This window comes from Rhincodon typus, chromosome 7 (genome assembly GCF_021869965.1).
Source record: "Rhincodon typus isolate 14 chromosome 7, sRhiTyp1.1, whole genome shotgun sequence".
NCBI lineage: Eukaryota > Metazoa > Chordata > Chondrichthyes > Orectolobiformes > Rhincodontidae > Rhincodon > Rhincodon typus.
Genome location: NC_063338.1, coordinates 13,407,252 through 13,479,340, shown reverse-complemented (window position 1 = coordinate 13,479,340; position 72,089 = coordinate 13,407,252). Strand labels below are relative to the sequence as shown.

The 72,089-nt window shown below is 43.2% G+C and overlaps 1 protein-coding gene across 1 annotated transcript; it reads left to right on the top strand.

Annotated features, from left to right (window-relative positions):
- Nucleotides 1-18,518: 18,518 nt before the first annotated feature.
- Nucleotides 18,519-64,313, top strand: si:ch211-93g23.2 (uncharacterized protein LOC100005086 homolog). Its single transcript, XM_048599449.1, has 7 exons — nt 18,519-18,675; nt 36,097-36,242; nt 42,494-42,654; nt 46,018-46,231; nt 49,765-49,865; nt 57,446-57,583; nt 64,073-64,313. The coding sequence occupies exons 2-7, from the start codon at nt 36,132-36,134 to the stop codon at nt 64,158-64,160; spliced, it is 813 nt and encodes a 270-aa protein (XP_048455406.1). The 5' UTR covers nt 18,519-18,675; nt 36,097-36,131; the 3' UTR covers nt 64,161-64,313.
- Nucleotides 64,314-72,089: the final 7,776 nt, after the last annotated feature.

Below are 72,089 nucleotides of genomic sequence, written 5' to 3'. Positions count from 1 at the left end.
CAGCCCTATGAGTTATCTGTGTTCCTCCATTTCTGACATATCACAGCCAGGAACGATGGGCCAAATGGCCTCCTTCTGCACATTACAAAAACAGTTCTGCAATATCCAATTTTAAATCTCTTTTAAAATAGTGGCAGTGTTTTTCAGCTGCCTTGGTCCTAAATTTTGAAATTTCCCTCCTTACAACCTTTTATCTCTACACCTGCCTCTCCAGTCCTAAGACCTCACTGAATGACCAAGTATTTGGTCATCTGTCCTAATATCACATTCTGTGGCTTGTAATAAAATTTAGCTTGTTAATGCTCCTGTGAATGGTCTTAGGATGTTCAATCACACTGAAGATGCTATATAAATGCAAGTGGTTATTAATGAATAAAGAAGAGAGGGAATGTGTACAAGAAGGATGTTACTTTTAGTCTGAAGCTTAACTGGAAACAAAGCAATGTCTCCTCTCTGAATGAAGAAAGATCAACATTTTCTTCTAATTAGGCTGGAGGTGATCAGGCAGCAATTAATTTGCAAGTAAATGCAGAATGAGCTGCAGAAGCTCAGCAGGTTTGGCAGCATCTGTGGAGACAGAGAAAAAAAAATAATGTTTCAAATCCAATATGACTATTCTTTGGACGGCTTAACTGGAAGCTTTTTACTCCAGGGCATCACTCTCTGTGATTTCACTGTGTTCAGCAGACTGATCAGGCAGCAATTAATTTGCAAATAAATGCAGAATGAGCTGCAGAAGCTCAGCAGGTTTGGCAGCATCTGTGGAGAGAGAAAAAAAAAAATTAATGTTTCAAATCCAATATGACTCTTCTTTGGAAGGCTGAACTGGAAGCTTTTTACTACAAGGATTCACTCTCTGCGATTCCACGGTGTTCAGCAGACTAGTGTAAAAATGCCCAGGTTCAATTTGTGTAGCACTTTTTCATCCCCAGTGACTTGTACTGGGCTTGAATCAGATACTCCGTGTTTGCACAAAGCACAGCTTTTGATCTATATTTCATATTTATATACAATTTAGCTGCATGACCTGTGAATTGACCCTAGGGAACTCTTGTCATATATTGTCAAAAACAAAGAGCGATAGCAAATTGTACAACGGATTGGACAATTCTACTCAATCATTTTTTATAATATCACTGTTCAACATTGCTGGTATCTCCCAATACCAGCATCAATTCTAGCTCTAGGTCAGTAATAGAATTGTAAAATAGAAGAGCAGACAATTTGTCAGTGTCCACGAGACACTGAGGTGGGGGCGGGGAAGGATTCAGCCATCAGGTATAACCAGAGTAAATGGGTTTAACATCTGGTGCAAGCCAGGTTTGGGTGTTGATGTGTGTCTCTTAGCCAACAGCAATGACATTAAAAATGATAGAAATTTGAATTTTGTCTGATATTGTACCTCGAAAAAGGGGAATGAGGAGGAAAATCACAGACAAACTGAACTGAATGTGATAAATTAAAGTGACGAAGTGGCTTTGTTTTACAAGGCACTTAAGTAGCTAACTAGCAAAAGATACACAGTTTCCAACAGAAATACAAAGGAGAAAATCTAATCACAATTTGATCTAATTCAGCTCATATCTGACTAACTGCTGGTTTGTACACAGACAGACAAAAACAGATTAGAGTCCCACTGTCCTGCGCTTGGGGAGCAGTGTTCAATTAAACATTGGACAATACTCAGTGATTGTATGGGAATTAATTAATATAACCAGATGTGGCCCATTTTAAGGTCCATTATGTATTTCATGTGCACTCTGATCCTTTCAGATATGTACGAAATTATCAACTGAGCACTAGATGGTCCCTCTCAGGAGTAATGCCACAAATGCAATTCGAGATTTAATGTTGCATAACATTGTATTCGTGTATGCTGGAAAGTCTAGAAATTAAAGCAGTTAGATATATTGCCACACTAACCGAAGTCTTCATTGAGATGTGACATTTCAAAGGATAATGTTCGTAAATACATAAGGGAGCAGGAGCAGATGAAATTAGAGAATTGGCAACATTTTTCCTCTTGCAACCATTCCCTCTTTTTCCAATTACTTTAAATTTGTGCCTTCTGTGCCAATGGGAACAGTTTCTTTCCACATCTCCTCTGACAATCCCTCTCACTATTTTGAATACTTCTGTCAAATCTTCTTTCAGCCTTGTCTTCTCCAAGGAAAACAGTTCCATCTTCTCCAATCAATCCATATAACTGAAATTCCACATCCCGAGGAACCATTCTTGGAAATCTTTACTGAATCCTCTCCAATGCCTTCCCAGTTTTCAAAATGTGTGGCACCCAGAACTGGACACGATACTCCAGTTGAGGCCAAACCAGTGTTTTATAGAAGTTTAATGTAACTTATTTGGTTTTGAATACTGTGTGCCTGTTGATAAAGCCCAGGATCCTGTATGCTTTATTGACCACTCTCTTAAACTGTTCTGCCACCTTCAATGGACGCATGCACATATGGAGCTAGGACCTCTTCTATTGCACCCTCCTTAGACTTTTAGGCTTTATTTTGTTTTGTCTCTCAGTGTTCTTTCTACCACCACACCAACCACTCCATTACACGACAAATAACCATTAAACACCAAAACAAAATAAGGAACTACAGATACTGGAAATCTGAAACAAAAACAGAAATCGCTGAAGAAACTCAGCTGGTCTGGCAGCATCTATGGGGAGAATTAAACTCTGTTATGCACACTGCAAAGTTGCGAATCTACTTCATATTTAATATTTCTTTGAAGATTTGAGCTTAAAGAATTGTAGAGCTGCCTGGATTTCCTTTTAAAGTGAATCTTTGCAGAGATTATTTTTTCCCCTTTAGCTGAAGTTTGTGTGTTTGTGGGTGCGTGTGTGTGTGTGTGTATGCGTGCGTTTGTGTGTATTTTGGGGGTTACTTAGAGGGGCAAACATCCGTATTTTCACATTAGAAATTACATGAGTTCAGCTGTTCTGCATCTTCATTGGATGAGATTTTATAATAAATCTTGTTGATGACCGTTTCATTCTAAGTCTAATTTACAGAAAGCAGATGATTGGCCATATTGGGAATTGGATATAATAGTTTTAAATTTATATTGTGGTCTAGGGAGCAGGGGACTAGACAAAGAGAGTGCACTCCTTCCACCTCAGTCATAACAGTACTCTGAAGCAGCTGCAAGCTGGGAGTCTGTTGCTGGTGAGTTGACACCTGTATTGAATAGGTTTTAATGTGAAAATGCACACAATAATAGAACATCACCACACATTCAATATTCAATCTGTTCAAAAGGATCCAAACCTCAAAATGGTAATCATTGCTTCTGGTATTTAGCAACATCAGTAGCAACACTAACAAAACCCGCCTTAGATTATGTGGCATAGTTAAGTATAAATGAGGCCTTCTATTGTTCACAAACATGATTGTACAGGGGCAGCAAACACAAAGAAAAGGATTAAATTACAATATAATTTGTGCGTTAGTGCTGAAGCAGTCGCTTCACAGAACAGCCACTGATACTGGATCATTTTAAAGTGGTCAGCTGTGCTGCAAAGGCTTTACAAAAGTTACACTAAACTATTTATGTGACTAAGATAACATGGCATCAGCAATCTGTACATGAATGACTGCAACAGGGTGCTGAAAACAGAGAGGACACAGTTCTTGGATTATGTTTGCCTGGGTAGCGCACTCGACAGAAACATTTATATGGCACCATTCACAACCTTGGACGCCCCAAGATGCTTCACAGACGATGAAGTGACTTTGAAGTGAAATTATTTGTGTAATGCATAACATGCTATGGCTAATTTATGCATAGCAAGGTTCCACAAACAACAATTAGTTTGTAACTAGATAATCTGGTTTTCGGTGTTGGTTGAGGAATAAATTTGGCTGGGACACCAAGGAGAATGCTACTGCACCTCTTTCTGTACTGCTGCGAGATTGTTTACATCTACTTGCAAGAGTGGAAGTTCAATGTTTCATCTGAAAGACAGCACCATCAGCTGTGCTGCAACAGGGTGCCAGCCTGGAGTTTGGATTCATGATGCACACAGGCAGTTATGAGAGCCAATATCTCTCTAGTTAGATCTATCAACTTCTAACTTGCACTGTTAAGTTTGACACATGGAGTGCAGTTGCTATCTCCCAGCACTACGCTGTTCTGTCCTGTTTGACTGGGCTGTAATATTTCCACCAAGGTGGAGGGACTTGATAAATTAACACTTTAAAAGTTTGCTTCATTGATCAGGCAGATTATCAGGAGACATTTCTTCTCATGAATGGTTTTCATTCATGAATATAAAAGAATTGTTTCTTCAGTCGACCATCAAAGGATTATTTAACCAGGTTCAAAAGCACCAAATGATTTTGCAAACAGGTGCTTAGTAGTACAGACCTTGAGTGTTAATAAAGAGAGATTTGCCAAAGTTTTTCACCTTGGACTCATGAAGACAAACCCAAAGAAGATCAGATTTCAAATGATCTTAACAATTTACACTTTGTTCTTATTCCTTCCTGGGATATGGGTGTTGCTGGCTGGGCCAGCATTTATTGCCCATCAATAATTGCCATTGAGAAGCTGGTGGTGAGCATCCTCCTTGAACCTCTGCAGTAATTTGGTGTAGGTACACCAAATGCTGTCAGGGAGGGAGTTCCAGGATTTGGGCCCAGTGAGAGTGAAGGAACACTGATATGTTTCCAAGTTAGGAATGGCTTGGAGGGGAACTTACAGGTGGTAGTGTTCCCATGTATCTGCTGCCTTTGTCCTTTGAGACGGAAGTGCTCATGGGTTTGGAACATGCTGTCTAAGGAGCCTTAATGTATTTCTGCAGTGCATCTTGTAGATAGTACAGACTGCTGCTACTGAATGTTGGTACTTGTGGGCGGTATCTGCCATATTCCATGTATAGAAGTCCCATATTTGCGTTGACAGCCACTGACACCTGGACATGTGTAAAGTTAGTGAGGGGATAGGATGTCAGCTGGGGGAGGACTGGCAGCTTAGTAGGTAGATGGAATTTGGGTGCCAAGTGGGGGAATGGTAGGGGTGCCAGGCAGGTGGTGATAGTGATAAGTGGGTGATGGTGTCAGCTGTGTGAGAATGTTAACTGCCAGGTGGGTGAGAGTGTTAGGGGATGGGTGGCTGATGGGATACAAATAGCTGTTTTTTCTATAACTGTTACACCTCTGCAGTCCCTGACTAACGCAAAGTACTACCTTGAAATGAAAGCAATGATTGTACTTGAGCTCAATTTTGAACTATCCAATGTGAGTTGGTCCAGTATGTGTCACTCACAGTTTGTCTTGTTCTCATTTTCTGGAGTGGAACAACCTCTTACACATATAACAGAGTACTGGCATCAAGCCATAATGCAGTCACAATCCTACTGGGCAGTCCAGTTAAACTCTGTCTCCACTGACCAGATTCTTGATTGAATGCTTAAAGATTACAGGGAAGGAACAGATGAGGAAGACAGTCACTGTTTTCATTTTCATATAGTGGTCACTACGGTAAACAGTCTCCCAGCAGCTGTCACAAGCATTGGAAGTGAAGGAGAGAAGCGTGGCTTTAAAGAGAGGCTTATTTTGAAAAAGTGAAATATTTCAGCCTTTTTCGAAGTGAGGAAAGAGGTGAGACAGCAGGGAATCAAGCAGCAGAATTTTTCTCAGCTCTTGAATTCTCATGGCAAGCTTGCATGTAGTTTGCTACCTCTCTTTAACCAGTATTGAGCTTCTTGATATATCCAAATGCAAGGGATAAGTACCAGGATTTCATTATGACTGATACCTTTTAATCCCAGAATGTGAAGTGACTGTTGTTCCCTGTGCTGCCCTACTTGGCTTCACAAACAAATCGGAATAGGTGTCTGCGTGGTTAATGCGAACCCAGCCAGATATATTTCCAACTAAATCCATCAGGTTGAATACTAATCACAGACAGGTCCAGAATAAATTGCTGACACAATGACATCAGATCGCTAGGCGTGCTACCAAAGCTTGGGCTCCATAATGCTAATGATCCTTGAATACTACCACCTGACTAAGTTAGAAACAGAAAACTGCTTGGTTTCACAATTATACAAATATATAAGATTGCAATTCAATCTCAGACATTGAAGGAAGCCAGAACAGTACAGGTAATGGTTTCCATCCCCTCTTGAAAGCTACCGGATAATCACTTCTAAATTCCATTTGCCACTCAACCTGTGTGTTAGACTCCAGCAACAATCCCTGGACTGAGTGGGACTGAATTAATGATTAACAAATCAGGGCTCTGGCAAAGAGTCTCTTCTGGAAACACTGGTGTAAAGTGACATACTTGGAATATTTTCAGAATTTTTACTATGGACACAATCCCTGGTATTCCCATTTAAGGAGGGAAAAGACTACAAGGGTGTCATGGAAAATACCACCATCATTTGTTTTTCTCTTTGGCTTGCCATCCAGTTGATGTATATACTTTAAAGTGTTTTTCTAAAAACTGTGGGGAAGATCTTGCAGAAATATTTGTTTGAACCACCACACAAAACAACGTTCTCCCCTTCAGATTCTCACCCCTTGACATGCTATTTTCTTCCTGCAAGCTTGGCAGAAGTGGAGGTGAGGGTTTTCAATGAGGCTTATCAATATCTAGGTAACTAGATCACCCAGTTTTTGTATCGACATCACTGTTTCATGCATTCGTCTGTACAAAGTCCACAGATGTCACATCCTTCAGGACACAGCAGCAGACTTGGTAAGTTGCCTGTCAATCCCCTCCACCACTGACACCCTGCAGCAGTAGCATGTACCATCAATAAGATGCAACTCACCAAAACTCCTGAGACAGCAACTTCCAAAAGTGACCATTACCAGCTACAAGGACCAGGGCAGCAGATGCATCGGAACATCACTGTCTGCAAATTCCCCTCCAGGCTACTCACCATCCTTAGTATCCATTTACCTGAAATGTTAAAGGTGGCAGGGCAATTTGATGAATCATTTCTAAAAGCAGTATGGTTACTTGTGTTTACCAACAAGGCCATACATTAGAAAAACAAAGAGGTAGGCTAAAACTTTCTAAATTATACTCAGCTGGAGAACTGCGGACAATTCTGGGCATGACACTTCAGGAAATTAGTAAAGTCTTTAGAAAGGAGTAGAGACGAGGCTTATCAAGATGTTACCAGGGATGAGTAATTTTGTGGGGGGACTGAGGTGGGAAATGTTCAGTCTATTCTGTATGGAATAAAGGACAATCAAAACTTTACAGTGGAGGTTCTCAAGATGATGAGAAAGGCAAATGGAGAATTACTAATCCCTCTGGCGGATGGGTCTACGACCAGAGGTCGGAGGGTACAAAGTCATTGGCAAATGATGTTGTGTAATGTTTTCAGTCAGAGTTGTTGGGAACTGGAAACAATGGCCTCGTGGTCTTATCGTTGGACTGTTAATCGAGACACCCAGGTAATGTTCTAGGACCCACGTTTGAATCCACCAGAGCAGATGATGGAACTTGAATTCAATAAAAATCTGGAATTAAGAGTCTAACAATGACCATGAATCCATTGTTAATTGTTGGGGAAAATCCCATCCGTCTCACCAAAGGAAACTGCCATCCTTACCTGGTCTGGCTGCATGTGACTCCAGACCCACAGCAATATGGTTGACTCTTGACTCTGGGCAATTATGGACGGGCAATAAATGCTGGCCTGGCCAGCAATGCTCTCATCCCGTGAATGAAAAAAAACAAGCTGCAATGCTACGGCTGAAAATTCAGTTGTAGCTTATTTCATGAATATTTTTAATGAAGGGAACTGAACAGATATTTGAAGATGAGGAACATGCAGTGTTACAGAAGTGAAAGGTACAGGACTAATCAGGACTACTCTTTCAAAGACCCAGCCCAGGCATGATGGGTTGAACAGCCTCTTTTTGTGTTTTAAGTGTCAGTGATTCAACGACCTTGTTGTTCCTTCATTTGTCCCTAGGTCAAAATCCTGGAACAGTATTGCAAGGGCATTGGTACCGCATAACCTGCAGAGGATCAGGAGGTAACATCACTTGCACCTTTTCAAGGGCAGCTAGGAATGGACTATAAACGCTGCCATTGCCAGTGATCTCCATATCCAAGAATAAATAATAATATTTAAGGTCACATCTCAAAGTGAAGGCAATGCAGAAGTCAGTGATTGATTCAACTGTCCTGTTATGTATTGATTGGTTCAAATACGCCATTGTCTAAATGGAAAGCTATCAATAACCTGGACAGGTATCAAAAGGCAACCAATCAGCAATAAATACAACACAAATTGAACAAGGACAATCAAGGGTGGATGGTAAATGCTGGCCTTCTATCAATGCTGACATTGCATGAATGAATATGGAAGTAAAAACAGCAGTGTTAGCAAACAAAATTTCATACCAAGCCACATCTGGGGATACAGGAGGTGGGTAGTGTTCCTGCCTCTGCCTCAGGAGCTTTGGGTTCAAGGGTAGCAGATGCATGGGAACTACCACAGCCTGTAAATTTCCCTCCAAGTCACAAACCATTCTCACTTCCAATATCCTTGGGATCTGTTTATGTTCACAATGTGCTCTCTTACTGATTTTTTTATACTAGCAGCAAATCTGGCTACAATGCAGTCATTTCTTTCATCTACATCATCAATATGTTGTAAATAGTTGAGGTCCCAGCGTTATCCCTATGACATTCTACCGATTATCACCCATTATTTGTCACCCTGAAAATAACCCTTTTATTCTCATTCTGTTTCTTCTTAGCCAATTCTCTAACCATACCAATTTTCTCCCCAAAAACATAAGCTCTTCTCTTGTGCGATACCATGCATTATCAAATGCCTTTTGGAAATCCAAGTATACTGCATCTACAGGTGTTAGTATCCCAGGAAGATGCTTTCATAACATGGCCATCCTGTAAACCTTTCCAACAGACATCACGAGCAAATGGTATGAGCAGGTGAGATTCCTGGTCAGCCATGTGATAGAAAGAAATCTGGAGCTCCCACATTCGGTATGCACTGCTGCAGGCTACAACATGCTTGTAAAAGTGTATGTTGCCAGATCAACTTGGATTGGTTTAGATGGCTGGTGTGGATCAGATTGGTGCCTACAGCACTGGGTTGAATTCCTGTTCTGGCTGGGATGGATTTGGATCCTGCGCCCTCTGTCTGTGCTGAAGGTTACAATGCACTGGCTCAGATATGTCTTTTGGCAGAGAACTCAAGAAGATCTGTAAACTGCAGCATAAATCTTATCCGCCATCAATTTAAATCATCACTGATCTGGATCTTAAACTCTGTTAGAGACAAAAAAAAACTGATTTCTGAAGAAGGGTCTAGGCCCGAAACCTCAGCTTTTCTGCTCCTCTGATGCTGCTTGGCCTGCTGTGTTCATCGAGCTCTGCACCTTGTTATCTCAGATTCTCCAGCATCTGCAGTTCCTGCTATCTCTGCAGATGATGGAATCCAACGTAGGCAAACAGGAGGCTGGGAAAACACAGCAAGCCAGGCAGCATCTGGAGGAAAGGAGCAGTCAAAGTTTCGGATATTACCCTTCTTCAGGTTTGGATGTGGGGGTAGAGGGAGCTGCAGATAAAGTTGGGGGGAGGGGTGAAGGCCGAATGGTGGTGATAGGTGGACGCCAGTAGTAGGTATGACCTGGTTGGTCAATGGGAGGGATGAATCCAGATGTTAGCTGTAAGGGAGGGTCAGTAGGTGGAATGGAAGGGGAAGAGGCGGGGCTGGAAAGGGAGCCGGGGGATGGGTGGGAAGGTTATTTGAAATTAGAGAACTCAATGTTTAGTCCTCCAGGCTGTAGGGTACCCAGGTGGAAGATAAGGTGTTGTTCCTCAAATTTGCGTGCTGAACCGCTGCAACACTGGAGGAGGCCGAGGACGGACATTTTGGAAGGGGACTGGGTGAGGGGTTTGGAGTTAAAATGAGCGGTGACCGGGAGGTTAGGCTGGCCATTTCGCGCCAGGCAAAGATGCTCGGCGAAACAGTCACCTAGTCTACATTTGGTCTCACCGATGTAGGGAAGACCACATCAGGAGCACTAGATGCAGTAGACTAGGTTGGAGGAGATGCAGGTGTAACTCTGTCTCACCTGGTAGGACTGTTTAGGGCCCTGGATGGAGGTGAAGGAGATGGGGTGTGGGCAGGTGTTATATCTGTTACGATTACAGGGGAAGGTACCGAGGTGGTTGGAGTGGTTGGTGGGGAGCGTGGTGCAAACATAGGAGTGGTGAAGGGAATGGTCCTTGCGAAGGCAGAGAGGGCTGTGAAGTGGCAGATGTTGAGGGTGGTGGGGTCTAATTAAAGTTGGCGGAAATGTTAGAGGATGATACTTTGCATGTGGAGGCTGGTGAAGTGGAAAGTGAGTACAAGGGGAACCTATCTTTATTATGTTTGAAGGGGTGTGGGGGTTTAGAGCAAATGGAGGAGGCACAGTGGAGGGCTGTCTGGATGGCACTGGGGGAAAGAATGTTTTTGAAATAAGAGGACATCTGGGATGCTTGGGAGTGGAATATCATGTCGTCAGAGGAGGTGTGGCGGAGATGGAGGAATTGGGAAAAATGGATGGAGTTTTTGCAGGATAGAGGGTGAGAGGAGGTGTAGTCCAGGTAGCTATGGGAGCCTGTGGGTTTATGGTAAATGTTGGTCTCTAAACTGTCACTGGAAATGGAAACGGAGAGGTCGAGAAAGGGGAGGGAAGTGTCTGAGATAGACCAAGAGAATTTGAGGGCAGGGTGGAAATTGTTTGTGAAGTCAATGTACTGCTCCAGTTCAGCCTGGGTGCAGGATGCAGCACCGATGCAGTCATCGATGTAACGGCGGAAGAGTTGAGGAACAGTACTGGTGTACGTACTGAAGAGGGACTGTTTGACATAACCGACAAACAAGCAGGCGTAGCTGGGGCACATGCGAGTGCCCGTGGCCACTCCCTCGACTTGGAGAAAGTGGGAAGAATTGAAGGAAATGTCATGGAGGGTGAGGACTAGGTCGGTGAGGCGGAGGAGGGTATTGGTGGGGACAGGATCTGGAAGGGTCTGTTGGAGAGGAAAAAACTGAGGCCTGCAGGCCGACCTTGTGGGGTATGGACGTGTATTGGGATTGTACTTCCAAAGTAAAGATGAAGCGCTAGGGGCCAGGGAATTGGAAGCTTCTGAAGACGTGGAGGGCATAGTTTGTATCCAGGGTGTAGGTGGGGAGTGCCTGGGCAAAGGGGGAGAGAGTGGAGTCGAGATAGGAAGAGATGAGGTCAGTGGGGCAGGAGCATGCGGAGACGATGGGTCGACTGGGCTAGTTGGACTTGTGGATCGTGGGGAGCAGGTGGAACCGGGCAGTGCGGGGCTGGGGGACTATTAGGCTGGAGATGAAGGAGGGGAGATCACCAGAAGCGATGAGATCATGGACAGTGTGGGAGACGGTGGCTTGATGGGCCATGGTGGGATTGTGGTCAAGTGGATGGTAGGACGTGGTGTCGGAGAGTTGGCTTTCAACCTCTGTGATATAATGGTCCGTCCCCTAGACTACCACTGCCCGGCCTTCGTCAGCGGGTTTGACAGTGAAACGGGGATTGGTGCGGAGAGAGTGGAGCACCGCACGTTTGGAGGGAGAGAAGTTGGAGCAGGTGAGGGGGGTGGAGAAATCGAGGCAGTTTTTGTCACTTTGGCAGTTAGCAATAAAGTGGTCCAGGGCAGGTAAGAGGCTGTGGGAGTGTCCAAGTGGAGGAGGAAGGTTGGAAGCGGGAGGAGGCGGCCCCGGAGGGCAGCTGGGAGTCTTTATTGAAGAAGACGGCATGGAGGCAAAGGCGGCGGAAGAAGATCTCCACGATGTGGCGGGCACTGAACTCATTGATGTGGAGGAGGAGGGGCACAAATGTGGGCCCTTTACTGAGGACAGACCATTCGCCTCAGAGAGTTCAAGGTCATGGGGATTTTGAAAATGCAGCAAGGTTCTGGGGTGGGGTTTTGTGGGGAGTGTCGGACTCTGAAGGAGGGGAAGGGGCTAGGGCAATAGCATGTGATGGTTGAGGGTTGGACGCGGTGTGGTGAGGGAGAATAGCTGTGGGAGGGAAAGGAGAGTGGGAGGGGAGTGGGCTGGGGAGTGGCATGGAGGATTGGATGGAGGGAGGCGTGTGGGAGAGATGAGGCAGAGAGGTGAAGGGGCAGAGTGTATTGTGGGGGTGGGCAAATGAGGAGGGAGAGGTGTGCGTGCTGCCCTTAGGTGTGTAGTAGGACCCAGGAGTGACCCTGGGGATAGGAGCCCATATGTAGATTGGAAAGCTGGTGGAGAGAAGACGGAAGTTGCAGGGAAGTTGAGGCAGGTCCCAGTCCTTTCGTCGCCAGAATCTTAAACTCTGTCTTGCCAGCTTGGTTTCATAACCCATACCTAATAAAAGCCTTAACTCACTTATAAGCCTTAACTTATAAAAGTTCCAACTGACCCTCAGCCTTTTGGATAGGAGTTCCAGATTATCACTGCCCTCAAAGGTGTTCCTGACATCTACTCTGAATGGTCTCATCCTAGCTTGAAGGTTTTGTTTTTTGTTATGCATTCTCCCACCAAAAAAAAAGTTTCCATTTGCCATATCAATTCCATTGTTCATCTGAAACACCTCAATTAATCACTCTTTAATCCTCTATAATCAAAGGAACACAAGCTTCCAAAGTAAAATCTGTTCTCACAATTTAACCCATTAATCTTCCCTACTCAATTCAAAGGACATCTTGTACAGCAGTGAGTTGCATCTCAACCCAAAGGGTTATTTCAAGATCTGTTGGCCAAGGAAGATGCATTTTGTAATGCGGCCAAACCAGCTGAGTACTGACTTGCAAATCATTTAAAGGATGCCAATGGGAGGTTAAAAATGGGAAAGGTTTCTCTTTAAATATGTGATGGAAAGAAAATAGGGAGTTTCCACCATTATTATCCCAAACTTCAGACTAAAACATGCAGGTAACCTTGGCACAGTATTTTAGATTTCTGAAATGAACTGTAATTCATCACCACTCAAGATTACAGGTAAATGTAAAGTCAGCCATCATCCCAGAGGACTGCTCTCCCTTAAAAGAGAGATGACTGGTGGTGAGTACAGCCTGAGGGTCACCACAAGGGACAAGGTTGAGAAGGTTGGACCTTCATGATGCCCTCAGCTGAATGCTGCACTGTTGGCATCACTCTGCATTCCAAAAGAGCCGTCCAAGTTAGCCAAACCCCATTCAAGATCATTGTTTTCTTTGGGACTTGAACCTGTGCTTCCTAGTCTAGGGATAGGGGCACTGCCACTGCACCCCCAAATTTTCATTTTTCTTTTTTACTATCTACCTAGAAGTGTTATTGCACAGAACTGAGCGCCTTTCCACCAACAAAATCACCGTGACATTTTTCTTTGCTTTTTTTAAAACTAGTAACGACCACCAGTAAAACACCCATGTAACCAGTTGAATATTTACATGCAATGCCCGTTAAGGGCAATGCAAACCATCAAACTTGAGGGGACCATTCAAGATAATAATCCTCAAAATAAAACCCACCAGCCACTAACTCCTCAAATACCAATTCAACTCTCCCATATACTTTTCTGTTGCCTTCCTCATAGCTCATTCCACAATTTTCTTACATTAGTTGAAACTAAACAGAGAATGGGATCACATCCTCCTGAGTAGTGGCGTGAATGATAGACAATCAGGTGGGATGGTACTGGGGGAGACACCCACCATCTACCCACCTGCACCACCAGTTGAGACCCTTAAATGGTAAATTAACAATCATTTAAGGATCTCTTCACATCACAAAGGCGATTAACTCTGTTCATGGCACTGTGGAGACTTTCTGACTGGTTAAATGGAATGGCTTGACTATTGAGTTGAAAAGAACCTCAATCTTCACCAATCAAGGGGGAATTGGGAGGTGGGGGCGGTGGAATCAGGAGGTTGAGGGAGGGTGTACAGTTTATAAACCAATTACTAAAAAAAAGAGAGTTTTTCATCTTCCAGAGTGAATCTGGAATGACACTGAAACTGACACGGAGAGGAAATATGGAAAAACATTTCATTCCCATCACCTCCATAAGAGCAATGTGTATCCAAAACTGTAACTTGAAAGTTAATAGAATTTTTAACTGGAAGGATTAGAAACAGAGTAAAGACCCAGATGGACTTTAATATCTCGATATATGAGTCATTATAGATGATAGCATAATCGCATGATGTACAAAAAGACAACATCTTCATTTATATGGTCAGAAATCACATGACACCAGGTTATAGTCCAATTGATTTATTTGAAAACACAAGCTTTTGGAGGTCACTCCTTCTTCACATGTTATTGAGAGAGGTAGTACCAGAGTCTTGCAGAGGTTACTCTTATACCAATCATGTTATTCCAGCCATTTGATCTCTCTGCCTATAAATTCTGTGCCTGCGTGCTTCTTTTAATTTCACCTGACGAAGAAGCAGTGCTCCAAAAACATGTGGTTTCAAATAAACCTGTTGGACTATAACCTGGTGTCATGTGACTTTGGCTACTCCAATCTAACACCAGCACCTCCACATGTTGGCTACCACCGACACGACATACTGATGGCAAGCTACAATGTTGAAAGTACAGGCAGTCCCAGGGTTGCAAATGGGGTCCATTCTTGAGTTTGTTCACAAGTTGATTTGATGAAAGTCTGAACATAATGCAGGACAATGTACAGAACTGCTCTTTATGTAGAATTCCATTTGATCAAATTCCATCCCATTTACTCCTATCCTACACAATTCCATTTGGTGAATAGGTAAAGGTTAGAGATATTTTGCTGGAATTTTTGGAAGCTTTGATCCAAATGTTTAATCTCAATGCAATGTAAGAGTTGAAAAAAAATTTAAAATAAGTGAACGTAACAGATGTGATCAATGATGCAAATACGTCATGTCCAAACAATATCTCACTTTCTGTTCTATAAAATCCCTACAGTGTGGAAACAGGCCCTTCGGCCCAATAAGTCCACACCAACCCTCACAGCATCCCACCCAGACCCATCCCCCTGTAACCCACCTAATCTACACATCCCTGAACACTACAGGCAATTTAGCATGGCCAATCCACCTAGCCTGCACCTCTTTGGACTGTGGGAGGAAACCCACACAGACACAGAGATAACATGCAAACTCCACACAGACAGTCACCCAAGGGTGGAATCAAACCTAGGTCCCTGGCACTATAAAGCAGCAGTGCTAACCACCGTGCTGCCAAGTTCCTAAATTTATTGTATTTGACATTAAATGATATCCAGAGGTAGGTTCACTGTTACAATAAGATTGCCATGAAGGTCCCACCTTCTCAACCTTCCCCTTTGCCTGAAGCATGGTACCCTAAGGTTAAACCACCACCAGTCCTCTCTCTCTCTGAGGAGCTGACCTATGGTCCTTATTTCTGCAGTGCAGCAGAAGGTTTTCTGCTGTTGTGACATTCACATGTACAGAATAAATTCCAAAAAGCCTTTAAGTAAGTTCTGTAATAATGCCAGATCATTTCATATACCATTCAAATTAGGGCGATTAGTATTATCTGAATGATCTGTCAACAGCTTTGCTGCACTGTCACAGTGTTCCAGATACTCTGAATATTTCTCAAGATGGGTTTCAAATGATGATAGTTCGCAGACTCAGTTTTTGGCTCACAGCCAAGAAAACCATTGCCTTTGTCAACAAGCTGTTGGTGTCTGACGAAGTCCAACAGTCACCAAGTGATCTTCACTTCCCCACTTCCAATTGGTTTAGCTTAGTGTGCGGAGAAAGGACTTGACCTAACATTTCCTAGTGAAAGTGGACAAGGAGGAAGATGCATTGATCAGAAGGGCCAGGCAGCTTGAAGTGATTAAAATTAAGAGTGTGCCAAGTTCCACAGAGTGCTGCATTTTACAGAGAAGTACTGAATGGTTGTCAAATTCTGTCTTGGAGTTCGTCCTTAAATGATCCTGAATTTTGGACTGATCAGAAGGTACTAGTTAATAAATCACTTTGCTGGATGTGCCTTGATTAACCAATGGTGATTCAGTTATAATATGGTTTAGATGCAGAATATTTTACTATAATTTATTGAAGAGCTCCCAGGCACAACACTTAAATCTGAGAGACAGATTTAAGTGGCACGTTGGAAGGGATTGTGCAGGTGATCTTGACCACTGTTAAGGTTTTTGCGCCAGTGCTGCTATTCCTGAACTTTGAGCAAGTTCCCTATTTCATTTTTTTATTTCCAAAAATATATTTTATTCGTAAAATTTATACCAGTGCATTACAAAACAGTTTGGCTTGAAAATTACAGGATGTGCAATAAAATTCAACTTGTCTTCACACAGCATGCTCTACTCTTAGGTGCATCAATACAATTTTAAGACTCTTGATGTACATTCCTCGTTAAGTATATACCCCAAATTTCTAACCCTTGCAGTGATATGGCTGTACTAATGGCCTTAGACGATGACCTTTCCTCATTCCGTCTCTGCGGAAGCTGCACCAAGCTTTAGTTTGTGTCAATTGAGGGTGATGAGGTTTCATGACTGAACCATATTGTCATCACTGTGGGTCAGTTAGCACAGTTGTCTGGATAGCTGGTTTGCAATGCAGATTGATGCTAACAGTGTGAGTTTGATTCCTACACTAGCTAATGTTACTGTGAAGGACTCTCCTTCTCGACCTCTCCCCTGGCCTGAAGCATGGTGATCCACACCTTAAATCAGCACCAGTCACTTCTCTTGAATGAGAGAGTAGGACTATGGTGACTTTACTGCTAATTCATCCGTATAATCTGGAAACCACCTACGTACCACACCTATCCGCAGTTCTTTCAGTTTTTAATTTATGTATCGCACATCCCTTTTCAGAATGTGGCTCCAGAACAAGCAATAATAAAGTACTCAAGAACTTGGTCTGTGTTATTCAAATTAAGAATGTGTGAAATACATTTTTTTCATTACGTAATTAAATCTATGCTAAATCTACATCTAGGATTCAGAACCTAACATTACACAGAACCATATTTTGGTGGTGATACTTTTTTTTAAAAAAAAAACAGAGAATTTGACTATTTTTTCCTATATGTTCAGCCCAAACTTTTCCAATGCCACTGTCCCCAACTTTGGACAGTATCACCCACCGTAAATTACTCAGATTAATAATGTATTTGTACATTAACTATTTCTCAGGCAGCAACATTTAATGTACTTAATGACTGATCGATATTAAAAAAAAGCTCTCCGTTCCCTAGATGTTGCACTCAGTTTTCAATCTTGAGACGGCTGTAAATTATCCTCAGGTTTCAGCCAATTTCAAGGGCACTAGGGGCAGCTGCCTCTGAGAATGCACGCAGTACTACACAAGGGCAACAAATGACGAGATTCAGTAGTATCTTGATAAACATAAGAATGTAAAAAATAGGATCATGAGTAAGCGATGTGTTTGCCCCACAAGCTTTCAGTCTTCTTTGAGGTCATGGCTAATGTGATCCTTGCCCCAACTCCACTTCTCCCCAGCTCGCCACAAGTCCTGACTCTGCTGTAGTTCAGAAATCTCTTTGGCTCAGCCTTGAATATATTCGATGAGTTAACCTCCCCCAGCTCTCTGGATGAAGAATACCAGAGAGTTACGGAAATGTTGGCGTAGGTCGCGCTGTATAAGGCACCAAGATGAATTCGCTGCTACGCGGATCAGCGAATCTGATTCTGTCTCAGTTGAAGAAATTGGAGATATTCCCATATCCGGGGCTAAAGGAAAAGATCACTCAAATCACTTCAGAAAGAATCCACCAGAGCTGCTGCCTTTGAAGACCAAGTCCAGCTTCTGGGGGAGCTAATACTTTTTTTAAAAAAAAAAATTAATGCAATTTTGAGTCTGAACTGCGCGGCGACTTTAATTTGACTGATTGAATGATTGATTGATTTATCGCCACATGCATGTTGCGTTACAAAAATACAGTGTTGCATAGAGTTGACGCTCTCCGGCGTCACCTTAAAAACAAAACCAGGCCAGGCAGCATCGGAGGAGCAGGAAGCGGGTCCAGACCCGAAACGTCGGCTTTCCTGCTTCTCCGATGCTGCCTGGCCTACTGTGTTCATCCAGCTCTACACCTTCTTATCTCAGGTTCTCCAGCATCGGCAGTTCCCACTATCCCAGGACACAGAATATACGTGAAGGCAGAGAAAAAAAGGAGAAGAAGAAATAGAGACAGAACGTCCAACTTGACAGCCATTCCTTGTTAGGGCGCTCCCGCCGTCGGCCAAAGGAGGGCCGGAAGGCCAGGCGCGAGTCCCCTCGCCTCGCCACTTTAGTGAGTCCTCGATGGACCTCGCCAATTTGACGACGCCAGGCTACGGCCCAAACTCCACACCGCCAAGCCAAACGTGGGGGTCCGCCTCGTGGGGCCCACCTTCGCCGCCGATGCTGATGCCAGTCGGTCTGGCGGCAGCGGGCCCACGTTCGCACCAGGCGGCGCTTCCCTTGGACGCCGACGCAACCTGGAACCCAGCCACAAACTGAGGAGGCGACGCCTCTGTGAGCCGTCGCTCGGACCGCCTCGCCTCGTCAGTGCAGAAAAACCAAACCAACCAGGAAATCAAAACTTGCACCGCCACCTAAAACCTAAAACCACGCGGCGGCTGGGACCACTCAACAGTCGCCACCGAGCCCTTCAAATAAGAGGTAAGTTACAAAAAAAAAAACCAGGAGAGAGTGAGAAATAAAAAGGAAAAGAAATGGGGTTTGTTGGGGGAGGCAGGTAAATTAAAAAAACAAGACGGAGCGGAAGAGCCTGGGGCTCAGTTGCTCTACTCCGCCATCTAAACGGCAGTTATTACGTTTGGAAGTAACAGATTTGGACAGGCATCGCTCCTAAGTTTTGGGTTGGATGCTCTTCTGCTCGAGGCCGGGATCGAAGTTGAGCAATGACTGCTTCCATTTGACAGGATTGAAAATTGGACACAGGGTCAATGGGACCTGCTGATCCAAGATGGCGACGGTGGAGCGGCACCACCACCACAGTGTGAGGGCTCCAGCCCGCAGCTCAACCTGCACCCTTTCGCCTTTACCTTTTCTGTCATCTTTCACTGTCTTCTTCTCGTACTTTTTATATTCTGCTTACCCGCTGCGGAGAGCGAGTTTGTGCAGGGCGAGCCCAGCCCGTGGGAGATTGAGCCATCGTGGGGAGAGCGGGCCCAACATGGCGGTGAGAGCGGGCAGCACGACGCGGCGGCGGCGGGAACAGCGGCCACAGGTCTCCTGGCATCCGCGGTGGCGAGCGCAGGGGAGATCAGACTCGCATTCTGCAGAGCGGTCGGTCATGGAGGCAGCGGCGATGATGGCGTTGCGGCTTCGTTGGGTCTGGAGCAGGACAGCTGGCTAGAGGTCCGGTGTGTAGTCTTTGGCTGGGGTCCTGGATTGGGACTTTGATCAGAGATTGAGCTCAGAGCGGGAAGGGCGTGTCAACGTGTCCAACACGGCAGTGAGGGAGGTCCCATGGTATCTGCAGTGATGGCAAGAGCAGGCATCCTGAAGTCGCCCAGAGAGCAGGCCAAAGTGGAGGAGATCGAGTCCATGTAGGGAGTGTGAGCTCGGCATGGCTAAGCACTTAGTTTTCCACTTAATACTAAGAAGGAGTGTCATGTTCAACTTTTAACTTTACTTCTTTATTTTTCTACTTAACATTTAAGAAGGACTGTAATGTTTAACTTTGTTTCTTTAATTTTCTGTCTTGGACCTAAGATCTCTGTACCTACGATGGCGCCAGGAACACTCCACACTGTACTCATGGACTTCTACAATAAAATATAATTCTAATTCCAAAAGTCTGCAGGGGAGGAACAAAGATCAGTGGTGGCCCATACTGCCCTCTGGTGACTAATTTGGAGTTAGCAGGAGTTGTCGAGAGAAAAGACAAGTATCTGCAGTGATCCAACTGGTTCTGTCTGAAAATGGCAGTCAAGGAACGGTGCCCATCTTCGGGCCTTGCTTAGGCCCAGCAGCAATTTACAGAGTCTCCCTTAACAGCCCCTTCCAAATTAACACACAAGCTGTACCATTGAGAAGCACAGGGCAGCAGACACAGGGAACACTATGCATTGTGTATTTCTTTCTGAATGACACACCATCCTGACATGGAACTGAATTGCCATATCTTCACTGTCATTGGTTAAAATCCTTTATTCATTAATGGGATCAGGGCATTGCTGGCTAGGCAGTATTTATTGCTCATGCCTAATTGTCCAGAGGGCAGTTCAGAGTCAACCACATTGCTGTGGGTCTGGAGTCACATATAGGCCAGACCAGCTTAAGGATGGCAGTTTCCTTCCCTAAAGGACATTAGTGAATCAAATGGGGTTTTCCTGACAATCAACAGTGGGTTCATGGTCATCATTAGATTCTTAATTTCAGATGTTTTTTAAGTTCAAATTCCACCATCTGCTGTGGTGGGATTTTAACCCAGGTCCCTAGAACTTTATCTGGGTCTCTGGATTAACAGTCCAGTGATAATGTCACTTGGCCATTGCTTCCCCAGATCCTGGAACGCCAGCCCCCTCCACAAAAATGGCATTGTGGATGTACTTACAGCACACACTGCAGTTGTTCAAGAAGGCATCTCACCACCACTTTCTCCAGAGCATTCAGAGATGGGAAATGCATACTGATCCGGTCAGTGACATTTGAACCCCACAAGCAAATGACAATATAAGTGGGTGCTATGGATAGCTGCCGTCAGTAAAAATGGCAATGGGTGTAGTGTCACCATTGATAGGGCAGCCGTGTACTAAGCCCCTCCTCCACAGTCTGAGACTATCAGAGCCTTGAATAATCTGGCAATGTGTTCACACAAGGATAGCACCAGGAACGCACACAGGCAGACCATATACTGAACTCCTTGACTGCTTTTGGAGATTTGTGGAAAGGTCTAGCCTCAGAAAGCTGTCTGTTCATCAGTGTAGCTGCATCATTAATGTTTGTGAGGTCAGCAGTGAGTTTGCTGCAAGTAGTCGAGGATCAGACAAGAAACAGTTCTGCTCATATATACTTATTTGCGAGAACACATCCCTGATTTATTGTCTTTGATATTAAAAATGGACATATGTTCAGATCAGGCATATCTGCATGGATTGCAATTAAATGAATTCTTTTTTAATGACTAAAAAGCCTACAATGATCTGCATTTATTGTAAGTCTTCAGAGGTCTTCCAAGTCTATGTGTGAAAGAATGATGATGCACATTTTGAAAAGCTGTAATATTTCTATCTCGTCTTGTTGCAAAGTAATCGTTGAAGTAACATTTTAAAGCCTGATAAATGAATCTGTTGCAGTGAAACTATCACCAGAGGCTTTGCGAAGATAGTCTCACTATTCGGATTTATTTAAACAGGTCGTTAAACTGCCTAACTCATTTTCAAATTCAATTTGCTTTTCCCTTCTCTTCAGGCAGCTCACAAAATGGGTGAGATATTTTTCAGATCACAGTTGCTCATGCAGAGTTTCTGAGTGTGGAGACAATCTGCAGTAATCAGTACTGTTTACATCACTTCAGTGCCTTGCTGCCATTTAGCAAGTGCTACCAAACTAGCAAAGACAGCGTCTCATAATTATGTATACACAACACAGTGTGTGCTGTTCTCCTGCAATGTTTTATTATGCTAAATGTGCAGGGTCTTTGCATGCCCATATTTGGGACGACATCCACCTGTGCAATTTTACCTCAACTCATGGGATATATCATACAGAAAGAGGCCATTCAGCCCAACCTGTCCATTACTGGTGTTACTGCTCTCCTTGAGCTGCCCTCTGCCTTTCCTCATGTGAATCCAACTATATAAGCAATTTATGATGCCTTTCCCTGTCAAATGCTTATGTAGCCTCCCCTTAAAGGCATCAACACTACTCATTTCAACCACTCCCTGTGGTGGCAGAGTTCCTCATTCCCACCACTTTCGTAGTGAAGTGTTTTTTCCTTCTCATTCTGACACCTTCAAGTTATCGCTACCATCCCCAACCCTCGATATGAGGAAACTTTCTTTCCGTATCCTCTTTATCGAATCACCTCGTAATTTTAAAGTCTTAGCCCAAATCTTCCATCAGTGTCAGAACATTTAAAAGGATCTGACTTCTAATGGAATAGCCCAAAGAAATCTCTCAGCGCAGGAATCCAAGCAGAGAGCAGCAAAGAGAGAAAGCATAGATTACAATGCCCTCCCTTAATGGAATGGGTTGCTGCAGGATTAGTTTTAATTTAAAGAATGGGTGCATGAGTGAGTCTGTAAAGTGGGAGTGTGAATAGACGGCTGAAGTTGAAGAAATTGGCTAAGATATGTGTGGGAGGTGGATGGGGTGGATAAGGTGCAGAGATCAAAATAGTTAATTTTAGGCAAGGTGTACTGACATTGGAGCCAATTCGGAGAAGGTTCATTAGACTGATATCAGGCCTGGAGGGACTGTCTTATGAGGAGGGGTTGAGCAGTTTAGGCCTGTATTCATTGAAACATGGGAAGGTTTTTTGGGACTTGACAGGATAGATGTAGAAAAGTTGTTTCCTATTGGGCAGACTCTAGGACCAGAGGGCATAACCTGAAAATATGGGGAGTTGCCCATTCAAGACCGAGAGGAGGAGCAATTTCTTTTCTCTGAAGGTAGTGAATCTGTGGAATTCTCTACCATTGAGGCATGATGAGATGGGGTCATTGAGTATGTTCAAGGCTGAGATAGATTTTTAACCAGTAAGAGAATCAAGGGTTATGGGGATAAGGCAGGAAAACGGTGAGAAGATCAGCCAGGACATCATTGAATGGCAGCAAAGACCTCATTGGGCCAAATAGCCTGCACCCACATCTTATGGGCAAAAGACTTCTGATTTTCTCAAAGGCTTTTTTTTTTATTCTCACTAACTCATGCAAATGGTCAGGTAGTAACAATGGCCTCTTGAACAACATGGGACCATGGCGACAAAGAAAAAATGAGATTCGCAACATTGAGTGGGGGGAAAAAGTTTGATTTTCCACACAAGTTTAAAGGGTGGGAAGCCTCGTTGCACATATTAACATCTCATTATTACCTATCCTTGCCTCATTTATAGGCTGGTTGCCGTTTTCCCAGGCAACCAATTCCTGATGTAAAGATTTGAGTGTGTACTTGACCACTCCAGCTCAACACTTGCTCTTCTAGGCTTCCATCTCAACCAGCATTGCCCATTCAGAGCACACTCCATGGACAGATCAGGAAGTAACTAGTAGGGGGATTGGAAGGGTGTGTTGAGTTAGCGTCCAGTGAGGGGGTGAGAGTAAGTTGGGGAAGGTGTGGAGTCAGGTTTTGGGGTGGGGGTTGTATGTAACATTCTGGAGTAGGTTCAGATTGGGGTGGGTGAGGTTAATTGAACAGGTACTGAGGAGTTCGACTCTGTATTTGGCAGTCTAACTTTTCCTTCGTAATTATTTCGCTTAACTTCATTGGAACAATCTGAAGTCTCTGATTTAAATGGGGATTTTCATAGGGATCCTAACCAAGGAATTGCCCATTGGAAAATACAATTTTGCGATCAATTCTGCTGCAGTGTGCTACTCTTAGAATTCCACAGTGTCCCAATGCACACAGCCCATCAATACTGGAGTAATGACTGAGTGGCCAGTGGAAAACCTGCCCCTTCAACTCTTAAAGCTATACTAATAACTGACTGCAAGACTTAAAATAATAATGAGTACCCAAAACTGTATTCTTATAGAAGCATTGGGCAACTATCTGTGCAGAGTTTACACATTCTCCCTGTATCTGCATGAGTTTCCACTGGCTGCGATAGTTTCCTCCCATGGTCCAAAGATGTGCAGGTTAGGTGGATTAGCCATGGTAAATTGTCCCATAGTGTCCACAAATGTGTAGTTTAAGTGGATTAGAAATGGGGAATGTGGGTTATGGGGGTAGGGTCAGGTGCCTGGGTCTGGATGGAATATTCAATGGTGAGTCAGTGCAGACTCGATGGGCCAAATGGTTTCTTTCCGCACCGTACGGATTCTATGATTATGATATAAGGATCTCACAAAGGAAATTACTGTGCAAATATGGATTAATTTTGCTGAATACAGTGCAGGTTGAAAATCATAATGGTTTGAGTATTCCAGTATACCTGAATCCTTAAATCACCTGTAAGATCATTAAAAAAAAACCCTTGTTTGCATACCAGAATCATGCATTATGATGCCTTCTAAGAATGTGATTCTATGCTTGTTATAACCCTTGCCTTGGTACTGTGGCATTTTTGGTGAAAATTAGCTAAGAAAGCAATCCCGCCAATGTCTCCCTCATTAATAATGTCTTATTTTCCCTGGGGGCTGACCTGTCTCATGTGGTCCCTGACCTTTTTAGCTTTGAGCCTAAGAAGGGAACTAATCATGAAGTGTGTGGCTACAAAGTTGTCTTGGATCACAAAGTGTATCCAAATGGAACAATAAGTCTCACACCGTTCTGCCTGTTGAGGACTCCTCAATCGACAGCTGGTCTGGAAGCTTAGGTTGGTTGGTTCCTGGCACCATTTGCGATCCCGGTCTAAGGGGAAGTCCAACAATTTGGAACAAAACTCTCTCTTTTATACGGTGTAATAAACTGCAAGTACAAAAAACAAGTTGATTGTACCATCTTTGACACATATGGGAATGTGAGTCACCATCACAAGACTTACTCAAGATCATGCAGATGTTGAATATCATCAATAATTCTAACCCATCCTGTACATCCAGCCTTCACTTTGAGGAGATGTCAAATTATCAAGGTCAGGGAGATGAGAGTGAAATGATAGTCCTACTTTCTTGTGATTTATATAATTTTGAGAACTTGAAGTGTGATGATGAGCAAATGAGAGGCAAATGTTGGACAAACAATTTTGTAATCTTTCAATATAGATTGAGGTCTTTTCACCCACCTTCCCTATGATAGCGCCTTGGTAGTGCTGTCCAATTAATCCCACTCCCCTGTCCCGTAGATATTTATCCCATTGTCTTTTAAGGGTTACTCCTTAATCAGTAGATTCTTCTCCTATTTACTCTGTTAAAACCATTCATGATGTTGAACAACTCTGTCAAATCTCTTGACTTTCTCTGCTAAAAGAGCAGCCACAGTTTCTGCAGCTTCTCTACATAACTGATATCATTCATCGTTGGTACCATTCCGATAAATCCCCCTCTCTGCACCTTCTGCAAAGCCTCCAAATCCTTCCTGGGATAGGACAATGGGGATGGAGTTTGGTGACTGAGGGCAGGCAGTGCCGTTGCCATTGGGAAAGGCGATACTGGCAGGGGGTGCTGATGTGCCCGAAATAGAGCCCCATCACTCCCTCCCTGGCAGGGTTCTGGGCTTCCAGTTTTCACAGAGTCAGGGCTGAGCCCGTTCGCAAAGGGTGAAATAATAATTTGGGCGCAAAAGATGCATAAACCTCTTGCAACTGTCTAATTTGCCAAGAAATGTGAAGAAGTGTCAACCTGTTAAGAAGTGTCAAGAACTACCTTCACCTGGCAAGAACTGTTTTTATGAATGAGAGTTTGTTTCTCCGTACAGGATAATGTGCAATATCAAACTTGAAGTGATAGCCCTATATTTATTCTCTGATCTGCATGGGTCTTTGTGGATGCAAGGTGAGTTGGCATGGTAGGGTGAAGAGGGGAAAGGGTGGTAGTGAGCATTAAGTTGGCAGAGGGAGTATTTGGGACAGTGGGAGTGGATAGAGGAATGTAGAGTGACACAAGTGATATGAGGGACTGGAAGGGGGTGTGGTGTTGGGGAGACATCTTTAGGTGGCATGCACTGGCATTGATGATCAAGAGTAGACTGATGGGATCATAGTTGGCCGGGTTGGATTTGTCCTGCTTTTTGTGTACAGGACGTACCTGGGTTGTAACTGTACAGGAAGAGCTTGGCTATGGGAGAGGCAAGTTTTGCAGCACAAGTCTTCAGTACTATTTTTGGAATGTTGACAGGGCCCACAGCCTTTGCAGTATTCAGTGCCTCCAACTGTTTCTTGATATCATGTGGAATGAATTGAATTGGCTGAAAACTGGTGTGCTGGGGACCACTGGAGAGTGCTAAGATGGATCATCCATTCAGCAATTCTGGATGAAGACTATTACAAATGGTTTAGTCTTATCTTTTGAACTGATGTATTGGGCACTTCCATCGTTGAGGATGGACGTTCGTGGAGTGTTCCTCTAATAAGTTGTTTAATTATCCATCATCATTCACGACTGGATTTCGCAGGACTGCAAAGCTTAGATTTGATTTGTTGGTTGTGGGATCGCTTAGCTCTGTCTATCACTTGCTGCTTATGCTGTTTGGCATGTAAGTAGTCCTGTTTGGGAACTTTGCCAGGTTGACACCTCATTTTTTGGTATTCCTGGTGCTGCTCCTGGCGTGCCCTCCTGCACTCTCCATTCAACCAGGTTTGATTCCCTGGCTTGATGGTAACGTTTGACTGGGGGATATGCTGGGTCACGAGGTTGCAATTTGTGCTGGAGTACAGTTCTGTTCCTCATGGATGCTCAGTTTTGAGTTGCTAGATCTTTTCAAAGTCTGTCCGATTTAGCACAGTGATAGAGCCACACAAGATGGAGGGTATTCTCAATGTGACGGCAGAACATTGTCTCCACAAGGACTCTGCAGTAGTCATTCTTACCAATACTGTCATGGACAGATGCAACTGCAGCTAGCAGATTGGTAAGGATGAGGTCAGGTATGTTTTCCCTCTTGTTGGTTCCCTCACCGCCTGCCACAGACCCAGTATAGCAACTATGTCCTGTACGACTTGACCAACTCGATCAGTAGTGCTGCTGCCGAGCCACTCTTGGTAGTGGACATTTTGTGCTCTTGTCATCCTCACTGTTTCCTCCAAGTATTGTTCAGCATGGAGTAGTACCAATTGATCAGCAGAGGACAGGCAGTACGTGGTAACCAGTAGGAGGTTTCCTTGCCCATCTTTAACCTAAGCCATTGATTCCAGATACCGTGAAGTTTATGTTGAGGACCCCCAAGGCAACTCACTCCTGACTCTATACCATTGTGCCGCCAACTCTACTGGGTCTGTCCGGGCGAAGGGACAGAACATGGGTTGATGATGGTGGTGTCAAGGACATTATAGGTAAGGTATGATTCCGTGAGTATGACTACGTCAGGCTGTTGCTTGACTAGTCTGTGAGACAGCTCTCCTAATTTTGGCACTAGCCCCAGTTTTAGTAGGGTCGACAAGGCTGTTTTTGCTGTTGTCTTTTCCAATGCCTAGGTGGTTGCCAGGTGGTCCATCTGGTTTCATTTTTTTGAGACTTTTTCCTAGTGATTGATACCATGGAGTGACTTGCTAGGCCATGTTGGAGGGCAGTTGAATGATTGAGCTTTAATGTTCATGTTCTGTGCTCTTATTCTAGAACCCATTCCCCCCCCCAATGAGAGGAAATATATTCTCGCTATTGATATATTAAACAGCCCCATCAAACCTCTCAATCTGCTTGGGTACTAATCCACAACTTCCTTTAGCTGGAATAAATGTCCCCAAGTGTATACACAGAGATACCTGTGTGTTATTGCTCATACTGTGTCTGTCCACATACATCAAAAGCAACGTTGTTTGATGTTACTGGGCAGGTTTTATCCTTTCCCCCGAAACCACATTTTCTGTGGGGAAGCCCAGAGAGAGGACGTAGTCTTGGGTTGGATCTGATAATGGAAATCACACCAGACAATGGACAATTATTGTACATTACAAATCAGATCTCCTGGACTGGTTTCAATTGACGAAAGGGATTGGAGAGGAATTTTCAGACATTTTCTGCCCCATTGGCCTATAGATTTGTCTTTTATTTTCCCAGCTCTTGCAATAAGCCCTGTGATTCCGAATGGATGAGAGGAGTGTCTTTACTGTCACACATCACAGAATCAGAATGATCCATCACAGCATCAATCCCAGGGTCTTTCTCCTGCTCATCAGCTTCATTCGTTTTTTTTGAATACATTTCATGTAAGGAATAGGGTCATAACCGATATCTAATAAAGATATCAGGGGTGTCAATGACTGAAGGAAAATGGAGGCTAAAACCACCATGAATGAGGAGTCACCGAGTGGGGAGGGTGAGGGTGGAAAGGAAATCTCGGAGAACCCTCAGGATCAGGATAGCAGGCAGGGAATGAAGGCAGGACCGGAAGAGGAAGAAAGGAAGAGCGATTGAAATAGTAATAATCTGAGTGGGCAGACAGAATGCTTCAGTGAGAATATGCTGTGAGAACCCTGGTTACTTGATGGGGCAGAGATTGCAAAAGAAAAGTCCTGTTTGTAAACAAGGGACTGTCTCCTCCCGATGGCTTTTTACACAATGGACAATGCTCAATAAGTTAATGTTCCAACAACAATGTCAACTTAGAGAAATCACCTTCACCTGATCAACAACCATTATAAACATTACATTAGTTAGGCTCACAAACCTAATAGAGCGTGGCTGTTTGTATTGGGTCTCCCACTAGATGGTAAAAGGATTTTATGCCAGGTCTGAACTGATGCCCCGGTGATACACTTTGGAAAAATTGAAACAAAGTGAAAATTCCTCCAATGGTTCCATCTTAGGAAGAGTATAAATATCTCAAGGTAGACAAGCAAGACGTTTGAAGAACACAGCGAGCCAGGCAGGACCCTGAAGAAGGGTAATACCTGAAACATTGACTTCTTCTTTCCTCCAGATGCTGCCTGGCTTGCTGTGTTCTTCCAGCCTCCTGTTTGTCTACCCACGAATATCTCAACTTGTGCTTTGAAATTCAGCATTTGGATTATAGAATTAATTTAAATTACATCTTTATGATCTCCAAAATGTAATTTTTGCAATGGTTTTAAAAACAGTTTTTCTGTATGTTATCAGTTTTTTTTCAGATTCAGATTTGATTCTTAGCACAACACAGCAGGAGTGTAAAAGAGCACTTCGAGATGTGTGATAGCAGAGGGCATAGGGGACCATGGTACTCAAACTATTGAGCCACCTAATGTTTGAAATTAATGCACTAAACCAACCTACCCAATAGACTAATATTTCAACAACAAAGGGCCAAGGTTTCTGAGGACATCAGCCTTGAATGTGAACTGAGAGTCGGGGCTGCGAGTCAGAAGGGAAGCTGAAAAGCGAGCAATTCCTTTTGTCACCTTTGTCTTCCTACTCCATACTCCGGATGGTGTCAAGTTTCTTGAGTGTTGTTGGAGCTGCACTCAGGCAGGCAAATGGAGAATATTCCATAACACTTCTGATTTGTGCCATGTTAAGGATAGGTTAAGGGGAGTCACTAGATGAATTACTTGCTGTAGTATTCCTAGCCTCTGACTTGCTCTTAAGAGTCAGAGCATCATAGAGACATGCGGCACAGAAACAGACCCTTCAGATCATGCTGACCAAGTTGCCCAAACTAAACTGGTCCCGTTTGCCTGAACTTGGCCCATATCCTTCTATATTTTTCCTATTCATGTACATGTCCAAATGTCTTTTAATTGTTATAACCGTACCTCCATCTAGCACTTCCTCTGACAGTTCATTTCACATATGAACCACCCTCTGTGTGAAAATGTTTCTCCTCAGGTCCCTTTTAAATTTTTCTCCTCTCACCTTAAACTTTTGCCCTCTAGTTTTGAACTCCCCAATCCTAGGGAAAAGACTTTTGCTATTCACCTTATCCATGCCCCTCATAATTTTATAAATCATATAAGGCCACCCCTCAACATTCTATGCTCCAGTGAAAAAACTCTCCTCTTATCCAGCCTCTCCTTTTAAGTCAAATCCTCCAGTCCTATAACATCATTGTAAATCTTTGCTGCACCATCTCCAATTTAATAAGATCCTTCCTATAGCAGGGTGACCAGAATTGTATGCAGTACTCCAAAAGTGGCCGATCTAACGTGTTCAACTGTGACATGATATCCCAACTTCTAAACTCATTGGTCTGGGCAATGAAGGACAGCGTGCTAAATGCCTTTTTAACCATTCTGTTTACCTGTGATGCAAATTTCAAAGAACTATGTATCTGAACCCTAGGCCTGTCTGTTCAACAATACTCTGCAGAACTCTACCATTAACTCTGTAAGTCCTGTCATTGTTTGTCTTACCAAAATGCAATACCTGATATTTATCTAAATTAAACACCTTCTGATACTCCTCAGTCCATTAGCCAAATTGATCAAGATCCCTTTGTAATCTTAGATAATCTTCCTCACTATCTACAATACCACCAATTTTGGTGTCATCCGTACACTTACTAACCATGATTCCTATATTCTCATCCAAATCATTTATAAAAATGACAAAAAACAGTAGGGGCAGCAGCAATTCCTGTGGAACACCGCTGGTCACAGACCTCCAGTCTGAAAAATAACCCTCCAGCACCACCCTTGGTCTCCTACCATCAAACCAATTTTCTCCCTGAATCCCATGTGATCTAACTTTACTAACCAGTCTACCTTGTCAAAGGCCTTACTAAGATCTATGCAGACAATATCTACTGCTCTGCCCTCATCAATTTTCTTGGTCACATCCTGAAAAAACTCAATCAAGTTAGTGAGACATGATTTCCCTTGCACAAAGCCATGCTGGCTATCCCTAATCAGTCGTTGCCTCTCCAAATGCATGTAAAATCCTGTCTGTCAGAATCCCTTCCAACAACTTTCTCACCACTGATGTCAAACTCACTGGTCCATAGCTCCCAGGCTTCTCTTTGCAGCTTTTCTTCAATAAAGATGTAATATTAGCCACCATCTAGTATCTGAGCATCTCACCCATGGCTATAGATGATACAAATATCTCTGCTATGGGTGCCACAATATACCCCAAGCTTTCCACAATGTCTTAGGATAGACTTGATAAATTTCTGGAGATTTATTTACCTTTATGCTTTTTAAGACTTTCACAGTAAATACTGAAGCAAAATATTCAATTAGCATCTCTCCCATCTCCTTTGGTTCCACACATAGATGACCTCATTGATCTTTAAGGGGCTGTTTTCTCTATTTAGTTGCTCTTTTGCCCTTAATATACTTGTAGAATCTCCTTGGATTAACTTTATCTGCCAAGGCTATCTCATATCCCCTTTTTGCCCTCTTGATTTTCCTCTTAAGAATGTCCCTACTCCCTTTACACTGTTCAAGAGATTCACTTGTTCCCAATTGTCTGTACCTGACATATACCTCCTTACTCTTAGCCAGAGCATCGATATCTCTATTCATCCATTGTTCCCTACTCCTACCAGCCTTACCTTTCAATCTAACAGGAACTTACTGCCTCTGAACTCTCACTTTTGAAAGCCTCCTGCTTGCCAGTCATCCCTTTATCTGCAAACAGTCTAATCCAATCAACTTTTGAAAATTCCCGTCTCATACCATCAAAGTTGGCCTTACTCCAATTTAGTACCTTTTATATACAAGGTCTATCCTTTTCCATAACTATTTTCAAACTAATAGAATTATGGTCACTGGTCCAAAATGTTCCCCGACTAACACGTCAGTCACTTGCCCTAGCTTATTTCCCAAGAGAAGGTCAAGTTTTGCTCCATCGCTAGTAGGTACGTCTACATGTTGATAAAGAAATTTTTCTTGAACACATAACAAATTCCTCTCCATCTAAGCCCTTAACACAATGGCACTCCCAATCTATGTTTGGAAAGTTAAAATCCCCTACTATTATAACCCTATTATTCTTACACATATCTGAGATCTTTGTTTATATTTGCGCCTCAGTTACCTTTTTTTCTTCTTCTTGTAGTCAGAGTGTTTATGTGGTGAGTCCAGTTCAGTTTCTGGTCAATGGTAACCCCAGGATGTGGATAGTGGGGGATTCAATGATGGTAATGCCATTGAACTTTCAAAGGGTGATGATGAGATTCTTGTTGGAGATGGTTATTTTCTGACATTTGGGTAGTACTAATGTGACTTGCCCCTTGCCAGCTCAAACCTGGATATTGTCCAGATCTTGCTGCATTTGTACATGGATTGCCTCAGCATCTGAGGAGTCATGAATGGTGCTGAACACTGTGCAATCATTGACAAACATTCCCACTTGTGACCTTATGATGAAGGGGAGGTCATTAATGAAGCAGCTGAAGATGGTTGGGCCTAGGACACTATCCTGAGGAACTCCTGCAGACATGTCCTGGAGCTGAGATGACTGACCTCAACAATCACAACCATCTTCCAATGTGCCAGTATGACTCCTACCAATGAAGGGTTTTCTCCTGATTCCCTTTGAATCCAGCTTTGCTAGACCTCTGTGATGCCACACTTATTCAAATACAGCCTAATGGTCCAGGGCAGTCTCTGTCATCTCACCTCTGGAATTTTGCTTTTATGCCCACGTTTGAACCAAGCAACCAGGTTAGGACCTGGCAGAACACAAACTGGGTGTCAGTGAGCCAGTTATTGTTAATCAGCAGGAGGTTTGCTTGCTTATGTTTAACCTGATGCTATGAGACTTCATGATGTCGGGAGTCAATGTTGAAGATTCCCAGGCAACTCCCTCCCATCTGTATATCGGTGTGCAGTCATCTTTGCTGGGTCTATCCTGCCAATTGGACAGGAGACATCCAGGAATTGTGATGGCGGTCATGTCTGGACATTGTCTGTAAGGTATGAACACGAGTATGAGTATGACTACATCAGGCTGTTGCTTGACTAATCTGTGAAATAGCTCACATTTTTGGCACTACAAGCCCCAGATGTTAGCAAGGAGGACAAAATTCCAATGTTAGTTTAGTCCAGTGCAGCAGCACCATTTGAGAATGAGAAGTATATCACACAGGGGGAGAGCAACAGTCCACAGCTGAAATGATGAATAAGCCACAGTAGAATTGAGGACAGGATATGGCAGCATTGAGAAAAGGTCACAGCAGCATTGAGGAAAACATGCTGACATTTCCCCACAGGAATCATAGGACTTCTGGAATCTATTGTGACTGGTGCCCATGGTCTGGTATTATGTGCAGCCATGAAGATATCATTGATTTAAACTGTGTGCTGTTCCACTGGTCAGAGCTGGAATGGGATTGGCCATATCCTATTTGTTGAAGGCAGGTGATGCTCGCCAATGACTTCCCATTGAGCTGACAGGCATGTGTTAAATATGTTGGAATTGGTCTGAATGTGAGTAAAGGAGGGGGTAGAAGGGAAATGGGTGGTGGTTCCACAAGGTCACTCTCAGTAATGCTGCCAAAAGCTACAAACTGTTTGTGAGTGCTGGGAAACTTCTGTGAAATTCTTGCCAAGAGCTTGGTAAGTGTGAACAAAGTCCTGTTGTTGAAGGTACAATATATGAATCATCTACTCCTTGTGCCTTGCTTCTGATGGAAAGAGGCCATTTATTCTTTGGCCACTCACTTTATGAGAAGAAAGTACCTGCCCATTCCGATTTCACCTGTTCCACACTTCACGTGCAGAGTCAAGTTTCCTTCACACCAGTGGCTCAGAACCAGTGTCACCATGATAATGCAAAAAACAGCAGATGCCACAAATCTGAAACAGAAGCAAAACGTACCGGAGAACCTCAGCAGCTCTAGCAGCATTTGTGGAGAGGGAAACAGAGGTAATGTCTCAAGTCACAGAGACTTCATGGAGAGAAAACTGACCAGCCACCTGCTGGTGGGAAACTATTCACAACGGCATCAAGTTAGGGAGGGACTGTTTATTTGAACCACCAACTCCTATCAGAGAATAGCAATCCCTCCTCTGCCGTCACCATCCTCACCCCCCCCCATCCCCCTACCCCCCCCTCCATCACCCACCCCCCCCAACCCCTTTACCCCTTCTGCCCACCACTTCGCCCCCCTCCCCTCACACCACCCCCCTCACACATCATTGTCCCTCTCCCCCATCACCACCCCCTCCCCCATCACCATCTTCCTTCCCCCATTACCACCTCCATCTCCTATCACTGTCCCCCTCACCCCATCACCATTCCCTCTCCTCCATTAACACCACTCTTCCCCCATCACTGTTCCCCTCTCCTATCACTATACCCCACTCCCACCACCACCACCATCTCCTATCACTGTCCGTCTCCCACCCATCACTGTCCCCCTCTCACTAGCACCGTCACACAAACCTATAATAAAAAGTCATGCTTGTTAAGCACAGAAACCTCATTTGTTTCCCTGTCAACCTAGGTTGAAAAGTCAGGTAGATTGGGATACTTTTCAAACATTTTTAATTTCATCATAGAATCCTTACAATGTGGAAACAGGCCATTTGGCCCAACAGGTCCACACTGCCCCTCATTCTGCAGGAATAGTGCCAGAAGACTGGAGACTAGCAAATGTTGTCCCCTTGTTCAAGAAGGGGAGTAGAGACAACCCTGGTAATTATAGACTAGTGAGCCTTACTTCGGTTGTGGGTAAAGTGTTGGAAAGGATTATAAGAGATAGGATTTATAATCATCTAGAAAGGAATAATTTGATTAGGGATAGTCAACACGGTTTTGTGAAGGGTAGGTCGTGCCTCACAAACCTTATTGAGTTCTTCGAGAAGGTGACCAAACAGGTGGATGAGGGTAAAGCGGTTGATGTGGTGTAGATGGATTTCCGTAAATCATTTGATAAGGTTCCCCATGGTAGGCTATTGCAGAAATACGGAGGCATGGGATTGAGGGTGATTTAGCGGTTTGGATCAGAAATTGGCTAGCTGTAAGAAGACAGAGGGTGGTGGTTGATGGGAAATGTTCATCCTGGAGTTCAGTTACTAGTGGTGTACCTCAAGGATCTGTTATGGGGCCACTGCTGTTTGTCATTTTTATAAATGACCTGGATGAGGGCGTAGAAGGATGGGTTAGTAAATTTGCGGATGACACCAAAGTCGGTGGAGTTGTGGATAGTGCGGAAGGATGTTGCAGGTTACAGAGGGACATAGATAAGCTGCAGAGCTGGGCTGAGAGGTGGCAAATGGAGTTTAATGCAGAAAAGTGTGAGGTGATTCACTTTGGAAGGAGTAACAGGAATACAGAGTACTGGGCTAATGGTAAGATTCTTGGTAGTGTGGATGAGCAGAGAGATCTCGGTGTCCATGTGCATAAATCACTGAAAGTTGCCACCCAGGTTGATAGCGTTGTTAAGAAGGCGTACGGTGTGTTAGGTTTTATTGGTAGAGGGATTGAGTTTCGGAACCATGAGGTCATGTTGCAGCTGTACAAAACTCTGGTGCGGCCGCACTTGGAGTATTGCGTACAGTTCTGGTCACTGCATTATAGGAAGGATGTGGAAGCATTGGAAAGGGTGCAGAGGAGATTTACCAGGATGTTGCTTTGTAAGGAGGGAAGGTCTTATGAGGAAAGGCTGAGGGACTTGAGGCTGTTTTCGTTAGAGAGAAGAAGGTTAAGAGGTGACTTAATAGAGACATACAAGATGATCAGAGGATTAGATAGGGTAGACAGTGTGAGCCTTTTTCCTCGGATGGTGATGGCTAGCACGAGAGGACATAGCTTTAAATTGAGGCGTGATAGATATAGGACAGATGTCAGAGGTAGGTTCTTTACTCAGAGAGTAGTAAGGGCGTGGAATGCCCTGCCTGCAAAAGTAGTAGACTCGCCAACTTTAAGGGCATTTAAATGGTCATTGGATAAACATATGGATGATAATGGAATAGTGTAGGTTAGATGGGCTTCAGATTGGCTTCACAGGTCGGCGCAACATCGAGGGCTGAAGGGCCTGTACTGCACTGTAATGTTCTATGTTCTATGAAGAGCATCCCACCCAGATCATTCCCCTAACCCTGTATTTCCCATGTCTAACACACCTAACCTAAACATCCCTGGGCACTATGGGCAATTTAGCATGGCCAATCCACCTACCCTGCACATCTTTGGACTGTGGGATGAAACCAGAGCACCCAAAGGAAACTCACGCAGACACGGGAAGAATGTGCAAACTCCACACAGACAGTCGCCCGAGGCTGGAAGCAAACCCAGGTCCCTGGCGCTGTGAGGCAGCAGTGCTAACCACTGTGCCGACCCAACTTCTATGACAACTCTGGGAATAGTGGGGTTTGATTTTTGGCATGTGTTTATGGAAATGTGTATGTGAATATTTTTCCTCTAATGTTTTTAAAATTTCAATAAACAGGTGACAGAAGTGCAGTCATTCTTGAGACACCAACAATGGCGCAGTACTTTTTTGAGGAGCAGGAACATACTGCCATGTATCAAAAATACAGACTGCCTTCACCCACTGAAATCTACGATCTCATCCTCAACTACCTGCAGACAAAGGTGAGAAAGTGGCTGAAATAAAAAATCTGAACTTTACATGGAGAAATTGGGTACAGTTTCAGGGAGCCAGAAGTAATCTCAGTCCATCTGTCACGACAGCAACTACAACCTGATCCTGTTTTTGTTTTGCTCACCGGACATGGGCGTTGCTGGCTGGCCAGCATTTACTTTCCGCCCCTAGTTGCCCTTGAGAAGGCGGTGGTGAGCTGCCTTCTTGAACTGCTGCAGTTCAAGTGCTGTAGGTTGACCCACAATATGCTGAGGGATGGAATTCCAGGAGTTTGACCCAGTGACAGTGAAGGAGTGGTGATTTCCATATCAGGGTGGTAAGTGGCCTGGAGGGGAATCTGCAGGTGGTGGTGTTCCCATGTATCTGCTGCACTTGTCCTTTTAGAGAGAAGTGGTCATGGGTTTGGAAGGTGCTGTCTGAGGATCTTTGGTGAAATACTGTAATGCATCTTGTAGATAGTACGGACTGCTGGTAGTGGAAGAAGTAGATGCTTGTAGATATGGTGCCTTACAGTTCTAAATGGAAGTGGTCGTGGGTTTGGCAGGTTCTGTCTGAGAATCTTTGGTGAATTTCTGCAGCTTAGAGGGAACATTGCTTGAATTCTAAACAGTAAAAGTAGAAAACATAGACAAGAGTTAAGTGATTTCACAAATGACAGATCAGATCAGAATTCTGCAGTTCTGCCACATCCATTCGTGAATGGGAGGGAACAATTAAATAACTCACTGGAGGCGAAAGTCCCACAAACATATCCAGTCTCAATAATGGGAGATTCCAGCACATCAGTGCAAAAGAGAAGGCTGAACCATTGCAAGCATCTTTGGTTACAAATGCTGAGTGGATGATCTGGCTTAACCTCCAGTCTTCAGCTAATTTGATTCACTCCTCATGTCAATAATTAGCTGACATTGGTGGATACAGCAAAGGCTAAGGGTTCTGAGAACATTATGGCTGTAGCACAAAAAATATCCTTGCTTAAAGCATGTTTTAACAGCATTTAATGTTCTAATGGTATCTTTACATTTCTAGTGCAGTTTGTAACTTGCCTGAATAGGCACTGTCTTTATTTTTGATTTATTTGATTGCTGCACATGTAACAAGAACCATTTCATAATTGTACATGCTCAGTCTGATATTTTTAAACACATCACCACTTCGATTCACTCTGTCTTGATCTCCATGCTCCATGCTGCTTATCTCTTTTGTGGTCCTCTTTGCTTCCCACTCTGTGCCTCCCTGTCCAGCCCTTGCAGGAGCCCCCGAGCAGGAAGGAGTGAGCGAGGCAGGAATTAGGACGGCAAGTGAGAGGAGTGATTGAGTCGGGAGAAGAAAATGATGAGAAGGGTAGAGGGAGTGTGGGGGCAGGGAGTGAGAGGGGCAATGAGTGAGACAAAATGAGGGAGGGTTGGTGAGGGGGCAGTGAGTGGGATGTCCTGAGATGGAGGCCATCAGAAGGGCAGTGAGTGGGTAGTAGGGAGTAGTAAGCGGTAAGTGGCATAGGTTCTCAAAATGGTGTGTTTCTTTAAGCTTAAGGGAAACACCTAAAGCTTGGAAAATCTTTTTAGTTTCATTTTGACAGATCATAGAGTCACAGAGGTCTACAGCATGGAAACAGGACCCTCGGCCCAACTTGCCCATGCCGTCCAGTTTTCACAATTAAGTTAGTCCCATTTGTCTGTGTTTGGTCTATATCCCTCCATACTTATGCCGTCCATGTATCTGTCTAAATGTTTCTTAATGATGAAATTGTCACTTCCACCATACTCTCTGTGTGAATAAATTGCCCCTCTGGACTCTTTTGTATCTCTCCCCTTTCACCTTAAACCTTTGCCCTCTAATTTTAGATTCCCCTACTATGGGGAAAAGTTTGGATATCTACCTTTATCTATGCCTCTCATGATTTTATAGATCTCTATAAGGTCACCCTCAGTCTTCTACGGTGCAGGAGAAAAATCTCAGCCTATCTACTCTCCCCTTGTAGCTCAAACCTTCCAGTCCAGGTAGCATCCTAGTGAATCTTTTCTGCACTCTTTCTAGTTTAATAATATCTTTTCTATAGTAGGGTGACCAGAACTTCACACAGTACTCCAAATGTGGTCTCACCAACATCTTGTACAGCTGAAACAAGACATCCCAACTCCGATATTCAGTGCTCTGACTGATGAAAGCAAACATACTGAAAGCCTTCTTCACCACCCTGTCTACTTGTACCCTAGGACTCTTTGTTCAATAACACTCTCAGGGCCCTACCATTGACTGTGTAAATCCTGCCCTGGTTTGACCCCCAGAATGCAATACCTTGCATTTATCTAAATTAAACTCCATCTATTATTCTTCAGCCCACTGGCCCAGTTGATCAAGATCTCACTGCATTCCCAGATAACCTTCTTCATCGATCACTACACCACTGATTTTGGTGACATCCATCTTGGTGTTGAGGAAGTCCTAGGTGAAGCTGTATGTGCAAAACACTTGTTCCCAGAGAAGGGTGATAATGTAGAACTGTTAAGGAAGCGCTTATCTCAGTATTTGGAGTTTAGTTTTAAAGTGCCAGATCAGAAGTAAAATCAGAAATTGCTGGACAAAGTCTGCAGATCTGGCAACATCCGTGTAGAGAAAGCACAGTTAACATTTCATGTCCACTGACACTTTTTCAGATCTGATTGTAGCTCAGAAAATGTCGGTACAGATGCCAGACAAGGGGTGGGGGAGGGGGAAGGAGTAAACAATAGATAGAAATACAGCCCAGAGAGAGAGGACAACAGTTGGGCAGATAAAGGAATGGGTAAAGGTAAGCCTGGGGGAATCAATAGCTGCTAGTGGGGACCGTTGGTGGCTGACAATGGGTTGTTAGTGGTAGCAGCCCACGTGATGAGAAGGCCTGGTGTGTGGGGTTGGGATATGGACATGGACGAAGATGCTCAGGCCATAAAATTATTGAACTCAATATTGATTCCAGAAGGCTGCAAGGTCCCCAAGTGGAAAATCAGGTTCTTCCAGCTCATGCTGTGCTTTTCTGGAGCAATCTAGCAGGCCAGACACAGAGATGTTAGCGAAGGAACATGGTGATGCGTTTATATTAGAAGTGTTTTCAGAAGCCCGAGCACTTAATTGTTTGATTAAACCCTGAAGGGGTTACTTGACGCTGAGAAAGTTTTATGCTCAGTTGTATTAAGGCTGAAAGAAGAGGCTAACAGATTCTCAAAATGGGGAATTGAAGCCACAGCAGAATTAAACCCTATAGATGTGATAGAGAAAGGAATTCTCCCTGGTGTTGGTTCTGTAAGTGAGTGCTGTTGTGATTAATGGGATTATATTTTCGTTTTTGATTGTTGGAAAAACTCATTTGGTTTACTAATGTCCTTTAGGGAAGGAGACTGCCATGCTTACCTGTCTGGCCTACATTTGACTTCAGACCTACAGCAATGTGATTGCATCTTAATTACCCTCCAGGGTGGGCAATAAATGTTGGCCTAGCCAGCGATGCCCTCATTCTGTGAATGAATAAAAAAAAACTGCTATCCTTGTGTGGTCTAACTATATGTGACTCCAGACCCATAGCCACGTGGTTAACTGCCCTCTGACCAATTATTGATGGTGCTAAATGCTGGTCTAGTCAGCCACACCCTCATCCTACAAATGAGTTTTAAAAATTGGAATTGTACTGGACTGTTCCAATACATCTCCTTAACACCCTGTCGTCATCTTCTTTAAGTAAACTTCAGCACTTCCTACACTTTGCTCTCCTTATACCAACAAACACAGTGTGCGAAACCCAGTACTTCGTGGCCAAATTGGCTCCAGGTCAAGCAACTCCTTGATCCTAGTGTATGAACGTCTCACTGACCTCAGCCATCCCTGTCTCTGCAACGTGCTCCACCGTGCAAACTCAGAGATCCCCGTGTCACCATTTCTGATTTGTGGCACATCCCTAATTTTAGCCACTCCACTTTAGGCAAGCATCCAGACCACATTTGCCAAGGTCCAAAATTCTGGAATTCCCTTTGTAAGACTCTTCAAACTTTCTCCTTTTAAGACACTCTTTAAAAACGATAGCCTGGATTTTCTGATGGCCAAACACTCATCATGCCGAGTTGTGCATAACGACCCTGTGGAAGCACTTTCGTAGCAACCTCTGAAGGAATTTCCTGAAGAAATTCAGTATTCCACTGAGCAATTCCCTCATGCTTGGAGCACTCTGAAAGCTTCCATTTAAATCAAAGAATTCAGATGATTCCAATGAAATGAAGCAAAATAGTTACTTAGGAAAAGTTAAATTGTTGCATACATAGTCTAACTCAGAGTAATGATTAAATTGGAATCTGAATTCAATAAAAATCTGGAATTAAGAGTCTAATGATGACCATTGTCAATTGTTGGAAAAATACCATCTGGTTCACTAATGTCCTTTAGGGAGGGAAACTGCCATCCTTGCTTAGTCTGGCTTACGTGTGACTCCAGACCCACAGCAAGTTGACTTTTAACTGCCCTCTGGGAAATTGGGGAAGAGCAATAAATGCTGGTCTAATCAGCGATGCCCTCATCCCATGAATGAATAAAAAAGAAAGTTATAGGAGATGTGCAATAAATGAGATTGAAAGCACGAGTAACAGGAGAGTGGCCAGGGCATGCAGAATGGGAGGTACTCAGCTGGTGGGACCTGGATGTGTCTGCATCTCCCAAGGAATAGTTCCTTCTTCTGCTGCAAGGCCAAGCATTCTCTCCTTGTTGGGGCTGAGGAATCTAATGTCAGGCAACCTCCACCCCTGTGTCCTTTGTCTATCCTGTTATGGGCTGTCTTCTCCTCTCAGGAAAGAAAGTAAGAGGAATGAGTGAGAAGATAGTGAGTGGCACAGCTGTTGGTGCTGAGGTGTTTTGAAGGACTGAAGAGGCCGTGGGAAGGGCATACAGAGTTAGTACTGTGGGTGTTTGGGGTGGGAGAAACAAGATCGAGTGAGGGAAGGTGTTGCAGTGCAATCAGGAGAGTGACAGAGCATGAGCCTTGGTGGGAATTGGGTACATTTCCAGAGACACAGTGAGTGTGAGGTGGTTGAGAGAAGAGTTTGGGGAAGGTGAGCACTCAGGTCGCTGTCAGATGGAGTGGAGGTTGTATTGACCTTCTTCCTGTCTGTTCCTCTGCACCCGGAAAGAATGCTAGTATGGGTGACAATCTCAGACTAGGCTGGCAGGATCTCCTGTGCTGGTCCTTTAGTAAGAGGTCACCTCTGCCTTGCACGACCCCATCTCCCGGGAGCTCCAGGTCCCTCAAAGAAACACAGTACCGTATTCCCTTTGGAGATAGCAAGAATTGCAAATGCTGGAGTCAGAGTCAATACAGTGTGGAACTGGAGGAACACAGCAGGTTAGGCAGCATCAGAGGAGCAGGAGAGTCGATATTTTGGGCCTATACCCTTCATTAGGAGACATTTGAGTGCCCGAAATGTTGACTCTCCTCCTCCTCTGATGCTGCCTGACCTGCTGTGTTCTTCCAGCTCCCCATTGTATTGACCCATCTTCTCTTCCTTTGTCATGTTCACACTCTGTGTTTGACCAAGCAGGGCAGCATTTGAATCTGGATGCACAGCGAACCTTGTAGATGTCAAGGGCTCCAGGAATGCCAGTCTTCCAGCGGATGTCTGCTAGGTGGACAATGGTCCATGCTAAGGTGGGGCAGAAATCGGATGAGAGCAGTGCCATAAGATGTGGCGACAAACTCGCTAGGCCTCATGGTGAGATTTCCCCCGGCACAACCTGTACTTCCCTGAAGAAACACAATTTTCAGCCCACAATTTTTTTTTTGTATGCTACTCTTTTTTCCCCCCCTCCTAGATGTCTTTTTAATTTATTTGAACACTTTTATCTCCTGGTTACAAAATACTGACAATCGGGAACCACAGTTTTTGTTTGACCAATGGTCAAGAGGCGTCCAATTGGACATTGAAGTGTCTGTTCACTTTCTGATTGGCTGTTTGTACGATATGGAACCAGCAATGAGGGGGTGGGGCAATATAAGGTCATGTGATGACACCTCCTGGAAATTGACCAACTGGAGATGGTGACCTGAGTGCTCACCTTCCCCCTCACTGTGGGGTTGATTTGTTGATATGTGAATCAGTTCAAATATTCACTCTTATTGCTAGACAATCGTAAAAAATTGAACATGGAGTTACTGAGTGTGGATGTTTCGCAAGAAGGGTGGAGAGGTGTGTGTTTAACTAAAAATGTGGTCCTTTTTTCTCAGAAAGAGGAGCCATTCACCCTCGCAGTGGATGTTGGATGTGGCTCAGGTCAGAGCACAAGGGGACTGGCTTCTCACTTTGAAAAAGTGGTTGGAATTGATATGAGTGAAGCTCAGGTTGAAGAGGCCAAGAAGATGGATAGATCTGATAATGTATCTTACAGGTAACCATAGTCATCTCAAGTTTTTTCATTGAAACTACAACAACTAAAAGTACAGTCTTGTCCATTTTGTTGAGAGAGATTCATTTTAATTTTGAAAGATTGATCACATTCAGAGGGATCTAGCCTGATAAAGTTCATGGCCATAGGATTTCTTAATGGATTTTTATAAACCTAAATTGCCTTATTGGATTGCCTTTATGAGGAAAGACTGGATGGGGTATGCCTGTATCCTCTGGAGTTCAGAAGAGTCAGAGAAGACTGAATTGAAACATATAAGATCCTGAAGGGACTTGACTGAGTGGATGTTGAAAGAATGTTTCATCTTGCGAAAGCATCAAGAGCTAAAGGTTACAGTTTAAAAATAAGGGGATGTCCATTAAAGTAGATGAGGAAACATTTTTTCCTCTGAGTGTTGAGTCTTTGGAATTTACTTCCTCAAAAGTCAGTGGATGTGGAATCTTTAAATATTTTTAAGGCGAAGGAAGAGAGATTCCTGATTACAAGGGGGATAAAAGATTATCAGGGGTATGCAAGAATGTAGCAGTGAGGTTAAAATCAGATCAGCTATGATCTTATTGAATGTAGAGCAGGTTTGAAGGGCCCTGTGGTCTACTCTTGTTTCTTGTTTGTATGTAAATGGAAGGTAATAGGAAAGGTGAATATTTGATACAGATATGCCAAGAATTCATTAGCACTGATGAAAAAGGATTGGATGTGATTATTGGTCATGGGCTCAAAGTATCTATTCAGAATGGTACAATTATCAGCAGTCCAGCACCGTTCTTCATATTGAGGTAATTTGATTATAAATTCAACAGTAATCCCTTATAATTTATAGATATAGCCTCCATTGGAACATGAACAATGATGGATTGGACAAAACTCACTGGGCTTTTATTTAGTAATTCACCGGATGTGGGTGTTGCTGGCTATGCCCATTTGATCTATCTCGCACAACTGTAAGGCCTTGTCCATCACGATATATACACTTACTGCCCATCCACATCCATGTGATCTGGAAGAGGTGAAACACCAGATAAACCCACACGAAATGGTGGGAAATCAGAGAACTTCCTTTGTGATGTCTTTTAACTGGTTGGAGCAAATTGTGCTGTCTCTTCAAGCAAAGGCTTATTGAGCCACACACTAAACAGGCAGTGGCAAAGCCACTCATGAGACTTAGCCTGAAATGAAGATCTTACAGAGTGGAGATCCTACCAATCAGAGGCTCTTGTGCTCAGCACCACAGACGAGCCTGTGGCTGCTGGCAGAAAAGCATCCCTGGAGTCCCAGAATCGTTGGAGGTTTTGGCACTGAGGTAGCTGATTTGTGGTGGTTTAGGCAAGGGAGTTTTCTGGTGATCAAGGTGAGATGGGGGCAAGAGGGTCAGAAGCAAAGGCAGGCAGTGACTCCCATTGGGCAAGACCTTGCTCTTGTTCAGTTCTACAATCCCCAATATCGTTGCTGTGATAAGCTGCCTGCACATTGCTATATTGTGTGTATGGGGTCGAACTCCAATTAGTCTCCCAAAATACTGCTGCTTTATGGACTTTTCTGCAGGACTTCTTATGTACAGCTTGATCTCTACCCATATTTTCACAAGAATATATTAGAGTTTTTGCTCCGTAATAGCTTTTTCTGTATAATCATGTGACACTAACATCAACATTACAGATGGTGCGGATATCAATCTGGACATGTTGCTTGGTGATGGGCCTGACTGCAGCCGGATTAATCCCTGAGGAGGTTGGTTGTGGCCCTTAACTGGCCACCTCAAATGGCGGTAGGGTGAGAAGGTCAGCCAGAAGAGGGAAGACTGCAGGGTATAGATGTACTACTGGCTTACCTAATATAAGTGCTCTTTCCGTCCCCAAGTCCACCATCTCCTCTGGGAATGGAGGATATCTGGGGTAAGAGGCTTTAGCTATCAGAAAACACGAGAGCAAGAAGAAATGATTACCTTTAAACAAAGATGGTTAAAAGGAAAACTGATAGAAGTGCTTGAAATTACAAAGGATGCAGTAAGTTAGACAATTAACTATCTTTATTGGTCCATGAGTCGACAATTTGTTCATTCAATTGAAAATCATTTGAAGGAAAATGAATTAAGACTTAAACACAGAGTAATTAGGTCATGGAAAGCATAAAGAGATTGGATTTGTTTTTGACCAGAAGAAAGCCGAAGGGTGACCTAAAATTATAAAATGGTTTGGTTAGAGTGGAGAAAGAGAGAATATTCCTTCTGGTGAGGGATAGCATCAAATAAGATAATCACGAAGAAATCCAATTGGGAATTCCAGAAGAAATGTCTTTTTTTTCTTATTATCCAAAAGTGTTAGCACTCACAACTGATGATGGGGGAGATAAAACAAACAAATCACTATGGTTTTTTTTCTTCTATTAGCTGCCAGTAGATCACCTGTGTTAACAATTGAATATTTTATGTGCATTAGAGCAATTCCATCTATGAAAGATGAAAGAGAAGGAGAGGCAGCTAAATCAAAATGATTTGGAAGGGGAGATAAAGCACTAAACTCCCTGTGGTGCCCGCCTCTCTCTCAAGGCATTGAGAATATTGGTGGGAAAGGTCAAGTCACCATAGTCCCACTTTGTCATCAGAGATAGACAACTGGAGTTGGTTTAACCTGAGGGTCACCACTCCTCAGTTAGGGAGAAAATGTTCAGAAGGAGGTCCTCCATGGATTCCTCAGCTGGTACAGGAATTGAATCCACGCTGTTGACGTCCCTCTGTGCAAACCAGTCATCCTGTTAACTGAGCTAACCAACTCCTAAAGAAGTGACTTGACTCAGTATGGTGAGAATATGAGACTCACTATCACCGGGACTAATTGAAATGAATGGTATTGATGTATATACCTAGACAAACATTTGAGCCATTAGGAAACAGAGGGTTAAAACAATAGATTCAGATGTGAGAAGATGGAAGGACCCTCAAGCAGGGCATGAAGACTTGGTCCGAATGGCCTGTTTCTCTGACGTATCCTATCTTAAAATAAAGAATGGTGAGTTCAGAATCCTTAGTCCCTTTTTTTATTTTAAGTGAGTTAATATTTGCTATGGGAGGAAAAAGTCCAAAATTATTGGGAGCACAGAAGTGAGACTACTTGGAGGGCATTTTTAGAGTCAGCACAGTCACAATGGGCTGAACAGCTTCTGTCTGTGCCATTAAATTCTGTACAGATAATTCTACATGGGTTTGGACTGTCAGAACTTCCTATCATCTGTTTGCCTTTATCACAGATGAATTAACTCCTGAGAAGCAAGATGTACCTGGAATATCATTAAACATCTACAGTGAGATTGAAGCTGTTATATTCCTGTGTTTCTTGATTCACTTCACAGACAGGGCCAGGCAGAGGAGCTGGATTTCAAGGATGGTTCTGTTGACCTGATAACCGTGGGAGCAGCAGCACAGTGGTTTGACTTGGAGAAGTTCATGAAGGAAGTTGACAGGGTTTTAAAACCCAAAGGCTGCCTGGGTCTGTATTGCTATACAGTTCCCTGTATACTGAATTTTGATGACTGTTCTGAAACCCTGGCCCAGGTTATCCAAGACGTAAGTATTCGGGGGAAAAAAAGACTTGCCTTCATATAGCAACCTTCACATCCCAAAGCACCAAAGCCAAAGAATTGTAGTCACCATTGTAATATGGTAGCCAATTTGTACACAGCAAGCTCCCACAAATAACACTGTGGTATTGAGCAAATAGTCTCTTTTGGTGCAGCTTCAGGAAGAAATATTGACCAGACCACTAAGAGGGAGTCACAAGCTCATCTTTGAGAGAAATTCCTCAGTCAGTCCCAGTTTTTCACACAATGTCCCATTATCCTGACAGCTTATTTCCAAATTTCTCAACGGTCCCAGTTTTTGGATTCCCTGAGGTCCCTGTCCTTTGTCCTGACTCATAAAATATTTACTGTTTCTCCCACCCATAGAGCGCAGCATAAGGTGCTTTGTATAATCTGGGATTCAGAGGGGGGAGTGAAAAACGAGTGAATACTTCCTGGTTACATTCCCTTGACTTTGCAAGAACACTTTAGCAGCCTTTCCTTTCAAAGGGGTCTGAGATGAGGGACTATACTCTCTCAAATGGTGGGTGTATAAGTCCATAAGACGTAGGAGCAGATATAGTCCATTCAGTCAATCGATGTGGCTGTGGTATTCGATGAGATTGTGGCTGAACTATGGTTGATGTTTAGGGGCTAGAGGCACCTTCAGCCACTCTGCCTTGAGGGATAAGCTTGGGATCTTCCTCAGCCACATGACTCTGGATCCACATCAAATACAGGGAAGAAGAGGGGAGGATGTGGGTCAGAAGGGAGGAACACGGGGGAATGGATTGAGTTGTAGGAGATACTGAGGGTAATTAATCCACATGGTCGCCATGAGCAGCTGGAAGGGGAATCAGTCTCTGGTTGATGACTGAAGATTGACTCCGGATAACTCAACTGCAAGTTGCACTTGATGAGGTAGTCAGACGCCACGCTTTGGCAGACTGGGAATGGTAATGGACAAGTTTGATTGAGCCATGCCAAGTTCAACCAAGCTTCTTTTTGAAAGGTCCTGTACTATCCTCCTGGGTGCTTTTGATGCAAAGACAATGTCAGATGCTTAAGGTACAGTTGTTAATTTAAAATCCATCTTCTAGCTGAAAGTGACTATTGTTAAAATCCAATGTGCAAATGAAAATAAAGAGATTTCTAATTGGAGATTATTGTTAGTCTTGTCACTGTGCAGTGTTATGGACCAAACCAAAACCTCTCAAAACATATCAAGGAGATAGCCAGACACTAACCTTTATCTTATTTAAGGGCAAGTATAAGGTGCTGTTTTCCAGATGTGATTTGATTCGTCAGTTAAAATACAAACAAAATGAGAAGAATTGGCATAACTTTAACTCTTAAAAGACTTAATAAAAATAACATATTATTTAACTACTGCTCATCAACTGTTCCAATATAGCAACATTCCATAAACACACAGGTAAATTCAACAAAACATTTTACACAGAGGGTGGTTCACATGGGGAATGAACTTCCTGAGGAAGCGCTGGATGTGGGTACAATTACAACGTTTAAAAGACAATTGTAATGGATACATGACTAGGAAACGTTTGGAGGGCTATGGGCCAGGAGCAGGCAAGTGGGATTAGTTTACTTTGGGATTAAGTTCAGCATGGATTAGTTGGACCAAAGGGTCTGTTTTCGTGCAGTATTACTCTATGCCAACACCCCTCTTCAAGAAGACAGAACAAATCGCTCTTAAAGGCACATTTGTCACAATTGTACAATTAAGAATTAGTTAGAAGAATTCCCATCAGTGAGTTTCTGATATGGTATAACTGGGGGACAATTTAATAACTAACTAAACCAGGTGATCTTGACCAATCTGGATTAAGACATAGGATAAATAGCAGTGATTCCTCCATTGGATTCATTTCCCCAAGAGGATGCAAGCTTGAGGGACACTGTCAGACATGATATTGTTGCTTTAGAAGATTTATGCAATTCTCAAAAAGTAACAAGGGACAATGATGGAGTTTTCTGCTGCTTGTATGGGTGAAATCAGGCACACAGTTCATTCTTAACCCTCAAAATGATATTTCCTGACCAAGGAGAATCAAATTCTACTGAGGCTGTACTGTGGTCAGCGTCAGCCTTGGTACAAAATGCTAATTAAGATAAATGGATCCAATGCCAAATGGCACATTTTCAAGGAACCCTGTCACTATGTCCAGTCCACATCTCTACTCATGTCCAACTCCCTCCATGATCTCGCCCCTCTCTATTCTCTGTAATCTCCTCTAACTCTACACGTCCCTGAGATCCCTGCTCTCTGGGAGCATTCCCAATTCTCACTGATTCGTCAAACCTTCAGCTGTCAAGTCTTAAGCCTGGAATTCCCTCTTTAGACCTCTCTGCTTCATTTTGTCTCTCTCTCCTCCATTAAGATGCTCCTTAAACGTGCTTTTGCTCACCTGCCTGAGTATCTACAAGAGGCAGGGACTTTCTTATGCACAGGAAATAATTGCAAGTTTAAATCTCTATCATGAATAGAGTCCAACTTGTTACTCACATTGGATGTCAAGGATAAATGGACATTGATTGATTTGATGTCATGCGTGTATCCCCGACGTCTTGGTGTCACAGTTTATGCACTCTGTTGATATCCACCAATCATGCATACGGACTGTATGGCCATGTAAGAATTTGCATGTTACCTGCTTGCAGAGATGGTAACACAGCTCCCAATATTTGATATGCCGCAGTGCAAGGTATATGATGCCCCCACAGAAAGTCACGTTACACCAAGGTTTACTGAAGAACAGAAAAATTATCTCCCTTGTAACTTCCCCAAGGACTTCTCCAGCTCACAATTCAATTTAGTGTCTGCAGCTTGGCCTCCGTAATAAACTGACAGATATTAAAGGGGTACCTTCACTCTGTCATCAATTTGAAATGACAAACCTTCTCACTAATTTGTCCTCAAGGTCCCCAAATCCTTGGAAAATCCAGCCTTTTTTTTTCTGTAAGCCACAAGCTGTAACCTTTAGCCTTGACCTTTCAAGGAGGATCACCTTTCTTTCCAAACAGGGCTGATTTCCTTTACCTGGAGAGCAGCCTGCATAGAGACAGGGTTTCCCTCCACATTCCTCCATGCCATTTGTTAACAAAAGTATCTGTGTAAACAATAGTTAATTCATAAAAGTCAAGAGCTTAATAAGCTTAAATGTGTGTCTAATCACCAGCTGCTGCCCCATTCAGTTTTCTGCCTGTCTCTCAATCATCTCAAATTTTTTGAAAAAACAAATGTCATTTCATGAGATAGGGGAAGATTCGTGCCCTGAATCCAGCAAAGACAAACACACATAATGAGCATCATGATGCTGCGTAGGCCATGGGTATGTCTAGTTTTGCAATGATGACAGTGCAGTCCAATGGAAGCTGACGTTGCAGCAGCTACATCCTGGTTTTCAATGAGGGAATTCTTTCAGATAAGAATTGAATCTGAGCATGTTTGAATGTACAGTTAAATTTAGACCTTTCATCCAATGTTATAATTCTTTCCATTGTATGTTCTATTTGCAGCTGTTCATTGAACTCAAACTCTATGAGACCATAGCAACAAAAAGGGTCTGGAATGAATACAGTGATGTGTTTGATGCTATCACTTTCCCTGACAAAGAGAGGTAAAAGTATAACACACTGTTAATACCAATCTTCAGGAACCATTAAAAATGGAATCATATGTTTGCTGAGATGATGAGAGATTTCTTCACCCAGAGAATGGTGAGCCTATGGAATTCTGTGCCACAGAAAGCAGTTGAGGTCAAAACATTGAATGTTTTCAACAAGGAGCTGGATATAATCCTTGGAGCTAAAGGAATCAAACGATATGGGGAGAAAGTGAGAACAGATTACTGAGTTAGATGATGAGGCATGATCATATTGAATGGAATAGCAGGCTTGAAGGGCTGAATGCCCTACTCTTATTTTCTATGTTTTTATTTTTCTTGTTTTCTGCACTGGATCCTGTATAGATCAGTAATTACTCTATTTCACATTAACAATGAATCATACCCCTGGTACCAATCACCAGAACCAGCATAGATGGATTACAACTCAGAAGGATGCCATTCAGCCCATCATGTCTGTGCTAACTCCTGCAACTGCAAATCAATCAATCCCACTCCATTGCTGTTTCCCGTGGTCTGGCACTTCCTCATTTAACCTTTAGGTGTTTATCTGATTCACATTGAAAGCAGTCAGTTCTGCCAGTGTTGGAATATTGGAATAAGGTAGACAGTGTTCCAGCTCTGAGATGGTACACAACTGGATAGATTTGGAGGCTGATTCCTTACAAACATAAGTGGTTGGCAGATAATTGTTGAGGCATCAGGAGCTGGAGGCACATGAAGAGGTCCCAGCTAAAGATACCCTCAGGATGTGTGGGAGGTATTGTCCTGAGAATCCACGGTCCTCAGTGCCATTTCCTTCAGATGAGTGAGGCACAGTATTACCACGGACTGAGGATGTCCCGGGATATTGTCACAGGAATATATCAACTGCTGGAGCAGGACCTGAGAGATGAAGAAATGGGTGGTCAGTCTATTCCCATCATTGTCAAGGTGATAGTTATGCTCAAACTTTGCACAACTAGCTCCTTCCAAAGATCCCCTGGGGACCTGTGTGGGATCTCACAATCCTCAACCCACTCCAGGTAGGATTGTATTTATTCTGTATTTCTGGGGTGCATTTACAATTTGCATGAGGATCGAAGGCAATGCAAGATCATGCTTGGTGCTGTGAGATGCAACCTCAGTCTGATAATCCAGGGGCTACCCATCTCTGCTCTCCCTTTCCCACAGCTACCGCCAACACCTCCAACCCCTTCTCACCCACATTCCTTCCTTTCTGGCACTCCCTGTCAATTCCATCAAAACTGAGCTTTCACGCATTCTCACTCGCTACTTTCAATTACAGCTTCATCTTCCAATATGACCCCCTCAACTCCAGCCCTACAGCTTTGTCACACCAACAGTTGTACTCCCCTGTCTACCCCTGCGCCCCCACCCCCATTAAGGTCACTGTGATTGTGACCTTTTCATGACCCTCACCCCTGCACCTATGTCCTCCAATGTACGACCATCTCCCCACCTTACCTGTCGAGTTGCCCCCTCCTTCACAGTTATTAACCCCTCTCTACCCTAGCATGATGTCTTCAATCCCCACACTTTATTTCCCCAACATCCCTATTGTAGCAACGTCCCCTGATATCCATCCCTTTACTTCCATTGCGCTAACTGCCAGTACTGACCAACTTGGACAGACAATCCCAACTAATACGTGACTGAACCCCTGATTATTCTCTGTGGAGCTCCTGACTGACATATTCATTGCATTGGTTTTGCAGAACTCAGTGTGGTCTGCTCCCCAGATTGCAGAGCCTCAACGCTGGACAACCCAAGTGGCCATCTAACTGTGTTCAAGTCCCTGGACTTTACTTAATATATCAGCAGCCTTTGACTGAAGGCTGTTTCCCTTGCTGTGACTGAGGACTCCCCTTAGAGTTTCAGACATGGCCACTTGGTTGACGCACGTGCAGTGTGCTTGTCACATACACTGCTGTCACAAGCTGCACGTATAACAGGTGTACAATGAACACAGTACTAAGGGAAGAAGTAGAAAGTGTGAAAAGAGTCCGAGAGCAGGAAGACGATTCAAAGTTTTCGAGAAGATTTGTAGCTTGGGTTGTGGATGAAACTACCAAAAAATGAAGCCAGAGGGATACAACACACCCCACTTCTACAGATTCCCCAAAGTACACAAACTTGAGGTCCCGCTAAGACCATTGTCTCACTACCAGGCACACCAACATATAGACTTGCCAAAAAACACCAACAGACACGACTGATTCTCACTTGTCTCACTACACATGGACAACAAGAGACACAAATTCGACTGGGACAAAACGTCCACGTCCATAATTGCACAAGCCAAATGGAGACATGCCAGGGAATTCTAGGAGGTCTGGTATTCTAACCAGAACTCCATCAACAAACCCATTGAATTAGACCCTGTGTACTAACCACTGAGAAACAGAACCGGAAGTGATACCAAACACTTCAACAAACTGAGGCATATAAATAACAAGCGGGACAGAACACCAACGTTTCACCAGAGGCGCACTGACCATGTTACCTAGCAGAGTGACAAAACATTTGCAATGAAACCCACCGGCTCGGCAAGCATGTCCACAACCTCAGCGAGAGGATTCACTCTGAACACAGCACCAAGAGGGAGGCAGCAGTGATCAGTGGGAAGTGGTTTCACTATGAACACCGCATGGAGAGGGGAGGCAGCAAGTTTAAAAGTGCAGTGAGGGGGGAATAGTTTCATTCTGAAAACAGCACCAAAAGAGTAACAGATAAGTTTAAAAAGAGCATGGTAACTAGGGAGTGGCTTCATTCTGAATACAACACCAAGAGTTGCTGAGTGTGAAAAAAAATCCAAGAGTGTCGTCATAGGAAATCTGTAAGTTTATTAGTTGGTGGGAAGCTGATGTAGGGAACAAGTCTGAATTCCTTAAAACTTAAAAAAAAAAGTCATTTATAAAAGAAGAGCAGTTACTTGGATTTCAGGAATACTGCAAAGATGAGGTAAAATTAAATCATGTCAGAGTAAAACAAAATAATAATATAAAACAATAGGAAATAAAGTTGTCACTAGAAAGTTTTCATTGTGAGTTGATATTTTAAGGGTGACAAATAGTTTTCAGAATTACGGAATGGTAGTATGAGTGAAGTCATAGAGATACCATGTCTCAAACACATCTGCAAGAAGTGTCACCAGTGCACACAAGCTTGAGCTCTGGGCTTTGAAATTTGAGCAGCATCTGGGGTCACTTTTGTGCACCCACAACATGGAGGGAATGTGGATAGAATGTATAGGAAGGTGGTCACACTGAATTTAGAAATGCACAGGTAGGGAAGGGATGACTGACAAGTGGCAATCTAAGAAAACCAGACAGGTAGTGCAGGAATCTCCTGAGTCCATCATGCTTGCTAATTACTATCCCAATTTGGAAGCTAGTGAAGGCGATGGCTCATCATGCGATTGCAGTCAAAACCAAGCCCATTACATCACAGTTATGTAGGGAGGGGGTGTGGAGAACAAGAATGGATGGGTATTGCATTGTCAAGGGATCATAAGGGGCTTCTGTAGATGAAACTTAATTCGAGGACGGTGTATTGCCTCCCTGGCACCAAGGTTAGAGATGTTGTGGAGTAGCTGTGGGACACCCTTCTAGTGGAGGTGGATCAGCATTGTCCACATTGGTACCAATGACATGTGTTGTAAAAAGATCAAAGTACCGAAAGCAGAATTCGGGCAGCTAGAAAAGAAATTAAAAGGCAGCACCTCAATGGCTCTAATCTCTGGATAACTTCCAGTGCTACGTGCTTGTGAGCGTAAGAACAGAATTGGTCAATTGAACAAGTGGCTGGAGAACGGGTGTAGGACAGAAGGCATCAGATTTCTGAGGCATCAGGACTATTCTGGTATGGGCATGACCTGATAGATATCATGCATGGAGGTTTGCTGTTGGTGTTGGTTTAAACTAGATTGTCTGACATGTAAAAAGGAAACATTTGGCTAAGGGAAAGGTGGGTTTGTTCAAAGCAGAGTCAGGAGACGAGGGAAATGAAAGAGACGCTAAATGACTATGTTCACTGAGGAAGATGCCAGAAATCTCCCAGAATTAGAAATCTAAATGATTTAGGAAGAATGAGGAGTTGGGGGAAATTAGCATTCGTAAGGAGAGTGGGCACATCTTTGGACTGTGGGAGGAAACCAGAGTACCCAGAGGAAACCCACACAGACACAGCAAGAATGTGCAAACTCCACACATACAGTTGCTTGAGGGTAGAATTGAACCCAGGTTCTTGATGCTGTAAGGCAGCAGTGCTAACCACTGAACCAACATGTTGCTCTGTCTATGTCACAGAGTGTTGAAGGATGTGCTATGGAGATGGTGCAGACTTTGTAATTGTCTTTCAAGATTCCATAGATTCAGGAAGATTCTTGAAGATTGGAAGTTTGCAAATGTCACCCCACCTTTTAAGAAAGGAACAAGAGAGAAAAAAAGGAAGCAGGAAAGTAGAGACCAGTCGACCTTACATTAGTTGTAGGGAAAATGATAGAATTTATTAAAAAGGATCTGATGAATGGACACTTGGATAAAAGCAATCTGATTGGGCGTCGTCGGCATAGGGTTGTGAATATAAAATTGTGTTTGACAAACTTGTTGGAGTTTTTTGAGGGTGTTACTAACAAAATCAATAAATGGGAGTCAGTGTTTATTTGGATTTTCTGAAAGCTTTTGATAAGGTCCCCACGGAAAGTTCAGTAGAAAAATTAAACTGTAGAGGATAGGGAGTAATGTAGTTGTGTGGATTAATGATTGGCTAATGGACAGAGAAAACAGATTATGAATAAATGGGTCGTTCTCATGTTGGCAGACTCTGACTATTGGGATGCTGCAAGAATCAATACTTGAACCCCAGCATTTCAGAATACATACCAAAGATTTCAACAGGGGAACCAAATGCAATATTTCCAAATTTGTGGATAATACAAAGCTATGCAGGAATGTGTGTTATGAGGAAAATGTAAAATGTTTTCAGGTGGTTTTGGACAAGCTTAGAGAGTGGGCAAGAACATGGCAGATGGAATATAATGTGGAAAAATATGAGGTTATTCACTTTGGTAGGAAAAAACAGGCTTGCAGAGTATTTTGTTAAATGATGAGAGGGTGGAAACTGAGATGTCCTTGTCAATAAGTCACTGATGCTAACGTAGGTGCGTCAAACTCTTAGGAAGGTTAACATTCACTTTTATCGTAAGACAGTTTGAGTATGGGAATGTTGAAGTCTTGCTTCAGTTGAACAGGAGCTTAGATAGATTGCAACTGGAGTATTGTGTGCAGTTTTGGTCTCCTTATCTCAATAAGGATATTATTGCCAAAGAGAAACTGCAGCAGAGATTAACCAGTTTGTTCTCAGGACAGTGGGACTGTCCTATGAAAAGAGATATGAAAAGAGCACTAAAAGGCAAGGCAAATTAGGGGTTCTGTCATTGATAGCTGGTCACAAAAGCTGCATTTGTATAACCTCTTGGTTCCAAATTGTCTGCAACTAAAACTCCAATTGCTGCTTGTTCACAGATATTTACAATGCCTGCCATGGATGTCACATTATTTGCTTTTGAAAACATGTAGTACTCTTGCAAAATATTGGTTTTAAAACAGTTCTTTCTCATTTCAGTTCACAGTTTTTTAAAGACATGATCCTTACAACAGATGCGCACAGACAAGTCAAAATGGATTCTATGGATAATTAATAGAATCCAAAGAAGCAAATCACATAGTAAAATGTTTAAGTTGCAAGTTTGCATATCTCTCACGGTTCATTGAATGAATAGCAGATGGAGGTCTCTGGATTTTCAGATGAGGTGCTGGATAAGTTTTTGTAGAGGCAAATTTCTGCAGGTGAAAATGACAGTCTGCCTCATAGAGCCTGTGTTGACTAAGTTGTTAAGCAAGGGTCTGTTCTTCTGGTTGAGAAATGGGGGCTTTCATTCTAGACTGCCTGATTTCTGGTAGTTTCTCAGAATAACAAAGTTCATTATCTGAAATCATTTTGATCACATGACTAGATTAATTCATACTTCTGTTGTTCTCACAAATGTTTCACATTAAAGGCCACTGCCACACAATGGAACATAAACAGTGGCTTGTAGGAAACTGGAATCTTTGCAGTTCTTTGTTAAATGCTGAACTTGGTACAATATCTAGAATGTGACAACTGATTTTGAGTTTTGGAAAAGAGCAGCCAATGAAGAGGATATATAAATTCACAAGTGGTTTCACATTGTGAATGATTCAAGGGAGGGCATTCCACATATGGTCATTTACATTTTAAGAACACACCAGAAGCATGTTAATCCTTGGTTTGTCTAGAAATCACAAAAGGTCACCTGACCTTTTGGCAGCCATTTTTGATGTATATTGTCTACTTTTTTAAGTCAACTTTTAAAGAGTCCATTTGGACATTGCCTGTATCTTGAAAGCTAAGAATTTGATATCAATATTGGGTATGTCAACCCTTGTTAGCTTCCATTTTCAATCAAGCTTAACAGCCAATGATTTGACATTAATCCATCTTATTGGCAGTGATTAAACTGTCTTCCATACAACTTGACAGTATCCCAGCTCCAGTTTACAAAGTTTAAGTGAGAATAATATTACAGTCTTTACACCATGGTTAAAATTAGGTTAGCAAATGCCAGCACCTCTAGTCCGAGCCCTTGATTCTTCCTCCATGTGTCTGTGTGTCACAGAATTCACCTTGTTTATAAACCACTTTCTATAATCCCAAACCACTAAACTTCACAAGTCCACTCACTGAATTACAGCCTTCACCAATTTGTCCAAGTCCAGACCTAGTAAGTACATAGAAGTACATTGCTGTTGAAATGATTATCAGTGCAGATGCAATATTAAAAAGTGACAACTTTTCCATGGCCTTGATTAATGTGTTTGAAAGTACCTCCGACCCCTTCCTTATCGTGTCTCAAGTTGGAGACTCTTCCCTGACTCCATAGCACATTTCCAAAGAGGGTTTTTGGCCCAATGCCCATGGGAAGGTGGTCACCTCTGCTTTGCTGTTCTTTTCCTATGACTTTTTCTTTGATTGTCCTGTTTCTCCAATTCTTTTCTCCCACTTTCTCAATGTTAGCCCCACATGCAGGGTGCAGGTGTTTCTTGGGTTAATACACATAAATATTCTTTACATTCCATGACATATCTTTTAAATGAAATACTTCTCTTAATAAGCAAGCAGTGAAAACACCAGAGTTGGTAGGTGCGCTACACCTTGTGCAGGGAGTTCTATGTCAACTTACACTTTTACTCACATGTTGTGGTCTGAAGCTATTGATAGTAATGGTGGAGACTCTAATGTTCCTTCCACCGGATGGCTGGCCAGGAACCTCTTCCACTTTAATTACTTCTGTGTGTTGGAAGGATTTACCAGTTGATGCTCACGCTGTTTGACCACATTTTGAATAGATCTTCATTAGCTATCGATTCCTGGAGTGGGACTTGAACCGAGAACCTCATCCTTATCTCAACACCCTCCAATGATACGCAATAGATAACATCCTTAATTAGTATTTTATTCTGACATTAACAACACTTTCTTTATCTTAGAGCTGAAGACATTTATATTACAGTGAAGAAACCTGTTTCGTGGTTCGTTGGATATCTGAGTTCTTCAGTTTTATATCAAACTTACCTGAGGGAGAAGATGGAAGATGCTAAGGCCTTCATGGAAAATACTGAGCAAAGGTACAAAACTGCATGAAAGTAGCTGGTCTTTCTGATGATATTTAATTGTACCTAACACTGTGAAGTTATCTAAGGCTTCTAGTGACTCCCTCAGGCTGCTTTGTAACTGGGTTTAAAAAAACCGCTCAGTTAACCCTAATTCATGTTAATGACTTTGATGGGTTTCTTCAGTTTTTTCCGAATCTAAGTTACAGTCAGTTCAATTCTGGGGATTGACAGATGAATTTGATGAAATATATAACCAGGCAAATTTTAACATAGATAACTGTGTATACGAACATACAGGAGCAACATCTACATTCCATCTGTTCGGGTATGTCTACAAATAGCTTCAGGAGTCATTCCTCAAGATATTTTGTTTCGTCATCATTTACTGACTATTTACTGACAGGAATTGAAAGTAAATTGGAAAGGAAATCTGTAATGATTATACATAAACTGAACTCACCCATACTGAGTTTGAGATTGAGGGTCAATCTGTGTTGAATTCTGAATTATCTTCTCACCTTCTAAATCTTTCTTTCCTCCTTTACTTTATGTCATATGTTTATACTGGTACTCATTCCATCAGCTGCAATAACTTGCATTTTAACAAGAGTCAATCCTCAAGCCTTCACCTAGACTGAAATGTCAATTAACTGAAGATAGTTACAGGGAGAAACACTCTCTACAGGGATGTTCATTTCCTGAAGTCATAGCCTCTTGACCTTGTTCACTCTTAACTGTTCTCTGAGATGGCCTAATAAACCACCGAAGCATTAGGAATGATGAGAAAATGCTGACCTCAGCAGTGATAGCCATCAAAGATTTAAAAAGCTCAATTTATTCTGTCATGCAAATTGTCATCCATTCGTTTTACATAGCGCAAGTTTAAAAAAACATCCAGTTTGTTTGGAATTTGCATCCTTTAACTCTCAGGCAAGTACCAGTGCGTTCAACTCTAACCTGATGACTTCATTAAGATATCAATTTCTCTATGGACCTGGTATTGCTACCTGGGTGGTTTCTTATTCTCTGCCACATTCATGTCACAGTGTTGTCAGCAGGGCTGACCCTAGCTGACATCTCATCATCTGAATACGCATGGGATCTTAGGGGCAGGAGTAGGCCATTCAGCCCTTCAAACCTTCTCATACTTAGTAAGGTTATGACTGATCTGATTGTGGTCTTCACTCCATTTGCTTGTTCACCTCCCCTTAAAAGCCCTCATTTATCAGAGATTTGTCTCAATCAGCCTTGAATATATTCCATGACGCAGCCTCCTCGGTGGACAAGTATTAAACAGACTAAAAACCCTCTGAGAAATTCCCCTCATCATCATCCTAAACAAGAACATCCCTATTTTTAAACTGTGCCCCCTAGTTCAATACTCCCCAGTGAGAGGAAACATCATCTCAGCATCTATTCTGTCAAGCTTGCTCAGAATTTTATGTTTGAACAAGAACACCTCCCAATTTTAAAACTCCAAAGAATATCAGCCCAGCTTGTTCTACCTTCTCTCAGAAAACAGCCCTTCATCTCAGGAATTACCTAGTGAATCTTGCTTGAACTGCCTCCAAAGCAAGTATGCCTCTTCTTAAGTAAGAGAGAGCAGATATAGACACTGGTAACAGTAATCTTGGTACTGTCCCACCAATGCCCTGTGTAGCTCGATCAAGACTTTCCTACTTGGATAGCCCACCCCCCTTACAATAAAAACAACATTCCAATTGCCTTCCAAATTACTTATTGTACCTCAGTGTCGACTTTCCATGATTGATGCACACTACGCATTGATTTGATTTATTGTCACATGTACCTGAGTACTGTGAAGAGTTTTGCTTTGCATGCAGTACAGGCAGATTATACCATGCAATGTATATTAGGGTAATAGAACAGAGCGAAGATTGCAATCTTATTGTGCACCTTCTCTGCAGCCAAGTCGAGATCACCATTAGATTTGAAATTTGAGAGGTTGTTTCAGAAGTCTAATAACAGCAGGGAAGAAGCTGTTCTTGAATCCATTTGAAAATATATACAAACTTTTATGTAATCTTCCCAATTGAAGAGGGTGGAAGACACTATGACCGGGTGGGTGGGGTCTTTAATTAGGTTGGTTGCTTTCTGAGGCAGCAGGAAGTGTAGATGGAGTCAGTGGATGGTAGGCTGATTTGCTTGATGGACTGGGCTGTGTTCATGACTCTCCGTAGTTTCTTGCAGTCTTGGGAAGAGTAGTTGTCAAACCACTCTGTGAGGCATCCATATAGAATGTTCTCTATGGTGCATCTATAAGAATTGCTAAGAGTCCTTGTGGACATGCCAAATTTCCTTGGCCTCCTGAGGAAGTAGAAATGTTGTTGTGCTTTCTTCAGCATTGCATCGAAATGGGTGGACCAGGACAGATTGTTGGTGAGCATCACTCCCAGGAACTTGATGCTCTTGACTATGTCCACCACAGCACCGTTAATGTAGACAGGAGTGTGCCCTCCACTCTGTTTCCTGAAGTCAATGACCAGCTCCTTCATTTTGCTGATGTTGATGGAGAGATGTGTGAACAGATACAGATAATTTGAAATGGATGAGAGGGGCTTAGATTGGGAACGGCAAAGAGTTTGAGATTAGGAGGTAGGTGAATAGGTTGCAATAAGGAGGGAGCAAAGCTGCTTCGTAGTCATTTCAGGAGTCATAGGGTTATGGAAAGCATGGAAATAGACCCTTTGGTCCAACCAGTTCTATCATGAACATGATCCTAAACTAAACTAGTCCCACCTGTCTGCTCTTCATAGAATCCCTACAGTGTGGAAACAGGCCCTTTGGCCCAACAAGTCCACACCGACCCTCACAGCATCCCACCCAGACTCATCCCCCATAACCCATCTAATCTACTCATCCCTGAACACTATGGACAATTTAGCATGGTCAATCCACCTAGCCTGCACATCTTTGGACTGTGGGAGGAAACCGGAGCACCTTGACCCATATCCCTCCAAATCTTTTCTATTCATATTCTCATCTATGTTGTAACTGTGCCTGCATCCCCTGGAAGTTCATTCCACACGCAAACCACCCTCTGTGTTTAAAAAAAACAATTGACCCTCGTGCCTTTTTAAAATCTCTCCTCTCACCTTAAAAATATGCCCCCTTATCTCAAAATCCCCCATCCTAGGGAAAAGACATCATTAACCCTATCAAGGTCACCTCTCATCCTCCAATGTTCCAGTGAAAAAAGTCCCAGCCTATCCAGCCTTTCTTTATAACTCAAGCCTTCCATACCTGGTAAATCTCTTCTGAAGCCTCTCTAGCTTAATAATAGCCTTCCTATAACAGGGCGACCAGAACTGGACACAGTAGTCCAGAAAAGGCCTCACCAATGCCCTGGGACATTGGAAAACAGGCCATGTGAGCACCTTGACACCCTCTGACCCATAGGGACTACTAAAAGACATTTTACTATGTGCAGTCAGCAGCTCCCAATCCCCTTTAACTGCATTCCTGACCCTTGGAGAACCTGTGTAATAACAATGAATTTTAAGTCAAGCTTCTGGTTACACAGCGGGAACACAATTTAAGTATGTTAATAAAGATCACAGCATCCTCATATGACATCTTAGAATTACTGAATGGATCCAGTCCAGAAGGAGGCCATTCAGCCCATCTCGTCTGCAGTGATTTTGAATAAGAAGTGCAACTAGAACCATTTTTCTGGTAGTATATTGTGCCTCACAGCATGTGTGTGATTTGCCTTTAAGATACATGTACTGGATGTCATCACTATACCATGGCATGTGACCTCATAGCATAAAGTTCTCAGTCTCCATCTTACTGAGTTCAGTCCTCTGGCAGCATTACATACTGATGGATGTGTGCTGCAGTACATCCGAATTGCTTAGCTTGAACCCAGACGCGCAAGTGTCTGAGATTGTAATGTACTTATGTGAATATCTGGAGTTGTTATTAAAGTTCATTGAATTCTTCAGTATTACATGACCCACATGATATGTTCCTATTATGGGAGCTGACTTAAGAATCACAGTGTGGTAACTGCAGATCAATATAGGTTGTCATTTCATATCACCCATAGCTATACACATTGTTCCTATTCAGATAACACAATTGCCTTTCTGAATGCCTCGATCAAACCTGCCTCCACTGCATTCTCAGGTAGCACAATCCAGATCTGAATCGTTATGTGCATGAGAGAATGTCTCCTTGTCTCCTTGTCTTCATTGTGTCTTTTTCCAATCTACCTTAAATTTGTGCCCCCTCATTCTCGATCCTTGTATGTCTTGGGTTTAATTTTGGTAGCAGAGCTAGGTTGTTGCTCACAGATTTCTATTGACAGATCAGTCACTGAGTAATAAAGGGGGCAGCCTTCTGAGGAAGAACAATTTTGCCTCTCCACACCTTGATCTTTCTCCCATTCAATACCCAGCAGGCAGAAAATGGCAATTTTGGCTTTGAGTGAAAAAAGACTTTTATTTATATCACATTTATCCTGCCTACCGGACATCTCAAGGACCTTCACAGTTAACGAACTACTTTTAGAATGTGTTCACTGTTGTAAGGATGGAAACATGGTAGCTAACTTGTGCCAGCAATTCCCACAAACAACATTGTGAGAAAGTCCAGATCGTCTGGTTTTGTGATATTGATTGAGGGATTTAAAACAAAATGCTCAGGACAATGGGGAGCACTCCTCTTCTGTGTTTGCCACCACAACTGCAGTCAGAACACTCCCCACCGGTCACCGTGATTATCACTGCACCACAACAGATGCTGAGGGAGCTGCCTTCATCAAAGCATAGGACCATCCATAATATGGAGCATTTCAAAGTGATTTTAACAACTGCAGGAATCTACATTTTTTTCAAATTTACTCATGTTTCTCGGATGTGCAGAGCCTCAATGCGATCTTATTCTGTTAACTGAATGTCATGGTTCAGGATCATAATTTTCACAACGTGGGTTGGCAAACTGGGGGGATGGTGAGGGAACCAAGGTGGTGTGGGGCAGCGAGCTAAACACAGGATGATGAACCAAGCTGGGGCAGCAGGTTGGGAATGAATGGGGCTGTAAGTGCAATGATTGATGTCAGTGCCACCACGAACAGGACTCGGTTTCACATTTGATGTGGAACACAGGATCATGGAGGTGGCATGGGGTGTCCGCTTTGATTCCACTGTACTCACGTCCTGTGGCTTGAAGCCGAATCCTTAAAGGCAAGAGCCAACTGAGGCATAACTGACCAGGAGAATGAAAGCAAGTAACTTCCATATTTTTAAGATTTTCATCTTTATGAAGGGATTTCAAGAGTTGTGTTGATGGATTGTGTTTCAAAACCAAATCTCTCGGTCTGTTTAAAAATAAAAGACCACAGGTTAAAGGCACTAACATATGCGAATTACAGGTAGATCAGTTTGAGGCACAACACCATTCACAGTCTTGAATCGCCATCAAATCTGTGGTGAGGACAATTAAAATCCATAGAGAAATGGCATAGACTTGTTGGAAAGGGATTGGTTTCAAAAGAAAATCTCCAGACCAGAAACTTTCACTATCAGATTCCAAATGATCAGAAATAGAAGGATTAAAGGCAGAAAGTGGGGTGGAACAAAAGATCACAATATGCTATTGTAGGCCTGAATTTAAAAGCAAAATATGTGACAGCTCTTGTTTGACACTCAGAAGTAACTAAGAGTGAGATATCTCAATGCCAGCTGCCCTGGGTTCTGGGTGTGTGTAGAATGAGTTAACACTAAATCAGTGCAGTGCAGAAAAGGTCCATTCAATCTATAGTGAGTGCACCAGCTCAATTATCTAGTCTGGTTCTATTATTTAGTGCCAATTTCCTGCTTTTCCCACATATCACTGCACACCGTCACTATCCAAAGAGAAAACAATATCTTGTGAATGCCTCAGTTGAAAATTCACCAACTTCCATGATGTGATTTGAAACCGTATCCTCAGACCTGGTGTCCTGGATAATTAGTCCACTGACAACACTAGTGCAACACCTCACCTCAAGTTCAAGTACCACTTGCTCCAGAGGCGTGTAATAACATTTTTGAGCAGGGTAATAAATCTAAGAGGAGAGTGGGGTAGGCTGAGTTCTGTCAATAGAAACAGTTTCCCTTAGCAGAAAGGTCAGTAACCAGAGGAGACTGACTACAATTGGTAAAATTACAGGGTAAGATGAGGCAAGTTGCTTGTTCATGAACTAACTAGGTTATGATCCAGAACACACTGCCTGAAAGGGCAGTGAATCACATTCAATAATAACTTTCAGAAGAGAATTTGATGAATTGTTGAAGGGAATTAATTCCAATGCAATGGGAAGAGTGCAGAAAGTGGGACTAACTACATTAAAGGACATGATGGGCTGAATATTCTTCCTACATTTCTGTGAATTTATTCTGTCTCTGAGAGTGTTCCACACAGTTGCATTGGTTTCTCTTGAGTTGAATGTATTCTGTTGATTATATTTGATGAATTTTCTCTCTCTCTCTTTAGGCTTCTAAAGGCCATGCGAGTGTCCAGTGATACTGTTGTGGAATTCCGTATCAAATATTATTGTCTCTTGGCGAGCAAACCTGAGTGATGTTCTCCGGTCTCCCTCCAGAACCATTTGTATGACACATACTAACTTCTGTCAGCGAACCCTCTGACTCTTCAGGGATAGGATTTCAATTAGAAATGGGATCCAGTTTTAAAACAAAAAATACAATAAATAGATGGATTCTTTGAGATGAAAGATGGCTATTTGAAAATCCATTTGATGTGGTCACCCAAAACCATTTTTTAAAATATAGACTAAACATGTGTCCCCTTTAAACAGCTCACATTCTTCAGATTCTGTCTCTTAAAAAAGGATGAAAGTATTGTCCTATGACCTCTAGGGCCGTGATAAAACTCCGCACTGTCGACACCATGAGGGTTATTTTGGTTAGGAACTTGGTCTCTAATAGTGTTCAATATACCCAGGCTGTAATATCAATTGGAGGTCTAAGTTATCTGTTTCAGTGCACATTTAAAACATATAGGAATCTGAGGGGACTTGTCAGGGTAGATGCTGAAAGGATATTTCTCCTGTAGGAGAGAAGTAGGTGAAAAATGAGGGGGCTGTCCCATTTAAGATGGAGATGAAGAGGAATTCTTTGATTAAAAAATCCTCTTCTCCAGACAGGACAGAGGTTGGGTCATAAATGTTTTTAGAGAGTCAAAAGGCATTGAAGGTAGAGAGGAAGGTGGACCGAGGCCACAGTCAGAACAGCCATGAGCAGCACTGTGGCTGAGTGGTTAGCACTGCTGCCTCACAGTACCAGGGACTGTGTGGAGTTTGCACATTCTCTCTGTGTCTTCATGGGTTTCCTGTGGGTGCTCCAGTTTCCTCTCTCAGTCCAAAGATGTGCAGGTTAGGTGGATTGGCCATGCTAAATTGTCCTAGTGTCCAGGGATGTGTAGTTGGATTAGCCACAGGAAATGCAGGGTTACAGGGACAGGGTAAGGAGGTGGGTCTGGTTAGGATGCTCTTCAGAGGGTTGGTGTGGCCTGTTTCTATACCCTGGGGATTCTGTGATTCTATAAAATGACAAAGCAGGTCAAAGGAGCCAAATGGCCTTCTCTTGCTTTTAGCTCTGCTGCATTTTAGCTTTTATGTATGAAATGGAATGTGAGAATTGGCCACGCAAAGTGTGCTGTTCATCTGGAGCTCACCCGGTGGAGGGGAGGGTATTCAGATTGGTCGCAGTTGGGGGTGATGCTTGGGAAACTTGAGAATGCAGCTTAAGAGAGGGGACTGGAAGTAAGAAAGGTTAAAGGGAACAATGTGTTTCAGCAAAAGAGATGTTTATGGACATGTACAGCAGTGAGGATATGAAACCCTGGATGCTTCAGAGATTCAAGTCTCATGATTTGCTACCAGTTTTTCCTGAATGAAGTTAAAAGTTTCTCTGACTAACGTTCCTACCCATGATCTCAATCAGACGTGATTTATGATGTGGTTGAGGTTTTAGACATGGGAGAACAAATTAAGAGGAAAATGGTGTTGGAGAACTGTGTGTATGTGAATTAGCCTCTGTTTAAATGTTTCAATTCACCACCTACATTGTATCTTCCGTGGGAGTGCTGGAACACAAGAAATTGCTCGCATTTATATAGCGCCTTTCATAACCTCAGGCTGCCCCAAAGTCTTTTACAGTTAATGAAGTGTCATTGCTGTTGTAGTATAAGAAATGTGACACCAGTTTGAGCACAAGATACCCAGAACCAGTAATGTGATAAGGATCAGATCAATGTTTTTGTGACATTGTCACATCTGATCCTGTGAATGAGCTTCTGACCTCATGTTCCTGTTGTTGTTTATCGTGCTGATTTCCACCTCCATAACTTCAGCCACCCTCGCTTCTGTCTCAGCTTATCTAGCATTGGAATCCTCATTCATGACTTCGTCTTACCTACTGCAAAGCATTCCCACGTTCTGCTATACATCCGCCCTCTGAGACGGCTGTACGCCTCCACTTCCGCCGTCTTGACCATATTTGGCTCCATCACTGACAGCCATTCCTTCAGCTGGGGGCCCAAGCTCTGGAATTCCCTCCGTAAAATCTCTCCATCGTGCTTTCCCCCTTTAATATCTTCCTTAAATCCTGCCTCCTTTACCAAACCTTTGGCTTTCTAACCTAATATCTACTTCTGTCGCTCAGTGTCATACTTTGTTCTATAACGACCCTGTGAAGTTACTTGGAGCCATTTAAAGGCAACAGAGGTTACTGTTGGTTGAATGTTGGTCAGAATGATGGGAAGAACTCCCCTGCTCTTTACTGTGGGTGCTGTGAGAGGGCAGGCAGAGCCTTGGTTCAATATCTCATGCATGATATATCCTCTCTGACAGTGTGGCATGCTCTTTGCACCCCACTGGGAGAATTGGCCAAACCCAAGCTCTCAAATCTCTGGCTCGGGACTTGTATCAGAGGCAAACGTCACACCCGTTGAGTCGCAGTCTAAATTAAGGTCAGTTTGAAAGCTGACACTGGTGAAAACTAATTCCCAATTTTCATCCTCTCGCTGCTTCATTTTCAGGTGGAAACAGAGGGGCCAGATTTTCTGTGGGGGTGGGGTTGACCCTTCACTCTGTTTCTTTTTGTGCAACGAATGAGCTCTGCATTTCTGACAGAAGATTCCGATCGGAGCTCATCCAAAATGCAGAGCCGTATTTCCATTCTGACGAGTCCCTCGTAAGCGTAGAACAATCAGGAGAAGGCAAACGCCTGTTTTCATAGCGGTTAGCTGCTGCATTCTGAAATGTAAACATCTAGAATCACAGACAAGCCGCCCAAGGTGGTGGGAGGGGCGTGGGGGGTAACAGCAGAATCCTCCAGATTCTCCATTTAAATGGAGACCTCCAGGGAATTCCAGGTGTAATGAAATTCCCAGAAGTATCTTCAGTTGCCCAGGCAATTCCTTAGTCTGCTATGATAAGGATTCCGCAGGGTCCCCAAATGCAACTTCTATCAACACTTAAGAAACAGTGGTCTGGTGGTCGGAAAATCCAGGCGTTGGGCGTTGATGTGGTGAAACTTCGCTCCACTCGTTTCAATGTGTGAGCATGTCCGCAGATTCTCCGAGGAAATGTTTGATGTACTGACCTTGGGAATGCCTGTGCTGGCACGGTATGTTGCACTGTTTGCTGACAGCTAATGAGGTGGTAGTTCCTCTGAAGACAGCCAGCACAGCAACTTTAAACAGTGATTACGTTCCTAACTTCCAAAATGGTTCACTCAGAGACACAAAAGCTGTTATTTAAAACATTGCTTATGCCTGGGCTAATGTCTCAGGAAGGATTTTTGCAAGTTAGCTTGACAGTGGACAAGTGTTCAAAGCGAACACTAGGACCTAAGTACGCAATCCAGGTGGATGTATAGAGATGCACTGGAGGAACATCATATTGTTGAATTCATACCTTTAGCTCGTCGAGACAGTTCTGCCATTCAATCAAATCATGTCTTATCTGTGACCTAATCCTATAAACACACATGAACCTCCTATGCCTTAAAATCTTTGGTTAACAGATTTTTAAATTTAATAATTGATATAGCATTAAGTCCCACGAAGGAAGAGAGTTCTACACTTTCACCATTCAAACATTTGCACTGCACGAGTTCCAGGCAATTTCCAACTGGAGAAAATTTAACCCTTGTTGTTTGATATTCAATGGCTTCACAAACACTGAATCTCCCACCATCAACACCCTGGGGGCTTACCATTGACCAGAAACAGAATTGGCTAGCCACAAAAATACTATGCCCACAACAGCAGGTCAGAGACTGGAGTAATACTGAGAGTAGTTTCAAAATCTCCCCTCCCCCCACCGCATCCCAAAACCAGTCCAGCTCGTCCCTGCCTCCCTAACCTGTTCTTCCTCCCACCTATCCCCTCCTCCCACCTCAAGCCGCACCTCCATCTCCTACCGACCAACCTCATCCCGCCCCCTTGACCTGTCCGTCCTCCCTGGACTGACCTATCCCCTTCCTAACTCCCTACCTACACTCACCTTTCCTGGCTCCATCCCCGCCTCTTCGACCTGTTTGTTTCCTCTCCACCTATCCTCTCCTCTATCCCTCTTCTATCCGCCTCCCACTCTCTCCCTATTTATTTCAAAACCCCCTTCCCCTCCCCCTTTTCTGATGAAGGGTCTAGGCCCGAAACGTCAGCCTCTCTGCTCCTATGATGCTGCTTGGCCTGCTGTGTTCATCCAGCCCTGCACCTTGTTGTCTCAGATTCTCCAGCATCTGCAGTTCCTACTATCTCTAATACTGAGAGTAACTGGTTTGCCCACCATCTACAGGGCACAAGTTAGGAGTTTGATGGAAAAATCTCCATTTGCCTGGCTGGATCCAGCTCCAACAACACTCAAGATGCTAGACACTATCCAAGATAAAAAAAACCTGTTTGTTCAGCCTTGCATCCAAGATTTTAAATATTTACACCACCCATCACTGATGAGCTATGGTAGTAATGTGTAGGATATAAAAGGAGCAATATTAATTCATGAAGGCACTTTCAATGGCATCTTCCAAACCCATGACATCTACCATATAGAAAGACAGGGCATAGGTTTAACGTGAGAGGGGAAAGATTTAAAAGGGACCTGAGGGCAACTTTTCCATGCAGAGGGTGGTGCGTGTATGGAATGAGCTGCCAGAGGAAGTGGTGGAGGCTGGTACAATTACAACATTTAAAAGGCATCTGGATGGATATATAAATAGGAAGGGTTTAGAGGGATATGGGCCAAATGCTGGCAAATGGGACCAGATTAATTTAGGATATCTGGTTGACATGGATGAGTTGGACCGAAGGGCCTGTTTCTGTGCTGTACAGCTCTATGACTCCATGACAAAGGCAATAGAAACATGGAAACACCATGCAAGTTCCCCTCCAAGCCTCACACCATCCTGACTTGGACCATATTGTCATTTCTTCATTGTTGCTACATCAAAATCTTGGAATTATCTCAAACACAGCACTGGTACCATATCTACACCATATGGACCACAGAAGCAGTTCATACTATCTTCTCTAGGTTGATTAGGAATGGGCAATAAATGACAGCCTAGCCTGCAATGCGTGTATCTCACAAATGAATAAAGGAAAAGTTCTACCACCCTTTATGTTTGTAGACATAGCTCCTAATTTCATTCTTGAAGATCTGGCTTTTTTTAGACTGTAGCCTCCAGCCTTAGACTTCCTAACCAGCAAAAATACTTCCTCCCTGTCCCATCACATCTCCTTATTACCTTGAAAACTTTAAATGACTCAGACTTCTAAATTATTAGGAATGCAATAACATAAGATATGACTGAATGAGGGCTTTGTGCATATCCTCTTTCATGAATGGATTAGTGGAATTAAATTAACCATCAGCTGCACACTAAGTTAAATCTCAGTAAATCAATTCATAAATCCAACAACACTTTGCAAATATTTGTATAATGTCTTTTAACCAGTGAAACATCCCAAAGGATGTTCAAACTTGCATCATCAAATAAAAATTGACACTGAGCTGCAGAGTGTTAGGACTGATGATGCAAAGTATTATGAAGGATGTCAATTTTAAGGAGCATCTTAAAGGAGGATAGAGAGGTAGCAAGGCAGAGACATTTTATAAACTTAAGAGCATAAGGCCAGGCAGCAGAAGACACAGCCGCTAACAGTGGCTTAAATTTGGAGAGACCAGCAAAGAGGGAAGACATAGATCCTTGAAGCAAGATGCTGCAGGACGAAGTAGGTTAGGTTAGTAGGTCAGTGTGAGTTACAGGACTTGGTGTCAGTTAAAGTGCGGACAGCAGAGTTTTGGATGAGTTTTGGCAGCAAACAAATGTCTACAGAGGTTTCCTACTCTTTTTTTCTAAAAGTAGATGATTGTGAGAAGGGTTTTTCTAGATGGTGGTGCGCTAGTATTAATCAAGGGTCATCCAAGGCTTTGATGTGAGTCAACTTCAAATTGTCCCTTAAACTGAGCTGCCTTAGCTTGAATAGTGTTCAGATGAATCAACCTGGTCTGACTCTGACTGATGTACTTATCACATCAGCTTCAATCTGCAACCACCAGCCATTCAGTCAGCGCATTCCGGGCATTACAATTTTCTGCACAAAATAAATGTCCTTTTTTCTCCTCTGGCTCTTATGCTGGTTAATTTAGAGAGGGAACAGGATGGACTATTAACAACTGAGTTAAAATCAGAACTGTTCCTGGATTGTTGTGCTGCACACTGGCTGGATTATGGTCTTCAGGTTTATTCTACTGGTCCATTAATGCAAAGAGAAAATAAACATAAAAGGGAATAACTTAGATTTTACAGTCTGTAATGAAGCAACGACACTCACGATGGCCTTGAAGAGACTACCTTCAGAAACTGCTGTTGTGGGTTTTCCTTTTTCTCAATGTCAGTTTAAAGCTGTTTTACCCCACCACTGCATTCCCCATGGCTAATCCACCAATCCTGCACATCCCTGGATGCCATGGACAATTTAGCACGGCCAATCCACCTAACCTGCACATTTTTGGATTGTGGGAAGAAACCAGAGCACCTGGCAGAAACGGGGAGAATATGCAAACTCCACACAGTCACCCAAAGCTAGAATTGAACCATAGTCCCTGGTGCTGTGAGACTGCACTGCTAAACACTGTGCCACGCTAGATCAGCATGCTGATGACAACCCTTTGGCTCCCAGGTTGTCAAACAGCCTGTGGGTGTAAACAATACAGTCAGAAGCTTTCCAACCTCTGGAAGGCCAGATTGTGTGTCTCCCTTCATGCAATAAAAAAATCTGATGTCTGGAAAAAGCCACCTACTTTTCCCCTGTGAGTTGCTGTGAGGTGCCTTTAACCAATAAATAAGAGACATTGCAATTAGTGTACCAATCACTTCTAACAAAGACATGAAAGAACCTGGAGAAAAGAGGTTGAAGAACAGAAAATTCTGGAAAGGCGAAAGGATTCTTTCAGTGAAACCCGTGGACAAACGCTATTGAACTTTGGTCACCAGTTCTTTCCAGTCAATAAACCCAATGTATTGTTGTTTACCTATGTGTCTATGTGTATGTGGAGGTTTTAAAAGAGGTTTAGAGTTCACACTAGTAGAGTCATAGAACATAGAACAGTGCAGCACAGTACAGGTCCTTCAGCCCATGAAATTGTGCCAAACTATTATCCTACTCCAAGATTAAACTTCCCTGCATACCTTACATTTTACTATCATCCATGTGCCTATCCAAGAGTCACTTAAATGTCCCTAATGTATCTGACTCCACCACCACCGCCGGCAGCGCATTCCACACACCCACCACTCTCTGTGTAAAGAACCTATCTCTGACATCTCCCCTATACCTTCCTCCAATCACCTTGAAAATAATGCCCCCTTGTAATAGTCATTTCCGCCCTGGCAAAAAGTCACTGGCTAGCCACTCTATCTATGTCTCTCATCATCTTGTATACCTCTATCAAATCACCTCTCATCCTTCTTCGCTCCAATGAGAAAAGCCCTCGCTCCCTCAACCTTTCCTCACAAGACCCGCCCTCCAGTCCAGGCAGCATCCTGGTAAATCTCCTCTGCACCCTTTCTAAAGCTTCCACATCCTTCCTATAATGAGGCGACCAGAACTGAACAACAATATTCCAAGTGTGGTCTAACCAGGGTTTTATAGAGCTGCAGCATAACCTTGAGGCTCTTATACTCAATTCCCCTGCCAAGGATTCTTCTTGGCAGTGAGTCATATGTTGATCATTTATAGCTGTTTACTTGTGAAGAGAATTTACCTTTAGCTAATAAAGAGTAGTTCTTGTTAAGCACAAGAACCTGGTTATTGTGTGCAGTTTTGGGCCCCATATCTCAGGAAGGATGTACTGGCCCTGGAGCGGGTTTAGAGGAGGTTCACGAGAATGGTCCCAGGAGTAGAAAGCTCAATATATGAGGAACGTTTGAGGACTCTGGGACTATATTCATTGGAGTTTAGAAGGATGAGGGAGGAT

Excerpts from the sequence above, each read along its gene's own strand:
- si:ch211-93g23.2 (XM_048599449.1), top strand. The coding sequence starts at position 36,132 with ATGGCGCAGTACTTTTTTGAGGAGCAGGAACATACTGCCATGTATCAA. Across the intron at positions 42,655-46,017 it reads TCTGATAATGTATCTTACAG|ACAGGGCCAGGCAGAGGAGC; the intron begins GTAACCATAGTC and ends TTCACTTCACAG. Across the intron at positions 57,584-64,072 it reads ATGGAAAATACTGAGCAAAG|GCTTCTAAAGGCCATGCGAG; the intron begins GTACAAAACTGC and ends CTCTCTCTTTAG.